Source organism: Podarcis melisellensis (assembly GCF_964234715.1).
Source record: "Podarcis melisellensis genome assembly, chromosome: 1".
Lineage (NCBI taxonomy): Eukaryota > Metazoa > Chordata > Lepidosauria > Squamata > Lacertidae > Podarcis > Podarcis melisellensis.
The window spans coordinates 93669870-93741958 of record NC_138528.1 but is presented as its reverse complement, the minus strand read 5'-3'; the positions used below and the strand labels follow the sequence as shown (position 1 = coordinate 93741958).

At 41.3% G+C, this 72089-nt stretch overlaps 1 long non-coding RNA gene across 1 annotated transcript; it reads left to right on the top strand.

Annotated features, from left to right (window-relative positions):
- Positions 1-17437: 17437 nt before the first annotated feature.
- LOC309376085 lies at positions 17438-43102 on the top strand. The gene is made up of 3 exons (XR_014171061.1): positions 17438-17542; positions 33160-33253; positions 43061-43102. It is a non-coding gene; the product is annotated as an uncharacterized lncRNA (long non-coding RNA).
- Positions 43103-72089: the final 28987 nt, after the last annotated feature.

Below are 72089 nucleotides of genomic sequence, written 5' to 3'. Positions count from 1 at the left end.
CATGGCTGTTTGTTTATTGTCTGCCTGGTGTTGAATTTTTAAACTTCAGTGTCCCCATTGCAGGGGAAAAGGTCACATTCTGTGGCAAAGAAAAGGTCTTGTGTGTTATATAATGCCATGATCTACTGGGAAGACAGTGCATTAAGTAAACTGGCCTTGAGTTGCTCATGGCTTTATAGGTTAATAGCAAGACCTTGAAGATGGCTCAGTAGCTAATATGCAGCCAGTACAGTTCTTTCAACACAGGCATAATGCTTGCCTCCAACCAAGGTGCTGGCTGTTGAATTCTTCACCAGCGGAATCTTCCAGGCCAGTCTTAATAAAGGGCACTACAGTAATCCAATCAGGTGGTTACCAGTGTTAAAATCACAGTGGCTAAGCTACCCCTATCCAGGGATAAAAGACATGCACTTTGCTTTAGAATGAGTTTTTCTAAATTTGTATACACTCTTACTTAGAACAGAGACCCAATTTGCACTATACATATAAAGCAGTGACATGCCAATTTAAACAGAGCCCCTCACAGAGCTACAATGCACAGAGTGATTGTTAAATCACTCTGAGAACTGTAGGTCTGTGAAGAGAATAGGGAGTTTCCTATTCTTAGCACCCTAAACTAACTACAGTTCCCAGGATTCTTTGGGAGAAGCCAAACTGTTTAAAGTGGTATAAGAGTGTTTTAAATGTATGTTGTCACCACAGGCATCTGCTATGAAAGTGTCTTGTTCTATGTGGAGGGCAGAAATATGAAACTTGAGCTTTAAAATACAAGGCCCCCGAAGTCTGTTTTTAAAGGAAACTCTGCACACTGAATCATAAACTCCTCTGGTTCTGTAAACTCAAACAGGAAGTCTCATTAGGATGAGATTAGACATCGCTTTTTCACCTCCTCAGCACAATTGGAGAATGCATTGCTCCTCTGGCACCATTTAGGGCAGCAGGAACATTCTTAATGATGCTAAAGCTGAGTATCCTACTATTTTATTCTTTAAATAAATCTGGCAATGGATGCACAGAGAATTGCTTCCAGTATTACACTTTTTGTTGTTAGGGGCAGGCGCTTCTTTTCTAGCTGCTAAAGACCCCAAAGTGATGCTCCAAAGCATCTAGCTGATGGCTAGATTTGTCAGGTAAGACAAATGCCAGACACTGGCATTGGGTGTCCCCAGAAGGAGCTGTCCTCAACCCTGCTGACACTTGCTTTTCTTTGAATGAATGGAACAGGGATCCCAAAGGAAGGGAAACGGACTACACAGCTCACAGAGCGCTTCATATCTCTCAGTACTGTCCTCGGCTTGCACATTCTTTCCTGTATCAGTTGTCTTTGCCACCAATAGTAGGACTAAAACAGTATGTGCGTATTCATACAGGTACGTGGATTACACACAATTTCCTGACTAATCAAGGGTTTTCAAGATTATGGGGACATGGAATCATGACACTACAATGGTACCTCGGGTTACATACGCTTCAGGTTACAGACTCCGCTAACCCAGAAATAGTACCTCGGGTTAAGAACTTTGCTTCAGGATGAGAACAGAAATCGTGCTGCGGCGGCCTGGCAGCAGGCGGCCCCATTAGCTAAAGTGGTGCTTCAGATTAAGAACAGTTTCAGGTTAAGAACAGACCTCCGGAACGAATTAAGTACATAACCAGAGGTACCACTGTACCAGCATGTGATGGCTAAAAACAGGTATGAACTTACAAGCAGAAGTAAAGGAAGGCTCAAAGAGCCAGGGCAGCCAGGAAACAACAGCAGGAAGGAAGAGGAGGGGGAGGAGGAAGATGATGATGAAGGAAAAGGCAGTGGAGAGAGAGGGGAGGTAAAAGGTGGGGGGAATGGAGGAGGAGCAGGCAATGACCACAATCAGTTGAGGTGGTGTACTGTGTTGCATTGGCTTTCCGCTCTTGTAGCCATCAAAATGTGGATCACCAAAAACTTGATCATACCCCATTTTGCTGCCTGCTTGCTTTTGGGGAGAGATTCCAGGTTCCTTCCCCACAAGTGAGAGGAGAGAGAGCTTGGTATGAATGTTTTCTACTGAGGGTATTTCCGTATTGCTGTTTTCTTTGTTTGGCAATATTTGTTTAGGTTCTTCCAGGTCATATGGTACAGACATAACGAGCGGATTGTTGGTTAGGGATGCGAGATTGACTTAAAGGGGGGGGGTTGCGGAGTGTTGATAATGTGATTGGAGAGTGTGCTGGAAGAGTATCTTGCCATATAGTGTTTACGTGCGTTGATTATGGAAGGGTGTGTTTCAGTTGTGCTAATTGTTGTAATTATTTTCTTTTGTCTAGTTGCAAAAAAAGCCGGTAATTATGTTGTTCTAAATTATGGAGTTGTGATTGGTATGTTTTGTAGCTGATTTTCACATTCAGTGTTTTATTCTGATGTTTAAGAAGATGCCGTTTTCTGTTTATTGCGATATTCTAAATTGTTTGCCTTTGTGTGTGTGTTATCTGATCATTTGTTACTATGTTTTAAAATACATTGTAAAGCACATTTTATTTTTTAAAGTTAGTAGTATATAAACTGTCTAACTAAATAGTAAAGGACAGTGCTGTTTGCCACTGTGGGAGGACTGTTGCATTTATGAGAAAGGAGCCCACAGATGTGTATAATGTCTGTCTTAGTTGATCAATGCTCACCACAAAGAGGGTTCATGGTATTTATATTTTAAAACAGGTCTTGGTGCCAATTGCTGCAGGACTGAGTCACAATTTTTTCCTTTTCTGTGAATTGGCTTTGGCGGGCAGGTTTCCCCCTCTCATTTACTCTTTACTGCAATGCGGGGAAGTGTGGTGAGGAAAGGGTCAGATGGTTGGTGTGCATAAATAGGTTGATTTGGTAATATTTTGGCAGGTAAGAATGTGGGAAGGAAGGGGTGTAAGATGAGAGGGTTAACACTCTTTTGGCACTCTTAGGCTAGCCCCTCTGGCTTGTGCAACCTGCGGGGCTAGATACAGAATACTTTTGGGGCTACCCAGTGCCACCTACCCAGAGTTATGTGGCCCTGGCCTGGAGTCAGTAAGACATCCTAGTCACCTTAACAGAGAGGCTCAAGTTAGGGGTTATGAGCAAGTCATGCCCTAGCCCTGAGCAAATGGGGCTCACCTAAGTTTGGTTGAGTAATGGTTGCTCCTGCAATACTGTTGTACCCTCTGCGGAGATCTGGATTGAATAAAACATGGCCTCAATTCAACCCTTCATACTTGTATCTTGCCCCTTTTTTTACCTACTAATATGTTGTCAGTGCAAACATTATGGCATTGTTGTTCAAGCAGTGCTCACTTGGCTCAGTTACAAATTGTCATATTACTTCTTTCTCCCTCCTCCTCAATATGTGACATAGGTAAAGGGTAAAGGGACCCCTGACCATTAGGTCCAGTCGTGACCGACTCTGGGGTTGCGGCGCTCATCTCGCTTTATTGGCTGAGAGAGCTGGCGTACAGCTTCCGGGTCATTTGGCCAGCATGACTAAGCCGCTTCTGGCGAACCAGAGCAGCGCATGGAAACGCCATTTACCTTCCTGCCGGAGCGGTGCCTATTTATCTACTTGCACTTTGACGTGCTTTCGAACTGCTAGGTTGGCAGGAGCAGGGACCCAGCAACGGGAGCTCACCCCGTTGCGGGGATTCGAACCGCAGGCCTTCTGATCGGCAAGTCCTAGGCTCTGTGGTTTAACCCACAGCGCCATCTGCATCCCTAAGATGTGACATACTTTCATGCATTAAGTTTCTGTTGGGAAAGAGAACAACGTAGTTAACCAGTTCTAATTGCTGTACATCTGTGGATCCCTCTTCTTACTACTGTTTTAACCAATCCTCTGTGCAATGAGATGCAAAATACATGCACAATATCACCAGATCAGCATCTTGAAGGTGGTAACAAAAAGGGCATGTGCAAATTCAGCAAGCCCTGCATGCATTCCGCATATTTGCAGAAGGGTGTTCTGGGCGTGAATATGTTCACACAAAAAATGGGGAATGTTCTACATAAATGGTGATAGATTGATAGACTGGCTGCTGGCTGGACTTGAGGCTTAGGCATAAATAATAGAAGACAAGATTCTGCAGATCTAAGCTGAACCCCTTTAATAAGACATGCCCATAAGTTATACACTTGCAGACATCCATATGCTCATTAAAGACAGACTCTGATTATTCTTTTTGCAAATACACATAGTTGATGAAGGTGTTTTGTAAGGGTGCCAGGAGGGCTGTTTTGAAAATGAACACTGAAAGTTGGGGGAAATGGATTGTTTTACTGTACCTTTTACTGAAGGATCATTCAATGCAACATCAGTGGAAATGCACATTTCATTTTGATATATGTGTCTTTAAAAAACTCTGTCCAACATCCAAGAAGAATCACTTGCCTTAAGTAATGCCCATTCAGAAACATAATGTTCATTTGAGTGTAAAGGATAATGGAGAAAACAATCAAATCCATTTGTATCATATATAGGGAATTTCTGGATTCATAGAACTACAGATATTCAGTGCTGTGAATTTAACACTTATTCATTTTAGCAACCAAAATTTACAAGGTAGCATACTATTATCATACTACTGTTGAAAGTGAATATTTAAGCATATAAAATAAAGTTGAGGACTTTGGGGGCAATCCTATGAACTCTATGACTGTCAAACAAATATTTGCGACAGACCTCAACTATTGATAGTGTGCTGGCAGTACAAGCTAATGTACAGTGCTGTGGCAGTATAACAAGACTTACCTGAAAGGAAGGGAATAAGGGGTGGGATACTAACTGGTATAATCTTAACTACTGTGAGATAGAGGGATTTGATCCAGACCTTGCCTTTTGTGAATGGAAAGGGCCTTCTCTCACTTCCATCAATGAGATTGGTCCACTGGATCAAAAACCTTCTATGGCAGGAGGTGATTTTTAATTTTTGTTATTAGAGCCTTGCCCACATGTACAAGATAGATCAAAATGGAGCCAAAACTCCGGAGAGAAAGAAAGAGATGCAGGAAATGGAGCCCCACCCACCACAAGCTCGTTGCACAATTTTGTGACCTGATTCTTTGAGTTAGGAATAGCAGAGTGAGCCAAATGATGTACAATGGCAACAACTTCTTCCTGTATTGGACGTGGTATAGAGACTAATGGACCTCCCAGGTCATAGCTCACACAGTATTAGGCACTACATTACATCTCCAGTTGCTAACAAATCTAGCTGAGGTTATAAGTAGTAAATTATCAGCGGCAAAACGTTTGTAGAGGAAGATGTTTGCAAATGTGTAACAGTATGTCTTCCATACTGTGCAATGGGCTGTGCTGTGGATCTGTCCTGCAAGATATATTGGAAACTCCAAATTTTACACTTAAGTGATTAATAGCTTCATAGCTGCATTGTCTCCCTAACTGCAGAAGCAAGCTTATGAAGCACACACTATTCTGCACTTTCTACATTTCAGAGTGTGATTATTTCATACATTATTTATGCAAGATTCATGCTGAGTCTTGTAAGGGTCTAATACGTGGCTCTGGGGTTAATGGGATTTCTCCGCCCTTTCCAGATTACACTTGTTAGCTGGATGTATAGCCATCTGAGCTAAATGCACAAATATACTTTACATGTGTAGAGCACATGGACTTGAGCAAAGATTATCTGTGAAAGACTAAAGTATATAGTCTGGACCAAGGGCATGTGCAAGAGCAGAAGGTAGATTGGGATCTACAGGTAGATTGATGAGAGAAGATCTGCAAGCGTTTCCGTTCAGTTGCAGTTCACCCTCCACCAAAAGCTATGTTATTCATCTCACTTTCCAGTATGGAGAAATTGCATATTTTTTGTTATCATTTATGTAAGTTACATATATTATGTTGTCATTATGTTACGTTATTTCACTCCACTCATTTCAATGCAAAGGTAATACATTGAAAATGCGGGGGTGGGGGAGCAAAATCTGTTATGTATCATTTGCAGACTGAAAGTAACAACAGTTAATACGGATAGTATTTGATAGACTGATTTCTATTCCAGACATGGTGTGAATAAGTAACACCAGCAATTTCTGCTCCCATTTTCATTTTTATCGGAAGTCTCTGACGTCCCTAGTTCTGGTACTGATTGCCAATTTCTAGGCTGAGTGTATACTCAGGTGTATCTTATTCCTTATTCCTTAGCATCTTTTCAGCTGCCTGAGCCATAATTTTGCACGATTTCAGTTGGTAGTCTTAGGGTTCTAAGTAAAAAAGCAAAGTAGATCTTACAAGCCTGAAGTCTCCCCACCAAGCGTCTAGACTACTAGATTGTAATGTAAGAACTTGCAGAACAAAACTATGTTGCTAGATAACAAGCAGTCTGAGACAGAGAAATCTGTCATTCTGATGCCATTTGACTTGTGTGGGAAAGTCAATGTGAAGTAATGAATAGAGTATTGGGCTACTGAGATCTGGCTTCTGAATAACCATGAAGGTCCATGTGGGAGAAAGGAGTCCTTATGTGACCCTGGGTCCAGTAGTTTAAGGAGCCATCAGCCCCTTCAGAGAGGCTTACAATTGCATGCAAGATACTAATGTGATTAAACACCTATCTGGTGGGTGCCCCAAAAGAGTTACAACAAACTGGGATTGATGCAAATCCTCAACAACCTATTGATAGATTAGTCTTCTTCCTTTTGCTACCCTAAGCTGCCCACAGTAAAATAATATAAAATCTGAATAACTTGAAAATCTATGGGTAGGGTTGACTCACAATATTTTGCTGAACCTTGGCTTGTTCATAACAAATTTAATTTGTTAGTCTTTAAGGTGCCACAAGAGCTTTGTTATTCTTTTCCTTAGGCCATTTGCTCTTTTGAAGCTACAATGCTGGTGTTCTCTCTCTCTCTCTCTCTCTCTCTCTCTCTCTCTCTCTCTCTCTCTCTCTCGCACACACACACACACACACACACACTTTTGTGTGCTTAAGATATTAACTTTATCCAGCAAGACGTGACAAGATAACAAAGGAAGATGCAGCAGTATAAAAATTGTTATTAGCTTTTGCCTTCTAGAAGAATCCCAAAAAGAAGAAATATTGCTTTATAGAATTTACATATCTGCAATGCTCTCAGTCACGGAGACAGCTCCGCAATTACTTTTTCTACTCAATTTAAGCTCTGACATTTGGTGCAATGTCTCACAAAGGAATGCAGTAAAATTGGCTTGGCTGAGGAGTAAGAAGGTGGACAAGCAGAATTTAAAACCCAATCAAGCATTGTGTACTTGATATTTTTTGACACAGCTGAATCCTTTTGAGGCCAGAGTGTCGTAACCTAATTATCACTCAGACACTGCCCCTGCCCCCTCACTTGTGCTTATTTCATGAATAGCACCTCTGACTCCACTGGCTGTTTGTCAAGTAATGAAGAAAAATAGGGCTGTCCTGTAAGACTGAAAGAGCAGCTCCATCAGGCTTGGTGCAAGACTAGGCTATGTCTCATGCTTTCTAAGTTTCAATCCATTTCAGCACATTTGCTACTAAAACATTCATGATGATGATAACGCAATTTAAATTGTTATACAACTAACCTATGGCAATCTCTTCGTGACTTAAGTCATGTTTAGAAGCATAAGATCTTGTAAAAACAGCCTTCAAGATTTAACAAATCAACACATACATAGGAAACAAATGGAAAACCGAATCAGCAACTGAGGCAGGGCAAAATAGCCAGTGTTGCTGTATCTGCAGAGAGAAAAACACGACTAGAGGTATCAGACCCTGCTGTATACTATATATAGCTTGCCAATTTTCCATGAATGTCTAATACGAAACACAGTGCTAGAAAGCAACCATAACATTTTATTTTCTGTGCACTACGGTGTTGTATTATTGTCATTCCACAATTTTAGTGGCCACGTTTGTGAACTTTTATTTTCCTTTTGCGGTTAGTAGATATAAAGCTGATCTAAATAATGCCCAATGAACTGTGAAATAATGGCAGAGAACTGCAAAGCTTCAGATGTGTATGATGTGCTTAGCATGCTACGGAGAGTCTTAAGTTTTGGAGAACTACTGCCTCAAAGTGAAAAGATGAAAAGATTTTGCTGAAAAGTTAGAAGGATAGTCTCCTCCTCTGTGGGAGTAAATGGACTTTCCAGGCTATGATCCTTTCCAAGCAATGTTCCAGCAGCTCTGCTGTACAGTAGCACCTATCCATGGGTATCACAAGCAAAGTTATCACCAGCATTTTAGAAGGTTTTTATACAATTGTGCTTAAACTGGGTATCTGACAGGAGCAGAAGTAGTTACACCAGAAGAATGTAGGGTTGCCATGTTTCAGAAAGTGAAAACCAGACACAAATGTTGTTGAGCTTATTTTTGGGGGTGGGGCGCAGAGCTGTTGAGCTTTCTTCTTTTTCAACCAAAGTTGTTGAGCCGTTTTAAAGAAAATTTGGCAAAAACAACACTGCCAACATGGCTCGCCATACGTACAGACATTTCCCCAATTTCCATCCAGACACTGGTTCCAACTACAGTATTCCAGGTATGTCCAGGAAATTCCGGACTTATGGCAACTTCAGAAGATTGCATATACTACGTACATTGTTGGCGTTACTCTTCCATAGCTATAAGCCACCAAGATTATAGACAGAGGCAGGACCTTCACCGGAGGACTGAGGGGCCCCACGCGTAACACCACCTGACATCCTGATGCCACCCTTCTGAACATCAAGGGGCCCGCACCCCTTCAAAAGAAAGATTGGGGGGCCCCCAGTGCTCCTGCCCCCAGGAGCTGGCACCCTTGTAGCAAGATGTTAAGACAAACACATTACATTGAAGGCATTTTCAAAGCACACCAAATGATAAAGACAATGCACACTTATAATGGGACTAAGCAGCCACATTGTGCAATAGTATAGAATTAGAAATCAGTGGTGAAGAGTGAATGAAGACTCACTTTGCCTGCAGAATTAGCCGCGTGTGCTGCATTAAGGTGCAGTAGTACCCGGAATGGCCAGCTTGGCGGGATGGTGCTGTGGTGCTGCAACCCAGGTAGCTGTGTCACTACTGCAATGACGACGGACAACCACGTGGTCAGGGGTGTGCAAGCAGCCCTGAGTCAACACCAGATTGGCTCTGCTAGTGCACCCATGCAGCCCCGCCCTTGCTGTTGCCATGCTCCCACCTCATCCAGGTAAGCACTGCTGTTGGGAGGCCGATAGCATGCAGGTAAGGTGGTGCTGTGATCTAAACCACTGAGCCTCTTGGGCTTGCTGATCAGAAGGTCGGCAGTTTGAATCTGCATGACAGCGTGAGCTCCTGTTGCTCTGTCCCAGCTTCTGCCAACCGAGCAGTTAGAAAGCACACTAGTGCAAGTAGATAACAAGGTCCTGCTGCAGTGAAAAGGGAAACAATGTTTCCATGCACTCTGGCATTTGTCACGGTTCTCCATGCACCAGAAGTAGCTTAGTCATGCTTGCCACATGACCTGGAAAGCTGTCTGTGGACAAATGCTGGCTCCCTTGGCCTGAAGCGAGATGAGCGCCACACCCCATAGTCACCTTTCACTGGACTTAACCATTCCGGGGTCCTTTACCTTTTTACTTCACCTAGCATGCACTAACCCACTGTGCCATCCACTCCCGCATTGTGCCAGACAATAGCAGCAATCAAACAAGTGAGTAGGGAGGGGAACGACTTAAATATTAGTATTTGATTCACTTGGGTGCTAGAGAGGGATGCTAATATAAAAACACAGATTGTAGTACACCTGTGCATCTCTCCTCCCCACCAAAAATGATCCAGCCCAATAGCCTGTTTGGCAGAATCTGTGCATTATGCTGAAGCCAGACACTCTTGTGGGAATTTCCGAGACAAAACAAAGTAATGACATTAACTCTTGGGGTTATTTGTAAACATTGCTGCTGCATGCTTTTTCTCCTTGTCCTGTTTGAAAACCAAAGTACCAGGATCTTTAAAACATACAATTTTCCTTGAGTTGCCATAGGGAAATAAAATGACTCCCTGTGATCTAAAGCTAATCTAATGAATCTAGCAAACTTTGGTTCAGTCTGGCAGGGGACGGTTATTTTCACCCCGCTTGATCATCACTTTTATTCCTTTATTCTCAACAGATGCACTTTCACTTGTTTAGTAGTAGTACTTCTTCCTCCACAATCTAAGCGACGGAAAGAGGGGGTATGTAATCTGACTTTCACTACTAGTATAATTAAGTCAGAAAAAAAGCATATTTAAGGCGGCATTAAAAGATCCAATTTAAGCTTGCAAAAGAAAAGGGAAATCAATGGGGATATAATGCTGAAAATCTATCCTTAATGCAGCATGCTTCGTCTTCAATACGTCCTGCTGGGCTGAGCTTGAGCAGAGCATTGAAAGGAAATAGTAATGCCAACTGCATATTCATGTTCATCTCCAGCAGCATAATGGGTGCATCCAATTCGTCATGATGCCACAGTGAAGATGGCACAGCAGTGGCATGGATTTATGTCACCTTTACTGCCTTCGGAAGTTGGTGCTTCTTGCTGGGTGGTATTTGTCAAATGAAGCTGGGCCTTGAATCATTCCCTGTGGGAAACTTGCAACATGAAAGAACGAAAATATTGCTTACAGAATGTGAGTGGGTTGGGAATATACTTCTAGATACTTTGATTCAAGACCCTGATTTACATCGTACTCCATTATTGCCTGCTATTCTACCAATGCTCTATGTGATCCCGCAGAATGTATTACTTAAAGCAGCAGTGGGAAGCCTCAAGCCTGTCAGAGAAATTAGGCCCAGTCAGGGTCCTAATTTGGCTCATGGTGCCATTTTCCCCGAACTGTGCCCAGCCAATGTCAGGTGTGAGGAAAGTGAACAAATGGGAGCCTTTAAGTGTGGTCTAGATTGTCCCTTGGAAAGTGGGGCTTGAATCTGGTAGCAAATAAAAGCCCCACTGAGACTGCTTCCACTTGGGAGCTCCTGAGGGCTGAAGTCTGGGAGTGAAGTCAAACCATTGCGTTAGCAGCACCAAAGTGACCTCCCCAGGGCACAAGCCTGGGCATCACTGATGTGGCCCAAAGGAAAGCAGAGCAATACATTTGGCACCAACTTGGTTGCAGAAGTTGCTAGAAGGAGGTACACATCATCCAACCATCTTAGGGACCCCACTCTGGATTTGTGTAGGGTTAACTCCTTAGCCTTTTCTTTTCCCAAAAGGCAACTGAGGTTTAGGATGAGAGTTTTCCTTCTCCTAGATGAGCTACATTTCCCAGGTTGACGAGCCCCATCTGTTCCTCACTTCCACCTATAGAAGAAACAGAAACCGCCTTATTGACCCTTGGATCCACTTTTGGTCTCATCTGCTCAATCTGCCAGAGCCTGTCTTCACATGCAGGGAAAGTCCCTAGCTTACTGAAAGTTTAAGACTCATCATCTACCCTCAATTAGTTTAGCCAACCTGGGGTGTGGCCGCTGCTGCATGCTGACAGCTTCTAAGAGCCACAGGTGAGAACTGAGTTCAGGGTGGGGACCAAAGGCGGACAAACTACCCGAGAAGGAGCATGAAGTGCCCCCTCAGAGGTAAAGGTAAAGGGACCCCTGACCATTAGGTCCAGTCGTGGCTGACTCTGGGGTTGTGGAGCTCATTTTGCTTTATTGGCCGAGGGAGCCAGTGTACAGCTTCCGGGTCATGTGGCCAGCATGACTAAGCCACTTCTGGCGAACCAGAGCAGCGCACGGAAACACCGTTTACCTTCCTGCTGGAGCAGTTCCTATTTATCTACTTGCATTTTGATGTGCTTTCAAAGTGCTAGGTTGGCAGGAGCAGGGACCGAGCAATGGGAGCTCACCCCGTCACAGGGATTCGAATCACTGACCTTCTGATCGGCAAGTCCTAGGCTCTGTGGTTTAACCCACAGCACACCCCATAACCCCCAACCATTCCATGTCAAAAGTGGGGGGTTGCAATAATTCAACTGGAGATGACAGCAACCACAGCTGGGATTGGCTGCACTCCTGAGTTTCCCATCAGGAGTCCCTGAGTGCAGCCAATCCCTGCTAAAAATAGGGATCCACTTGGGTGTCACTATATATTTTTAAAAATTAAAATAAAATTAAAGCCTTGCTGTTCATTGGCAGTGGAAGAAGTTTTGTGTCTAAGTATTGTTGGCCTATAGTAGCATCGTATATTTGAAGTGATAATTTGTGGAATGTCTGTCTTAGGGCTGACAGTAGCAGATTCAGACCATTTTGTAGTTGCAGTTGTGATTAAATTTGCCATTAACTACAAGCTATATAAATTCATTAGTATCCATTAATGATCAGAGCCTCTGGCAATATCTGTGTAACTCATTCTCCTGAGACTGAGCACTTTGCCTTCATTACCGCTCTGTTGATATTTTCATACAATATGCTTTTGTCTTATTTATTTATTTATGCTATCTTCTTGATTAATCATGTGCCTTTTATTCTTCCAGAGGGGTAACTGTGTTGGTCTGTTGCAAAAGAACAAGGAGTCTTATAACTTTTTAAAGACTAACACAACATAAGCAATACTAAATCCAGGCTTGTTAGACCTCATACAAGAACATTAGAAAGAGGCAATTGCCGACATCATTTCTAACTCCTTGTGATAACAAAAGACTTCACAGTGTGACACTACAACCAGAGGTGGATTTTTGGTATGGTGGGTCCGTGAGCTTTATTCAGGCCGCATCTGCACTATACATTTAAAGCAGTATCATACCACTTTTACACAGTTATGTCTTCCCCCAAGAAACTCTGTACACCCCAAAGAAGTGTACTTTGTTAAGGGTGCTGAGAGTTGTTAGGAGACTCACAGAGTGGTTTAATGATCAATGCCCCTTCCCAGGAAACTGAACAGCATGATGCTGTTGAAACTAATTATGCTATAGTCACATTTATACTGCTTCCAAAGAGATTGGGCATATGTGTTTCATCCACTTTACTTCCACGACAACCCTGTGTAACAGGTGCATAAATTAGTTTAGCAAGGCTGGCTATCTGGATAAGTTTGTGGCTTTAAACGCTGATCCCCTCAGTCAAAGCCACACATTCTAGTCAGTGTATCACATCACAACGGCTCTTTGAAACATCTGATATCTTACACGCCTGCTAAATGTTTGGTGGGCTGCTAATGGTAACACAGTACCAATTAATTCATTCACAATATTTGTATCCTTCCTAAAATACAAGGGTTGTCTCTCTCTACTATAACATTCTTGCAAATTGAAAAGGAAAGGGAAATTCACCCTCCTCTCCATAACCTCTATTTTCTTTCTTCATGTGATGCTTTCTTGTGGGAGTACCTTCTTCAACTCTGACAGCATCTCAAGTAGAGAGAACTGAACACGCCCAATACATATGGGGTGCTAATGGTTCAATTAGACCAGGCATACAATTCCCATCATCCCTGACCACTGTTCCTGTCAGCTAGGGATGATGGGAGTTGTAGTCCCAAAACAGCTGGAGGGCCAAGTTTGGCCATACCTGAATTAGACACTGTAAACCAGCTACAGCAGCTGTGGCATACCTGTGGACCTCCAAATGCTATTAGACTCCAACTCCCATCACTTCTAGCCAGCATGGCCAATGACCAGAGATTATGGGAGCTGAAGTCTAACAACATCTGGAGGGGCACAGGTTCCCTATCTCTGAGATTGTAGTTCAGAGATAACTACATTGATGCAAATGGGCAAAGGAAGCCGAGCTCATTCCACTTCAAAATTATATATGAAAATCAGTATCCTATCCAACTCAAGAAAGATGTCCAGTGTTTCAACAATATTTCGAAGCAAAAATGTTCTTGCTTCCCTTGCCAAGAATAATGGTCAAAGTGATGGATGTGGCAGCTTGCTATAAAAGGTCTCTTCTAGTTATTATCCTTTGTCATGTGAATTATCTGCAAAAAAGAATTTGACTATAATTTTATGTTGTTAAATCCAATTTATCACTATCATTTAAGATTATATGGTAATTTATCATCAAATACTATCAATTGCAACTTGACACGTCATTTGAATTCCCTCTCCAGTCTTTGCCTAAGGATCCTTTGAATATGTCTGCCTTTAAAACAGAAGCAGGGAGGTATGATTGCTCTGTTTTGAAGTAAGAAAAAGGCTTGAAAATGAATGATGATTGTCTATATCTTAAATCCAACAAAAGGAGTGCAGCTCTCAGTGAATTCAATGTAGGCTTACTTTCAGCTTTGCAGCCACAGCTAAACTATCAGCACATTCACTTTGACTGATGGCAAGCTGAAGGAAACATGGATCAACCCATGCTTTCTCAGAAGAACAGGCGTCTTCCTGACAGATGAGCTTTCAGGTAGAGCAGGACATTCCTCAAGACTCACCCCTCTGATGTCAGAGCATGAGGATAGACTACAATGGCTATAATCCTTGTCAAGCATTCACTACATATGATTAACAATCACTCCCTGCCATGCCTACATACCTTCCTATGAAGTCCCTAGCAAGTCCTGCCCTCTGCTGTCAACGTTATCCTTGGGTGAAACAATGTTCTTGGGTGGAACAATGTTCTCCTGAAAGTCCAGAGTTTCCACCCACAGGAAGAGTCTACCCCTGGTGCTACAAGGCAGGCTTCCATGATCAGTTAATACAATTTTCTGGATGTGAGGGGGAACCTCATTCCCATGGGTTTTCCTTGGTTCAAATTATGGGAAAGATGCGGCCACAGGAAGAGCATTTGCTTGAATGTAGAAATCAGATTGCCCACTGAAAGAATCCTAAACTTAAGTTTCAAGTGTTTAAGACTGCACACCTGAAATGGTGGTAGCAACAATGATTTCTTTGATGTGACAATATAATACCAGCAGAAAGCATGATTAGATTTTCAAAGATTAGAAGCTGCAGGGAGATTGGAATTTAATAGCAATATAGTTTGGGAAGCCTCGAGGAATCTCTGTCCTTCATGTTGAAATTCTAATTTGAAATTAGCAAGCTGTTTCATCTGCCAGATGAGAGTAATTGAACTTTGGCGCACTAGACATGGAGAACAGAGAAAAACCTGCCATTTGTTTCCCACGTCACCCATTTTATTACCTTGAAGATCAGAGGCACCAAAAGTTAACACTATTTCATATATGTATGTGTAAAATGTATTTCCTTCAATATTTTCCTTTCCATCTGCCTACAGAACAAGTTCTGACCATGAGGAAAGGCTGGAGTGGGAAAATGTGGCAGGCCACCTACTTCCTGTGGAATAACATGAGCAACCTGAGGACATATCTAAGGTTACGTAGGATAACTAGCAGAGAGGAATATGTGAACCTCAGTCCTTGAAGTGAAATAATATCATCTTAGCTTTTCGAAAATGCTTCCAGAGAAATTTATATTTGCTACACTGTGCAGCGATGTAATATTAAAACTGGTTTGATCTCTATACAGAAGATAGCTATTTAATGCTAACCCCTGAATCATGATGAAATGTGTATTTGGTTTGAAACTACCTATATAAAGCCAATTGCACTGTTGGTGCATCATGGGCAGAAGTTATTTAATCAACAGCTAATTCTTGATGAAACTCATTGACGATTGTGAACTACATGACCAGTCCACCAATTAAGCAACTTCGTTCTTGTTGGACATTTTCTTCATTTGGCTTAATCCTTGTGATGGTTTACCATATTTACTCAAGTAAATGGTACTGTATTTACCATCCCTCGGTGCTGGCACGAGAAGATGTAGGAGATGATATGCCTCTCCCCACTCCAATGCTTGAGGCTATCTGCGTCTTCTATGCTGCCCTCCATCATCCCATACTCATAACTCCCACCAGACCACCTGAAGCTATCATTTCTCCCAGTAGGCGAGCTCTACAAGCCACATTTTTAACACTGGTGGACCAGGTTATAAGAAAGACATACTTCCCCTCAGTTGTTCAGTAGGGGCATTAAGCTCAACAAATAGAACCCAGTTAGTTCATCACAGCCTGATGATGACAAGGAGAGGCAGGCTTGTTCTCTGGTGCCACTGGTGTTGTGGAATGTATTCCCTAATGAAATATGGGAGGCCCCATCTGTACTGGTATTCTGCTGACTTTTGAAGCTGCTTACACATGCATGCCTGTGATATCTTAACCCAAGCCTCCCGTTTTGCTTTAATAAAACAATATTATTACACATTTTAATAATGGTTGTTCATATTTCAATAGGATTGTGTATTTTAATTATGGACTGTTTTTAATGAGTCTGTGTTTTAAGCATTTTGTGGAATTGTTGGGCATTAAGTGGTATATTAATTGCAATTAATTGCAATTATAATAGCAACACCTGAATTAAATTAGAAAAATCAGCAAAAATCAGTCACACTTCTTCCACTTCTCTCTGCTTATTAGTTACATTTAAAAATACAAATTATGGACAGCATATAAGAATTGGGAGACTGATACACAACAAAACAAAGTGATTTAAAACCTACTAATTACAATTATTATTATTTTCCTGCCAAAGACTCCTGCCTACACTTGACAGTATTTTCTTGGCTTGCATAAATGTTTAAAAGACTGAAGATTATTCTGCATATTGATTTTCCTTCATACTCCACAGATAAATCAATAGGATGTGAAGATGAGGCTCCATTAAAATGATTTCTGGTGACATCAGTTTTCTCTGAAAGTTTCCGTCAAAATGACCCTTGAATTTCTCTATAAGAGGTCATTTAAACAATAACTACAGTAAAATATTATGGTTCTTTCAGTTTTAGATCGTGATTTGTTGTGGGTTTCTTTGGTGGGGGAGGGGGGATGTTGTTCATACATAATGCCCAAGAAGTATTTGTTCTCTTGAGAACACAAAGCAATATGCTTTATTAGGAAATATTTAAATAACCAAATTGCCATGATTTTTTCCAGGTGCATTATTATTTTAGCATACTACATGGATGAGTCTACTGTTAATGATGGTTACTCAGTGGTTGCTTTTTGCCAGAAGAGTGATACTGGTTTACATGTCTGTTTGATATCCAGTGGCTTGTGTGCTTGAATGAGCCATCCCAGATGAAACACCACAGAGAAAGTGCTTGTATTCCTTCACCTCATACCCCAGTGCTTTTAACAGCACCAGCTCTCACATTCAGCTGCCAGTCTAGTGCTGAGGAAATCAAGTAGCATATTGAATGTGCCCAACTGAACCTACCTTGTGTTGTTAAGTCTAACTCAGAGAAAGGGCCTTGAAAAACCATTGCACAGACTTCATATCTTGCCACCCCAAACAGCTCGTGGCAAAGAATGCTTCCAGAGACAGTGGTAAGACTAACACAACTGACAGCCTGTCAGATGCGATGACACATTGGCACAGACCACAAAAGCCATGGAAGAGTTGCATTCGGAACATGTTTCCCGAATTCTCAAAAAGTAAATATTTGTTTAGGGAAAGAAATATCTATGATGAAACCTTTCTAGGAGCTGCCTAGAAACAGAGTGAGTGAAATAGGGACTACTTAACGAAGCAGTGAACTGTCTGTCCTCAGCTCCACTACACAGGGTCTGGAAGAAGAAATGAAGAGCTCTACTCACCTAAGTACAAAATGGGTGCTTTTTAAGGTAAGCCGGGAAGCTCTGATTATACAATTGCGGAAGGAGAATGGGCCCGAGATCAATTAATTAGCTATTTAATAACTTGGATGGATTAGCGCATGATGGTTTGGAGAAAAGTCCATTGGCCTCAGTTTATCGTTTTATCTGCTTCTGCTCAGGCTGCAAATAATTTTGCCATCTGTTTTCCTCTCTGTTGTCTTGCAGTCTACAAGATGTGCCCTTTGGCATTTTATTTTGGGTGGGGAGAAGAAAGTATCAACTCGATTTCTGCTTGTGTGTTGATGCTTGCTGCTAGTCATTGGCAGGAGTCCTTACTGGTTTATGCAACCACAGGGTGTTCAGACAAATGACTTCTGCTTAGCTTTCATTGTCCATGAAAAATATTGCATACAATTTCCTATAAAATATAACTGGAGTTAACTGCAAAGTCTGGAATGGCTGCCTTGCTTCTACAGCCTGTTTAGAAGCTTGATTCTCCTACTGATTGAAGATATGCTTTCATTCTTATGACATTTGGATTTAAATGACCAGGAAAATCTTGTTTTTATGTCCCGTATTTTAAAAAAAATATAAGGAAGCATAATTTAAATACAACCATCTTGAGTTGTCCTTATTAGTGTTATAAGCTGCAAAATTAGTATTGAACTCTAATGGATTTTAGAACCTAATTTTGTGTAGCCATGGGTGTATAGAGCCGTGGACTGAGAATGAAAGAGGCATGAGTAGTGTGTCATATATGGATCAAGGATTTTTAGCGCCCACTTTCTGTTCCAGATCGTCATGATCCCTGTAATGAACCCCTATACTCTTATTGAAGGCAATAGCAGCATCTGGACTACAATGGGATTTTGCACCCCCTACAGTGAATCCTGAATAAACAGTTATGAGCTATTTTGTTTCTGTATATCTGTTAAACAAGATGAAAATTGAAAGGATAATGTGTATAATTACTGATCATTGTGCACATTCACCAGGCATCACAAAGAATGTGCAAATAGTCATTCCATGAAGAGGGAATTGTGCACATTTATCAGTCAAGATACACAATCCCCAACAGCCCTTGGGAAATGTGTATATCTCAGCTGAATTTTGTACAATCTCCAGCTGAAACAGACATCAAAATTATTACAAATTTATGAATATTATCCTAAATGACATGCACAAGAGGCAAATTAAATTAAAATGTTTACACACTTCTACTCTGTGCTTTTTAGCTGTCTTGTAATTCCCATTCAGTGTTTGGGGATTTTCAAGGGCATACAATATTGATTTCTATTAAAATATTGTTGACCTATTTTCCTATTTAGATAATGAAGAACCACCATATGTCACACCATCTGAATATTTAACATTCAATAAAATGAATGATTGACAAAATCGGCCTTGCCATGAGCACTGATTCTGACAAGCCATAGTGTTGGTTTGACTATATGTTCCATTACTTTCTGTTATTATCAGGTTGTTTCCCTTCCCCTTTTCAAATGAACTCTATTATTATTATTATTATTATTATTATTATTATTATTATTATTATTATTATTATTTATTATTATTATTATTATTATAAATTCCTCCAGTCAACATAAAACTCATATATGGTACTTTCAGCAGTGTTGAGCAATAATGTATTATTCCTGACGGTTGAGTTAATACACCCTCCCTCTCTCCCTCCCTCCCTCCCTCCCTCTCTCTTAAGATAGGATGTTATATTTCATGTATTATAAGGAACCATTAGGCATTGCACTATTCCAGCAAGAAGACAGAAAGAGGTGTCATATTTTCCAGGAACTGGTGAGATCAGGGATCTGACTACAGGGCCAGAGAGCATCAATGTAGAAAATAAACCCATGTTTCAAAGCATTTGGTTATTAATTGTTTTAAGGTTCTAATAATGACACACACACCCCGGTGGAACAATTTAACCTAGACTTTGATACAGAGCTTGAAGTACAGTGATATTCACATGAACACCCCACTGGCAGCACATCCAGTGAGCATGATATTTCAGCTGAGGGCATACAATTCCCATTAAAAATGTTGCAGTGAAAAATATACAAAAAAGTCCATGATAAAATGCTTTGGTTTGTCTTAATATTTCAGTTGAGCAAGGCAGACAGGCAAAGTCAGCAAGAGAACCTGCTCCAACTGGACTGCTCCCCCCTCTGGCCAATTTTACGTTTTTATCATTTGTTTTAGTACTTTACAACTGCAAACCACTTTGGCAAAAAGGCAGTATATAAATGAGATCAGTCAATCAATGGGAGACTTTATGGCAACCTAACATTCCAAACAGGACACGGGTGGTGCTGTGTTAAACCACAGAGCTTAGGACTTGCTGATTAGAAGGTCAGCGGTTCAAATCCCCGCGGCAGGGTGAGCTCCCGTTGCTCGGTCTCTGCTCCTGCCAACCTAGCAGTTCAAAAGCACGTCAAAGTGCAAGTAGATAAATAGGTACCGTTTTGGCGGGAAGGTAAAGGGTTTTCCGTGCGCTGCTCTGGTTCGCCAGAAGCGGCTTAGTCATGCTGGCCACATGACCCGAAGCTGTTTGCAGACAACGCCGGCTCCCTTGGCCTATAGAGAGAGATGAGCGCCGCAACCCCAGAGTCGGTCACGACTGGACCTAATGGTCAGGCATCCCTTTACCTTTAACATTCCAAACAGACAATTCCTATGTAGCTGTTGAGGGGGTTCATTTGGCTAATATTCTGCATTGCATGATTTTTTAGCAGCCAACTTGGTGGCAATTGCTGGACTGGAAGGAGTTGGGCATGTGTAAGTGGGTCTTCTCAGTGGCAGCACCCTAACTGTGGCACTCTTGCCCAACTGCACATTGCCAATAAAGAGGATGAACTAGGACAATGATTTGCATATGTATCACCGCCATGCTTTAGAGGGTTTACAGAAAACAGAGTGGCCGTTGCTCCCCTTCTGAGTTTTCCGCTCTATTGTTGCATTAGAAATAATGAGACATCTTAAGTCTTCATCTGTGCTGGGTGTCAGATGAAGCCAAGGAATACTCCTTTTAATCGGGAATCCTGCAGCTCTTTTTTTTATTTCCTTTATTGCAGAGCATGGTGATTTATTTGGAGACTATGGTAAGAGATAACATAGCTTCAAAGTGATCCCCCCCCCCAATCATCCAGTCAAGACGTTGCATGTTTTCTGTGGCGATATGAATCTTCAGTATTGGATCCATCAGCAACACCCACAGGGAAGAAGAGGTATTCGCGGAGGGTAGCAGAATATCTTACTGTATAGTGTGAAAAGTGGCTAGAGACATTCCAGGTATTTACAGGTTGCCTCGGGCAGTAAAACCCTGGAGCCAGCCTCATCTCTCTGTTCTTACATAGCCAGGCTAGATATCTCAAGCTACAAAGATCACATATGGCGTGCAGAAGAACACAAAGCAAATAGCAACCATCCATCCTGCTTATAGTGAATAAAGGATTTTAGACTGTCAGTTGTCAGAAGGCTCTGATAAACTGTCAGATTCTGCATTGTCAGCACAACTGCTCTTAAGAATCACTGAAATTACTGAAGATTGCCTGCCTATGCCATGCAGGAAACCAAATCCTTGCCTTGTCAAGCAAAGCAAGGTTCACCCACCCCATCCCATTAATTAGGTATTCTCTACTACCTCTCTATCGTCTACTTGTTGCAGTGCCCAAGGGCAAAAATTTCCCCAACAGAGCTCCACTTAACAATTTGTTTGTAGTAAAGTGTTTATGCAAGGGAAGCATGTTGCATTGCGTGAGAAGCGTATTCTGTTCAGTGCATTGTGTGGACAGGATAGAAAAGGCCGAAAAATCAATGGCTGCAGTCGTGCTTTCATGCATCAAGTTATAATGTCTAAGCCAGGGGTCAGTAAACTTTTTCAGTCCACTGTCCATCAGACCTTGTGGGGGGCCGGGCTATATTTGGGGGGGGGGGGAATGAACGAAATTCCTATGCCCCACAAATAACCCAGAGATGCATTTTAAATAAAAGCACACATTCTACTCATGTAAAAACACCAGGCAGGCCCCACAAATAACCCAGAGATGCATTTAAAATAAAAAGGCACATTCTATTAATGTAAAAACACGCTGATTCCCGGACTATCCGCTGGCCAGATTTAGAAAGCAATTGGGCCGGATCTGGCCCCCAGGCCTTAGTTTGCCTACCCATGGTCTAAGCTTTTAACTCTCAAGTATGTGGCATTCTGTAAACTAGACCTCAAAGAGACAGATAAAACTTGCATTAGCAAAAAACCAAAACAAAACACTCTCTCTCTCTCTCTCTCTCTCTCTCTCTCTCTCTCTCTCTCTCTCACACACACACACACACACACACACACACACAAACTTACACACCTGCTAGCTGGGACGAGGCTTTCATGTTTTCATGTTTTCCAATTTTCTTTCTGCAAAGTTTCTATAAGGTTGTCTTGGCTTAATGTCTCTAAGTCAAATGCTACCAACACACATGAAGATGACTCAGAAACTTCAATTAGTCCTAAATGCAGCAGCCAGATTACTGCCTGGAGTTCCCTTCAGATCTCATATAACCCCCATTTTAAAACAGATGCACTGGTTTCTGGGTCCAGGTCCAGGTGCTCAAAACTTGAAATGTGGCAGCTCCTGAATTGTGAGCGTCCCTCATTATGCAGCTTCTGGCAAATGATTAAGATGCTCCTCCCTATGCTGGCACTTGACACTTAGATGTTTATTTTTTTAGGACCCACCTTATTTAGGGAATTTGCTTTAAACTGTTTTTGTTATTATGTTTTAATTGTTGTAGCTGACCCTGGAACCTTAGGTTGAAGGGTGGGTCATTAATTGTAATGTTGTTGTTGTTGTTTAGTCGTTTAGTCGTGTCCGACTCTTCGTGACCCCATGGACCAGAGCACGCCAGGCACTTCTGTCTTCCACTGCCTCCCGCAGTTTGGTCAGACTCATGTTTGTAGATTAATTGTAATAATAATACTAATAATAATACTTACAAAACTTCATGAATTCTTTAGAATTAAAAAAAAATGTATTAGAAGTGTCTGCTTGTGACGTAGTTTCCTTCACAGGCCCCTTCCATTGTGCAGTACTATTTCATAATAAACGAATGGAACAGTGCAGCTGTAGTAGCACACTCACTGCACCAGATCCATAGCATGTAAGCACTTCTGCTCTCCAGGAGTACACTACAAACTTCTTGGCCTCATTACTTATCTCAATGGATCAGCTCCATTCTGCTCCACCCAAGCTGGTTTTAGTTTGCTGGGCCTACAATCCATGGCAAATGAAGATATTCCCCATGGTCCTTCCATACCAAATGGTAACAAATCAAACAGAGCCCTATGCCATCTAAGCTGCACCAGCCTTTTGGCAGAAAAGTATCATTTTGTTCCGACAGCAGACTTGCTCAGACAGCTTGATAGAAGAGCTCATATTCAGAGGCAGCACTAACAGTCACTTCAGCTGAACCAGGGAATTGATGGGGAATGGAGTGGCATGCGGCAGAAACAAGGCTGCATACAAACCAGACACTTAAAGCATGTTCCAAGCACTTGAGAGCTCCCAAATGATCCCGGGAACTATAGTTTAAGGATGCTGTGAATTGTAGCTCTGAAAGGGTAAACTACAATTTCCAAGATTCATTGGTGAAAGCAATTTGCTTTAAGTGCATGGTGTGTACAGAGCCCAGGACACAATACTGCAGCAAAAATACTGTAGCAAATATATTTGGACAGCAGCCCTACTATACAGTGGTACCTCGGGTTAAGTACTTAATTCATTCCAGAGGTCCGTTCTTAACTTGAAACTGTTCTTAACCTGAAGCACCACTTTAGCTAATGTGGCCTCCTGCTGCTGCCGCGCCGCCGGAGGACAATTTCTATTCTATCCTGAAGCAAAGTTCTTAACCCGAGGTACTATTTCTGGGTTAGCAGAGTCTGTAACCTGAAGCGTATGTAACCCGAGGTACCACTGTACCAAATAATATTTATGAATAGTTGCTTCAATTTCAAACAGCTGATTATCTGGACCATGTTCATTCCTTTTCATTTATTCACATGACTAGATCTTTTTGTGTTCAAAATTGTTCTGGGAACAAAGTACAAATTCCACAATTGCACAGGAAATCATTCCGTTTAGCGACACATTTGCTTTGCTGCTCTTTATTTATTCATTGTCCCTTTAATGAATAATCATTTATTCAGGTAGAAGAAACGGTATTAAAGGCTACTGATTGATCATCCACAACATCGAATTTGTGCTATATGATTAAGTTCTGAAAGTAAACACTGTAATGCATTCATGATTGCTGCATTTAATAGCTTCGATGAAATCTACATAATACAGAAGCTCAAACGTTGTCCTCAGTACTTCTCTAAGCTGTATGGGATAGGGCAGCTTGCTCAGTTTTCCCAAAATGTGACTTAACTATTATGGCTATGACAGCTAGTGAGCTGCTGTTGTTGTTAGAACCTCCAAAAAGAAAAAGAAAAGTTGCATGACATTCCCAGGCTTAATGCATTTTTAAAATCCTTATAAGATAATTTTGTTCAGGAATTCTGCGGACCCCTTCACAACATGTCTCTTTTCTGCTGGTGGTTCTTCCTCTCTCTCCCCAATTGTTAACTTCTCTGCTTCCTCTCCCTCTTGAACTTTGCCTCTCACAATCTCATGGGCTCTTCATTTCTCTTCACTTGTTACATTCTTCCATGCATGAGGCCAGAATTCTGATGGTCAGGGGAGCTGAGCAGCAGTGTGGATATGATTTAAATCAAAATCAAATCAAATTGATTTAAATCACTAGTCAGTAAGACTTGATTTAAATCTCTCTTTTTTTTAACAGAAAGACATTCCTGCTGGTATAATCTTAATATTTTCAACCAGATGAAGGTTTCATTTTTGGAATAATAAATTTTCAGAGTAGTTTTTACAGTTATATCAAAGGTTACTGATAGACAGATAATTATGAAATTATTGTGAGGTTTAATAAGTTAACTGTTTATATTTGGACAACTTTTTTTGCTGTACTTCATTGGAAAGAGAAAAATAATCATTTCCTCAATAACAATTTAAACAATTTATTTAACTAAAACAATAATATTGTAGCATATGTATCCATGTTTGTTAACTGATGTGGTTAAACATTTAAAAAAAACAAACCCTTGGTCTGAGTTTCAGCACACATGAAAAACTTAAAACAAATCCTTATTTCCTAATGCCCTTTGGACTATAATGTACCGTATTTTTCGCTCTATAAGACACACCAGACCACAAGACGCACCTAGTTTTTGAGGAGGAAAATAAGAAAAAAAATATTCTGAATCTCAGAAGCCAGAACAGCAAGAGGGATCACTGCGCAGTGAAAGCAGCAATCCCTCTTGCTGTTCTGGCTTCTGAGATAGCTGCGCAGCCTGCATTCGCTCCATAAGACGCACACACATTTCCTCTTACTTTTTAGGATGGAAAAAGTGAGTCTTATAGAGCAAAAAATACGGTAACTTAAGTAGAAAACTATCTTTAGAAAGATTTTTTTCCTCCAAAAGCATTTTATTTTAAACATCCAATTTAAATTAAAAAACCGATTTAAATATAAAAAATCCGATTTAAATTTTTAACATCTGATTTATTTTTTTAAAATCATCGATTTTTATCCACCCCGCTGAACAGATATAAAATATTAAATAGAGCCCTCCCCTTTTGAGTGCTCAATTTCTTCATAACTTGGGGTTGCACCCAAATTAAAGAATCCTCCTTTTCTAGTTCATTGATGGACTTGTTTCGGCTACACAGCTATCAGAGGGGAAGTGGGATTGCAGCTACTCTCCCCTTCCACAGCCTCCACTTGTCCATTGTTTCTGTATGCATAGAACTTACACAGGCAATGTAAGCACATAATCTCCAAGTACACAAAATTGCTAGCTCTGGGAATGTAAGGGATAAGGAAGAAGGCATGGGCCCACTTCTCCCTACCTAACATTATACAGTCTCAGGCCTAGAGAAAAGGGATTCCATGCTACCTGTCTAGCATTTGTGCAAAAAACCCCACCAAAGTTAAGTCCATGTTCCTATGTGATTACTTTCACATGAGTCATAAACATTTCTACTCCTTTCCCTTTTTTAATTTATCCCTTAGTGGTGAAGCTTTTATTGAAATCTTTTTCTTGTGTGTGTCTGAAGCTCCAAGCCTTTGGACTTTATTGTGTCCCCTGTGTGGCTCCATGTCAGTGTTACACTGTGAAAACATTCCCATTGATCCAATCCTTTGATTATCTGAGCGTTTCAGATGTCACATAGACTGTACAGATAAATGAATCTGTACTGTAAATGGCACAGACTTTATGTTAGCGCTGAATGATTTGAAGGCTGGCTTGATGAGTAAGATTTGTCTTTCTCCAGATCCAGAGACTGACTGTCTTAAAGTACTCAAAAAATCATAAAAAGATCTATTCTTGTTGATGTGCAGTGTTTGGATCAGAAGCTACAATTATGATATAATGGGAAAAAACTGATTTTAATAAACGAAATACAGAATATTTGTCACTTAAGTGAAATGTTGAAGCTGCAAAGAGATAGAGGGAAGTCAACTAAAAAGCAGGGATTCAAAGCAGTTTTCCATGCTTTAGGGTATGCCGCTAAAGGAATCCACGGGTCTGGGTCCTGTCCGAAGTCTACGGAGGGGCTAGGGCCATACCATGACCAAGGGAACCCTGAGGTGCTCGAGTTGGTTCATGGCGGCCGGGCTGCCTCTTCAGGAGTTTACCCTTGCCTGACTTCCAGCAAAGCAGGCAGGAAGTCAGATATAGTCTTGCTTGCCAGTGCCTAAGCCAATAGCGCTCAGATTCTGTAATCAATAAAGTTGTGGCCTAAATTTGCCCACCAACATTAACTTTAATCTCTGTGTCCTTGTGTCTTTATTTCTCAGGAGTGGGCTTGGGGGGGCCTTGAAGCTCAACCTGGCGTATAGAATATTCAAATTACTGTTTGTATCCTTTGAACAATTTTGTATACTTGACTAATTCTGTTTCATTTTTTATTATTTATTCCTTTTAGTTTTTTTCTTTTTATATTTTCAGTTTTTTGTATTTTGTATTTTTCAATATTTAGATGTAATGTTTTCATGCTTTTTCTATAATTTTTAAAAATGCAATGAAGATTTTTTAAAAAAATAGAAGCTACAATTATGCTGCTATTAAATGTCCAGCCAGGTGGTTCGCAGAACTATTTCTTTCTAAATGATTATTCATTAAAGGTCTCTCCCCTCCCTCTAAACCCTCTCATATGAGCATTGCAAATACAGTTGCAGGTTTCGCTGATCTTGTACCATGCATTTTGCCACCCATTCATTGCTATTTTCATCTAAAATGGGACAGGTTATGGATTGCGTTTCTGGGTCATGGAAATTTTTAATGGCTCGCGATAAACAGGCATGAACAAGTTTGAATTTTAGGGAAATACTTCAGCTACAGGCATTGAGGTGCATGTTAATTGGTTTCATTGCCAAGAAAAATTGCACTGCCAATCATTATTACTAGCTAATGGAGGTTGGCATGACACTGTACTAAAATAAATGATTATTCTTGCTAACTACCAAATATTCTGTTTTGTGGTGCATTATGTAACAAGAGAGGCAAAGTGTAAAGGTACAGGGGGCAGAGTGACAGAGGAATTTAACAAACAGTAAAAAATAAATAAAGATGACAATGACCGCTCCCCGCTTAAAACGGGGGGCACCCTTTGCGTGGACGCGTGCAGCCCCTAGACCTGGAGCGGCTCCAACAGCATAGGCTAGGCTATGCCATCCCTCAGGTGGGATACCTGGAGGTCTCCGCCTACCTCAGTCAGTTGTCCAATCCCACCTGGGGGAAAGGGTTGCCAAGGAGACCAGGCCAGGTGGGGGAGGGATTACCTGCCCACACAAAGGAGGGAGGATTTTACCTGGGAATTCTCACTTGGCTCCAGAGCTTCTCCCACCCTACCCACCCTCAGTCAATGTCTTATGTTGCAGGTTAATTTTCCTCACATGTTTTGCAAGTTAATTTTCTTCACAGGTATGCGGGCGCTGCTACGTTAAGGTCGCTGTTAAAGGGCCGGAAAGGAATTTCCCTGCATTGGCAGGTTTCGCCTTTCCCGTAGCAAAACGTCACAACTTTGGCAGTATCAGGCCTTGGGCGGAATCCTTTTGTCCATCTTCCTCTTTGCGGCGGCGATACCAGGGTTCCCCGTTAAAGGGGTTTCTGAAGGGAGGCTTTGACCGTACGCCGGAAGGTCGTCATTGCTCTCCCCTGCGGCGGCGGCGTTACGGGGGCGGCTATCTCTGCTTGAACATATGTTCTCCAGAGCCGGCCCATCCCCCCCACACACACTGGATAACCCTGATGCTCCCTAGGTCCCCGGCTGGGGACTGGGGAGGGAGAACGCCCAATGCCTGAGCCAAGGTCTACCCACATTTGAAATTTAATAAAGTTGTGGCCAATTTAATCCCATAGCACGTTGTCTTGAGTCGTTATTCCACATGACGGGGGGACCGCGCAGGATCTGGGGACTCCGCCTGTCCACGCAAATAATTAAAAGTGAGTGGATAATTGGAAATCATGACTGCAGAGCATCAGGCTTTTGTCAGCTGCCCCTTTTTTTCTTTCATAACACTTAGCCCTCTTAAATCTTTTCTCATTAATCATTACCACTTCTTTTTAAGCAGTGGGCACAGAACTTGACTCTATTTTTTTGGGGGGGGGATCTTAAATGTCTTTCTTTTTTTTTTTAACCCAACAACTCTCATTCCCCAGTATATTAAAGCCCATTTATTTCAACACAAATGCCTAGGAGTTCAATCCTTTTTCCCAAGGGGAAAACATGTCGCTTCTGTTAATATGTAAAATAATATGTTGCTTCATGTGAAACATCAAACAGCATACCCTTTCCACCAGGGAAGCTCTGTCCAAAATATATTGCTTTGCATTAGGTCATTAAAGGTAAAGGTAAAGGTACCCCTGCCCGTACGGGCCAGTTGTGTCCGACTCTAGGGTTGTGCGCCCATCTCACTTAAGAGGCCGGGGGCCAGCGCTGTCCGGAGACACTTCCGGGTCACATGGCCAGCGTGACGAAGCTGCTCTGGTGAGCCAGCACCAGCGCAGCACACAGAAACGCCATTTACCTTCCCGCTATTTATCTCATATACCTATTTATCAAAAGCGGTACCTATTTATCTACTTGCACTTAAGGGTGCTTTCAAACTGCTAGGTGGGCAGGAGCTGGGACCGAAAGACGGGAGCTCACCCCGCCGCAGGGATTTGAACCGCCGACCATGCGGCAAGTCCTAGGCACTGAGGTTTTACCTACAGCGCCACCCGCGTCCCCTTATTAGGTCATTAGATATTGCCATTTTCAATTTGAACAGAGCCATTTAATAGTTTAAAGGTAAAGGGACCCCTGACCATTAGGTCCAGTCATGACCAACTCTAGGGTTGTGGCGCTCATCTCGCTTTATTGGCCAAGGGAGCCGGCGTACAGCTTCCGGGTCATGTGGCCAGCATGACTAATTCGCTTCTGGCGAACCAGAGCAGCGTACGGAAACACCATTTACCTTCCTGCCAGAGAGGTACCTATTTATCTACTTGCACTTTGATGTGCTTTTGAACTACTAGGTTGGCAGGAGCAGAGACCCAGCAACGGGAGCTCACCCCGTCACGGGGATTCGAACCACCAACCTTCTGATCAGCAAGTCCTAGGCTCTGTGGTTTAACCCACAGCACCACCTGTGTCCCATTTAATAGTTTACAGTACTGATAAAATATGGGTCAGGTGTTACTCTCCATTCAAAAATACAATTCACTCTATAGAGCTACACCCAAGCAACTGAATTTATAGTAGAAATTTTGAATTACTAAATAAAATGTCAGGCTTGGTCTCTCTAATGTTCTATAAGTGATGGTTTTATCCAACATTGTCTATCAACGGTGTTTAGCCATCAGTTCCAAGTATAGCTGGTGTCTTTCCCCATCTGCTTATGGCAGCATGGTTGTTGGATACTACCCAGCTGTGATGTGCCTTGCAGTGCTGAACGAAGAAGTACCATTGCCATGAGCAAAATAGCTGTTCCACTGGAGAAATATCACTGGGTTTAGTAAGCATATGTCACAGCTGTGAGCGGGTTTCTCAAAAAAGGAAAAGGAAAAAGAAGAAGGGGTGAATTTCCTCAGATGGCATCACTCCTTGTCAGTTAAAACAAGACCTCCCTTGTCCACCAGAAGTACTCTGGCTCACTCTCACTTGGAATAAGAAATCTTCCTGCAGCGACATCCACCATGGAAACAGCAAATGTATTCCAATTCACCCCTCCCATATGATACATGTCAAAAATGAAGTGCTGAATTTCAAGTAAAAACAAAGCAAAATCTGTGTTTTGGATGGAGATGGTATATGAGATAAACACCCCAAAATAAGATAATTCCGGTCACAAAAATGAAGGACAGGTAAGCCTGAATCTTGTGACTTAAGACAATTTCAACAATAGACTTCATTTCCAAACAAACAGGGAACAGAAACAGCAGGGAAGAGGTTGTCCTCCTTTATATGATTAAATTAAGAGGTGGGGTGGTTTGTAGATAAAACAATGAAAAACCATTCCAAATATAAAAAGCAATGCAAACATTTAAGTTAAAAATCAGTTCCAGTACAGATGCAGACAGGTATAAAGGTTTTTAGGCTGGTTAACACCAGGTGTTGACAACAACTCTGTTTATTGCTGCCAATAGTGAGCTGCACAGCAGTAGGGAACCACCAACAAGGATGAGAGGCCTTATTTGATGGAGAAAGCAATACACAGTGGAATACAAACATGATTAGCATGCTCTCCTTGTGGTCTAGTCTTCTGATTTATGCCAGCCCTTCTCATGGAAAGAGCTACTGCTTGGGCTGGTTCATTAATGACAGCTGTAAGAATCATACTGCCTTATGCTGCAAAGCTAAGTAAACTGTTAGACTTATGTGAACTCTTAAGTTAGGTGTGGGGAAACTGTGACCTTCTAGATGTTGCTAAACTACAACCCCATCTTTTCTGGTCATTGGCCATGCTTGCTAGGGCTGATAGAATATGCAGTTCAGCAACACCTGGTGGGCCAAATGTTCCCCATTCTTGCTCTAAGACAATAAACTCTTAAGAAGCAACTATGCAAAGCAGCCATATTTATATTCTTAATCACAAGACCAGTAAGCATGTTCAGAATAACTTCATATAGCAGGAGTGTGTAAGGGAACGTTTTTCTTTCTCATTTGATTTTGATCTTCCATTTCTTTCTAGAGTGATTATTGATTTTAGGATGTGCACTTGGTCTTTTTCATTCTGTGCTGCAAGGAATACACAGTTTGGGTCCTAGCATTATCTGTTTCCCGAGACGGTTCACATCAGGCCGCAATAGCTTAATGCTTGCAGTCTTAATAAGGTGGACTTTTAAATTAAGGGCATTAGGTTGAACATGAATCTCCCATGGGCAAGTTGTTATTAGAAGAAATGGGATAATATCAGATATCCTTTGTACCGCTCACTTCCTACGAACTAAGCAATTATGAAAATATTGAATCAATATTCTATTACTTAACAGTATTATCATGAACTATATTTATATTCTTAATCATAGTTCCTTCAAAAGTGTGGTGATAAGCACTGCAAATGACTTCAGAACAACTTCATATATCTGAATGGCTTGGAAGGCTTCCAGAACACTGCAATCAGCCACGGCTGCTTGAAGAACTCCCAGTTTATCAGTCTTGCTTATCTGAAGCTCCCTAGGCCAGAATACTAAATTTATTTTTATTTCCTTAGGAAGATTTATACAACACTTAGTTTAATAAAACCCTCTAAGCAGTTTGCACAAACTATTTGTTATTAGGGGCTGCCAACCCTGCTGGCTTCGCTCTCCAACCCCCCCCCCCCAGCCATCAACCCCTTGGACAACCCCCACACCAGTCCGACCCACATCCCTTTACACCTCACCCGTCCCATTTCTGTTTGGGTAATTTTACGTGTAAGCACAACTATTTGGGAGTAAGTTTATTAAGACCAATGAGATTTGCTTTCTAATGAGGCTAGTAAGAAAAGGGGTGTAAGGACCTCTTCATATTGCATTTTAAGGTGTAGATTTAAAAACAACAACAACTTAGGGGTGCCTCTAAAATGTAAAGAATAATTGTGGAAAAACAAGTGCATATACCTGTATTATACTGGTACCAAGAGAAGCCAGGTTGGCTGCAACAACTGCCTCAAGCACACTACAAATAAAGTTTCTCATCTCCAGGGTTGGGTTTTCTCCAGGATAAATAAATACTAGAGGAAGTTCAATAAATACTCAGTAAGTGCAGCAGGACATAAGGATAGGCTGACTTCCCTTGAGACTTGGTATCTGCTGATGTACTTTCCAAACAATCGTTTGAAATTGCTATCATGCAAGTGGCCACATTTTGCACTACAGTGGTACCTTGGGTTAGATACGCTTCAGATTACATACGCTTCAGGTTACAGACTCTGCTAACCCAGAAATAGTACCTCGGGTTAAGAACTTTGCTTAAGGATGAGAACAGAAATCGTGTGGTGGCGGGCGCGGCAGCAGCGGGAGGCCCCATTAGCTAAAGTGGTGCTTCAGGTTAAGAACAGTTTCAGGTTAAGAATGGACCTCCAGAACGAATTAAGTATGTAACCAGAGGTACTACTGTACAGTACTTGTTTTCTGGACACTAGTGGCATTTAGCTGACATGGGTGCTTTTCAGATTTGATTGCATGTTCCAGTTAACCCTTCCCTCTCAGCTCTATTATTTCTTCATTATTTCTCTCTCACACATGCAGGCTTTCTGTGAATGGCTCCTGAAAAAAATATGAAAGGATTTCCTCCCACTGTGTGACTCCCATGCCTGCTCAGATTGACTCAGGAGGGTGTCAGGAGAACCTCCAGAACAGCACATGGGGGTCAGAAAGGGGAGATAATTCCATCAGGCACAGGAATTATCGCTCCATTTGTGCACATGGAACATACATTTACGCCCCCTAAAATACACGTCTGTGTTTTATGCACATCTTTTCACCAGAAAATCCACCACAAAAATCATAGAAGTGTGTAATCGGGTTGATAGTTGTGTTCCAATCCACATATATTCTAGGACTTGTGAATTATATTAGTTCACTTGAAAATATAAGCTGCATGAATTTCTCCTGCCTCCCTACCTCTGCCTCCAAACATATACCTATGAATGCTTTGATAAAGACCCTCTTTAATTAGTTCAGTCAGCTGAGACAGCCAATATAAATACAGAGATTTGCGATAGTCAGACAAGGAAGATCTTTAAAGCATAAATAGTGAATACAAAATGACTTATATCCACTCCTTCACCACCTGCATCCTCTGAGTGCACATTCATTTATGTTGCATAAACTGTGACACAGAAAATCTGCCTCTGGGGAAGAAAATCCCAACCGTGATATATGCCATTCTCTTTAACTATCTGCTCAGTAGGATGAAGTCTGATTATAAAGAGATTAACTAGGCTTAAGCAGACATACGAAAACAACCATGAGGGATCCAAAAACTTGTTCTCACTAGAGTGTGAAGTAGCCCTATCTGACTAAAGCTGTGTTCTTCTCTCCCCAGCATGCAACGGATATTCTTTCACACAGGATGCCTCAGAAGGTTGTGGGATTGCAAAGCTGAATTATTTCCCTGGTTCTCAGACCTGCTCTTTAAGGTGAGTGTTTTACTTTATTTATTTTGGTTTTATTGCACATACAGTTCAGCCTACTTAAAAGAAACATATGAGACAGACAATGACTTTAAATAGCAGGATATAGTTACCAGATTGTACTCCTGGTAGTTATTCCAATTGCTATTATCTGAGGGAAAATGCTGTGATAATTTAAGTGCAATAAAGTAATTCAAGAGAAGGCAGCACATCCAATAGTTTATAGTGAGCAGAATCATGATGGAGTTTGCGGAGTGAATGTTAATTCAAGCACCTTATTGTACCTCTGGTTTTCGTTAAAAAAAAATGATTGTGAGTTAGTTAAGGAACATGGCAAGCATTATAATAAGGTTTTGACTTGCTTATGGAACTGGAATGGGCCAATCCAATGGCATGATTCTTTATTAATCAGTGTTTTACATAACCTAGTTACCTAAAAGCCACATAAATAGTATTATGTTCTTGCCTATAAATTGATCCATACAGTTTTGTGTGCTACAGTCAATAAGCTACCATCTCTTAATTATGGCATAATTCTGGATAAAGAAGAAATCATTATCTGTTTACTATGGACATTGCATACAATCAAGATAGAGATTACTCTCCAACATACAAAAGGAGACCATCCAGACAAAGGAAAATATTCTGGTTTCTGGTACATACTCAATTCCATTTTGAAACCTATGGCATTTTGCAAAATGCACAGGCTGGATTGTTTCCAGAAAATCCCTGTTACAGGGGCTTAGCTGCCTCCACACCATAGAATAGTAAATGGGATATTTGAATGACATCATGAACAAAGCACACACACCCCTTCTTATTTTCCCTATTGCTTATACCAGGCAGAGGCAAACTCAGCCCTCCAGATGTTTTGGGACTACAGCTCCCATCATCCCTGACAACTGGTCCTGTTAGCTAGGGGTGATGGGAGTTGTAGTCCCAAAACATCTGGAGGGCAGAGTTTGCCTATGCCTGCCTTATACACTTCCTCTCCACCTCTTGGCTTGGGGTAAATTTTAGGTGAGAAGAGCTATCCCAAGGGAAAAGGGATAAGAAGGCCTTCAATACCCTCACCCCAAAGATCTAATGAAAATTTTCCAATCCCCCACTTCAAGCTGAAGCCTCGGCAACATTTTATATCAGTAATTAAATTAGGGATAAAAGTTTGAAATCAGCTAATTGGGGACACAACTCCAAAAGGCAGAAATATATTTCTTTCAGTTGTGTAGCACCAACGGCAACAATGACACCTGCCTGTTCCACTCACAGATGGGTCAACATTGTTAGAAATACTTTCATTCCAGATATAGGCCAGACATTTGATATGATAGGGTTTTGGGTAAAACACATATAAGAAAAATCTGATATTGGCACATTTTTACCTCTAATGGCTGATGTAAATAATACCTCAAAGGGCAAACAGCTCTCCAGCATTCAGCAAGCAAAACAACTCATAGCTGCAATTAAGGGGTTTTATAAAAAGGTAAAGGGTAAAAGGACCCCTGACCATTAGGTCCAGTCGTGGCCGACTCTGGGGTTGCAGCACTCATCTCACTTTATTGGCCAAGGGAGCCGGCGTACAGCTTTCAGGTCATGTGGCCAGCATGACTAAGCCACTTCTGGCGAACCAGAGCAGTGCACGGAAACACCATTTACCTTCCCACCGGAGCGGTACCTATTTATCTACTTGCACTTTGATGTGCTTTCAAACTGCTAGGTTGGCAGGAGCCGGGACCGAACAACGGGAGCTCACCCCATTGCGTGTATTCGAACCGCCGACCTTCTGATTGGCAAGTCCTAGGCTCTGTCGTTTAACCCACAGTGCCACCTTTCCCCTTTACACGCCTGAGTTATCCTTAGACTGAGAGAGAAGACATCTACAGCTGTAGATGCAATATACTTCGAACTAGTCACACATGAGACTGAGGGCTGCTCCGGATGACCTGCTTATTCAGCATTCATCCTGCTTTGCTTGCACAAAATTTACACAGTGATTAGATGATATCCATACACTCTGATTTGTTTACCGGGCAGTTATATGACAATGAGCATTCATCTCGCATTTGTCCCGATTTGCTTGAGGGGTATTTACATGCCTTCCTATCAATCATTCCTGCATCTCATACTTTTCAACGCCTTTCCCCATCTCTTTCCAAACCACAAAACATTTTATTTTTATTTTGCGTATTTTTAAATAGGCAAACCTAAAGTTCTGGAAGGCACCTGAATCCCATCTCCCAAAATACTGAAAGACTGGTGATCCCCTGAAAGAGAGGGCTCGCCTTTCATACACTTTAAGAACCTTTATATTAGAAGAGAGTATTTTTGCGATAGCTAGGAAAGCAATCAAAACTCTGCGAGCAGAACATAAGAAGTGAATCATTTACAAGTATCTTCAAAACCAGGAAGATTCTGAAATTGTAACACCTCAGGTTGTGATCTTAACAGAAACCACACATTCTTTAGCTAGCTATAGTTTGAGTAGGAGGCCTCATAAGGTAACCTTGTGCACTGCAGGGAATAGTTGCTGCTGAAAGGCTCTGCCATCTGTGTCAGTTCTGTGGTAATTCCCTTGCACACCACTTTTAGCAGATGCTACCTTTTGAATAAGATATAAATTGAAGCCCTGACCAGGCGTAATCTCTAGAATCCCCTTTGGTGTTTGTTGCAGCAGGTATAAGATTATTCTTGCAGTCTGTGCCGTGATAAAAAGAAGTATAATTTGGGCCATCAATATTCACTTCAAACTGCCCCCAATTTAAACCTTACATATACAGTGGTACCTCAGGTTAAGAACTTAATTCATTCTAGAGGTCCGTTCTTAATGTGAAACTGTTCTTAACCTGAGGTACCACTTTAGCTAATGGGGCCTCTCACTGCTGCTGCACTACTGGCATGCGATTTCTGTTCTCATCCTGAGGTAAATTTCTTAACCCAAGGTACTACTTCCGGGTTAGCAGAGTCTGCAAACTCTAGTGTCTGTAACCCGACTGTATAGGGCTTCCTTTCATATTTCCCAGTGGACTGTAGTTGCATCACTGATTTTAGAAGAAAAATTCACCAATATAGTACAGGAGAATCGCCGCAGTAAACTTGCCTCTGCACTTAATCCATCAATAATGTAGTAAGAAGGAACAGTCATATTGTAGCATTATTAAGGGGAGTGCAACCACTCCCCCACCACTTAGAAATTTGTCAGAAATTTCACACACAGAGAACAGAAAAATGGTCATATTTTGTTGGTGTTATATGTGTGTATGTATAAAGGAGAATTCCTGGATGCCAAGAACAAAGTCTGGGGCAAGTACTCTTTGGTAACAGAACCCCAGCATAGATTTAAAGTCACAAAATATGCAGCAAAGTGTGGAAATATTGGCTGTTAGATCTTTAAAATATGTGCCCCTCCAAGTGAGCTGCAAAAATGAGCCCTTAAAAGGTTTCCTTCAAAGTTTCCCAGTTCCCTCAGCATGGGAAAAAGACTACGTGTTTGGCAAATAAAAGAATGGTTTACTTACAAACACTTCAAAGGTCAGGTTCACGTCCTTCGGAAAAGTTGCACAGGCAGTAGAACTTGGCTTAGTTACAAAGTGGTGAAAGTTCCTAAATTATTGCTGGAAGAACTCAAGAATTGCTGATGAGAGCCAAGCAGCTCAAACCTCCTCACACAGCTGAGCTTCTCAGGTGGACAGGAGTGCAACAATAAGCTTGATTACCCATTTCCTCTTAAGGTAAGGGGAGTGACATAGCTAAGCCTAGCTGAACAGCTTGCTCTATGGTATTAACTCCTTCATGCATTAATTAGATTTAAGCATGTTTGTTATATGAGGCTGCTAATCCCACATCCCCCCCCCCCAAATGTGTGTATAGAGGTGGGTTCAACAGATTCAACAGACCATGCAAAAGGCAGGCTCCTCAACTTGCAGTCAAAGTAGGTCTTTTTCTACCTGGCCTGGAAGGGCAGGGCCCTGACTGACTCCAGCTGCAGCTGCTAAAGAGGCCAGAGGCCCTCTTGGCTGTGAATCCTGGAAGACCTGCTCCCTGCCTTGCAGGCCTTTTCCCACAATTTGTAGAAATTGTTCAGTTTTGTTGCGTACTTTTTATGTTTTATTTATTGTTTATGACTACTTTTGTTTGTAATTATATAAGATGCCTTGAGCATGGTTTTAACTATGCTAAGGTGAAATTCCTATAAAATTATGTATGTATGTATCTACGAGTTTGGGGACCGACACTGCATTCCTGCACCCCAACGCCATAGAATTAATCTGTGGTACAGAACAACAACAATTTATTATTTATACCCTACCCAAAAACATGTTGTTCTTTGAAAGGGACTAAGTTGTTGGTTACTGGGGAGAAATGACACGGTTCTCCTCAGGAGACTTACCGGTAATTCTGTAACAAAGACAGATGTATGGGACTGTATATTGGTCAGTCAAGAGAACAAGGGAACAGCCAGGGTTATTTAGAAAAGGCTTTGCTACTATAGCAGTGTGACTGCCACTAGCAGCGCGCAACTTTGTGCACGTAGACACATACAATCATTTTTTGTTTGTCAAGTGGCATCTTTGTGGTTCAACTGCTGATCGTGTCATTGAAAGAAATAATTTTGCTGGCGCAGTTAAAACTGGATCACAGTTTGGGGCATTTTGCAACAGGCATCAGTGGAGAGTGAATCAAATCCTAGGTCCCATAAGCAAACATTCCTGTCATATGGGTGAAATGCCAATAAGGAAGAAAACCCTTCACCATACCATCTTACTGATCCCAGAAATATATATATGGATTTCATATCACCTGCTTCATTGAGTCAGGCAGATTACAGAGCAGCCCAGGTTGAAAATCCTGTCCTCACCTTCCCCTGCCAATCTATTTGCTATAGCTACACTTCAAACAAAAACAACACAGGCTGCCTCAATTCTAGAATATCATTTCAGAGTAAAATACAGGTGACAACCAGTGCCACACAACAAACTGTTGGAAGTGTATCTTTGGTGTGAGTGTGTGTGTGTGCCACCCTAGCATGTGGCTTAAAGGCTTGAAAAATATCAGCAACAGCCTACATTGCAAGGTTATTCCAGTGGTGGCCAAACTTGGTCCCCCAGCTGTTTTTGGACTACAACTCCCATCATCCCTAGCTAACAGGACCAGTGGTCAGGGATGATGGGAACTGTAGTCCCAAAACAGCTGGAGGGCCAAGTTTGGCCACCACTGTTGTAAGCTATCTTTTGCCAGCACAGCCCTCCAACCTGCAACTGGGCTCTAACACTGAACTAGATACAGTCATACCTCATGTTACATTTGCTTCAAGTTGTGTTTTCAGGTTGTGTCCCACGGCGACCCGGAAGTACTGGAAAGGGTTACTTCCGGGTTTCGCCGCATGCGCAGACACACAAAATGATGTCACATGCATTCACAGAAGCATCGAGTCGTGACCCGCGCAGAGGCGGGTTGCATTCCTTTCAGGTTGCAAACAGGGCTCTGGAATGGATCCCGTTCACAACCAGAGGTACCACTGTATAGCTTCCAGCTGAGAGCCCCATCAAACGTAGCTACCAGCTGCCATTGCTGAGGCCAGAAGAGGGAGAGGAAGGCTCATTCATGCACCCCTCTAATGTGCCTCTGTAGCTCAGAGCCACTGCTATGTTTACGGAGACAACTTGTCTTGTATTTGTATGAATCTAATTATTTTTTATATAAGCTGCCTTGTGGTGCGGAGGGTACTTTACCCTGAAAGGTTGTTTGTAAGTACTAAGAATGAATGTGATGGATGAAAAATCAAACACACCCACACCCATATAGGTTTGTTGTAATCTGCTCTCTCAACCCAATTTTCAATACGGGGATAAAAGCAGCGGATACCACTGCAGGGTTGTTGTAAGCTGTTCAGGGTCTGATCTTAGCCAACACTTTCCAAATCACAGTTGCTTTAAACCTTCAATGTGGAGAACCCACTGCATCTGCTTTGGAATATACATTCAAATGGAATATTTTAAAAGATGTTTCACATAGAAGTGAGAAAGTGCATGGATTCTCTTTGCTGCTATTTGGGGTTGGGGTGCAGATGTTAAACACACTGGTGCCCAATTCTACCTACATTGCATTGCTTCATGGATTTTTTTCAGCTTCTGAGTGTGATCCAGGAAGTGACTTATCCGGGCAATGATACTGTTCTGTCTGTACCCTTTTAATCTCTATGCGTTTCTTCCGGCTTCCTTCTTTTCCACCTACTTCATTCCATGTGTTGTCAGCCCCCTCCTCAAATCAACATTCTGAATCGTTATGGGGCAGGTTTGCATGGCTTCCCAACCTAGGTTATGCCCATAATTACATTGTATTTCTGAAACTCTTGGGGTTCTCCCCAGTTTCCCCCCACTTCTCTCTTGCGTGTGGGTGCTGCCATTGTAATTGCATATAGGAAGGCACTCTCCACTTTTTCTGGAAAAATGGGTCCAAAATTGAATCACTATTTTATCACAGAAACCTTGCTTCCAAATGTAAGAACCATATCCTCATTTCATCTAAGTGTGCCAGCTGGATACTCTAGCTATCTATTTTCTGCTTTACAATTTTCAAGAATCACTCCTGAAGCAGGTGAACTTTTCTAAATGTCAGCTGAAGGTCCACTGAATCCCCAGTTCACTTTCTTCAAAGCTAATATATGTACATGTTATCTTGACCTGATCTTCTGTCTAAATGCATCTTGCCATTTCACAGCAAAGTCTCTTGTTCTCTATAATTCTCTGCAGCTCCATTGTTTCTAGGTCATCTTCTGTTGTCTGTTGAAAGCTGACCCTTGACTTAGCCAGAAGCCTAGCAGCAGTATAAAATAAGTATTCCTATAGACTGTGCTCTTTAAAAAGCCACAAACTAAGATGTTCTCTGTGTTCACTGTCGGGTTCTATAATACATATTTGACAAGTGCCCTAATTATGCAGCCTTCAGAACACTTGCAACAAATGTCGTTGCGTAACGCCCAATAAAATCCTGTTAAGATTTTATCACCTAAAACAGGGAAAGAGAGGGAAGGGGCAGGCAGACACTAAAAAACAGATAAAGGCATCCCAGTATTTAACTGATTCATCCACTTTTAGGTCAAGTTTATTTCAATGGGAGAAACTTAAGCAACATACTGTTATAAATTGTGGGTGCTAGATTTCCCTAAATTCCTGGATAGTTAAACTGGAAATCAGACTCTTAATAGTTGGTCTCCGCTTCCTGTGTTCAGGTGATCGCCTGAGCCATTAAAAGAGAACAAAGACAGGGGGATGGGACATAAGCAAAGATGGTGTGCCAGCTGGCAAATGGTGGGAGCGGCACCCTGAGATCTAAATCAGCAGACACAGAGTAGAATTTAGGATTGCAGTTGGGGATGATGTAGGATGGACAGAAAGTGGTATTCAGTTAAATGCCGCAAGCTACACAGAGTTGGAGCCATGGCTGGGGTCTATTTAGATCCCAGGCTACAGCTATGGAAGAGGCAAGACTCTTTTGAAGTGTAGTGATGGAAGGTCCTCCATAACTGGCTCAGGTTGTATATATGTGTAAATAAACCATGTATCATAAAGACACCACAGTCTCTGCTGTGCCTTATTTTCCAAAAGGAAACATAGACCCTGGGTAAAGCTGAAAATAAAGGACCCCTGGATGGTTAAGTCCAGTCAAACTTGACTATGGGGTGCGGTGCTCATCTCGCTTCAGACCAAGGGTGCTGACGTTTGTCCACAGATAACTTTCTTGGTCATGTGGGCAGCATGACTAAACCACTTCTGACGCAATGGGACACCGTGGCGAGTGCCTGAGAACAAGGGTGTTTGGAACCCCTGGAATCTCACACTGCTCAGAGACTGGGTGATATGCAACAATACTTAACTCTCCCACTAGAAGTGACATTGTGATGGGGAAATGCTTAACTATTTATCCATAGGGCTTTCTTGGTGGCTTGAAGTATAACATGAGGCTCTTTTATACCAAAATGTCAAGGAAACACAGTGACAACATTAAATCTATCCTCCAATTTCTCACATGCTTTCTGCTTCAGAGTACTTCAGAATTTTAGTAGAGCATAGGGCTGAGTTTACCTTACGATTGTGAGGTAGCCAAGGATGGATAAGGGGGTTGAATCTCTTCAGCTCCCCACACCCTTTAATTCAAGAATTGGATTTCAGACTACTATCAGTGCAATCCTATACAGTACATGTCTGTTCAAAAGTAATGTGCTTTACTCCCAGGTATAGGGTGTGTGTGTGTAGGTTTGCAGCCTGCAGGGCTTTCGACATGTACTAAAGCTACGGCGCTTACTGCTATATTGCTGTGTTCTCTGAGGACCCTCATCAGCATTTTAACCAGCTGATAGAAGAGTTCTGCCAAAGAAACCTTTTGCAATCAATATTTCATAGGAAACTCTGAATTCTCATTGAGCTCAAATTGCATATCTCAAACAGCCTGAGTTTCTGAGAGTACCAGCAAGGCAATCTGTTCTTATTGCTACACAGTGAATATGTCGTTTTATGCATAGTAGTAATTTTGTGCAGAAAGCTTACCTGATGTCCCAGTTTGTCCCAAGTACTAAAAAAAAAAGGTATGGTCACAATATATTTTTATTCCATCTAAACATCTGAGAAATCTCACCATCCTTTAATATAAAACGGAAAGGATACCCAACTACTAGAAAGAAGAACTTTTATAAAAGAAAGAACGCGGAATAGTAAGAAAAGAAAGGCATATTTCTTGAGTTAAAAATAAATAAATATTTCTGCAAAAACATGCAATCATATTTGGTCCCTAAAGCAGCTATTTCTTATATGTTCTTTCTCTGTCACTCCTTTCTCTGTTTCAAGTATTCTAGTGTGGTAATTCTCAGTTGGGCTTCCATAGAATAGGATATAGCCCAGTACGATGCTGAAGCAGCCTTTTTTTGAGGGGGGGGGGGATATAATATATTCATAGCAAGTTAGGCTTATACATACATAGACACATCATGAGTATTAATTACTCATTAGTCACCTGGAATCTCTTTATTTGAAATGTCAACCTGCCATTTCCCCCATTGCAAGGTGTGAGATTACAGGGAACCAAGCAGAGGGCCATCTTGGTAGTCCTGCCTGCCCTGTGGAACAATTCCCCGTCAGATGTCAAGGAAATTACAGTGGACGCTCAGGTTGCGAATGTGATCCGTGCGGGAGGCACGTTCGCAACCCCTCAGCATTTGCAACCCGCAGCATCGCGTCTGCGCACGCACAAATTGTGATTCAGTGGTTCTGCACATGCGTGAGTGCCAAAATCCAGAAGTAACCTGTTCCGGTACTTCCGGGATCGGTGCGGTGCGTGACCCAAAGCATCTGTAACCCGAGGTATGACTGTATCTGACTTCTAGATGTCTGTATAGGGATGTTTTTAATGTATCTGATGTTTTACTGTGGTTTTGTAATTTGTTGAAAGCTTCCCAGAATGGCTGGGGCAACCCAGTCTGATGGGCAGCAGATAAATAATAAATCATTATTGTTATTATTATAAGCATCTGGCCAAAGAACAAACCCCCCCAACACAGAGAGACTAGAAGCTGCTGTCCCTGCTCAGTTGCCTGTCAATGCTGCCTACCTCCCACTCCTTGCCAACTTCTCCAAGCCTCTCCCGTTACATTTCATTCCAAAACCCCATCCCTTCCCAGCTCCTTTAAGGCCCCCCCCCATATTTCCACAGTTTATTTGTGTCCCTCCAGCCCTGCTTTATTCAACCCTCTGTTGTTTTGAACTGCCATTTTAAAACCTGCCTTCTCTTGTGCTCCCCTCCCCATCCCCGACTTCTTTCAAGTCCGGGACTGTGATGCAGCACCACAAACCCTCCAATCGGAACTGCACATTGAAAACCGTAAATCTGTATGTATATGAGAATGTGTGTTTATGTGTTTACTGTGATCGACAAAACAGAAGGGTTTTATTTTTTAATGTGGGAAAAGGTTAGGGCTCCTGTCATCATCAGCTGCTCTGATAAAGATTAAATGATGCCATTTCCAAGGTAGCAGTGATAAAGCTTTGAGGATGGAATGCTTTCAGAAGGGCTTTATTCACTGAAGCCAAGCATTGCTCTAGGTTGAGACTAAGGACATATTAACAATGCATGTCTTCAACCTGCCACCTTAGAAACTGCATCTTTCTCCTTTTATTAGAGTAGCTGATGAAGGCAGAAACCAAAACATTTTGCAACATCTAAAAAATGCTTTATTTTATTAATCAGAGGAACACTGATTTTAATGTGAGATCCTGAGTGATTGTGTGTGAAGTTCTGTTCAATGCTTATAATCTACCATCTATCTATCTATCTATCTATCATCTATCTATCTATCTATCTATCTATCTATCATCTATCTATCTATCTATCATCTATCATCTATCTATCTATTTATCTACCATCTATCTATCTATCTATCTATCTATCTATCTATCTATCTATCTATCTATCATCTATCTATCATCTATCTATCATCTATCTATCTATCTATCTATCTATCTATCTATCTATCTATCTATCTATATCTATCTATCTAATCTATCATCTATCTATCTATCATCTATCACATTCCACCCAACAATGTGAAAAACTGGAGCATGGTCCAGCCCGTGAGAACAGAACTGTAATACCCACCCCGGTAGGAAGCAGTCAACACAAGAAGGATTATGCAAAAGCTGTACCCCGGTAGGAAGCAGTCAACACAAGAAGGATTATGCAAAAGCTGTAATTAACAACTAATTATTGGCCTATCTACTCTTAAAAAGTAAGTATAGTTTAACACATACACACAGCTTTTTCAGGAGTTTGTATCTTATATTTTCTAATAGTAAATCTTTTGAAATATATTAATAAACCAACCCAAAGTGCACATTATTCAAAAATAGTATATGTTTAACTCCTAGCATTTGATACTGAATAAATATTCTTTAATAGAAAACTACAAATTGTGTGGGAAATGGCATCTTAAAATCCTTGGATCTTGGTGTGTTGCCACTTTTTATGTATGCAATAAATTTTCACTGAGCAGAAATAAATCTCCAATCCATGCAGCAATGTAAGGAACCATAGATGCCTAAGGCCTTCTCTCTCAAAAGGCTATAAATTTCTGTCACCTAACTTTTTCTTTAAATAAAAGAAACCCAACAAAAACCCTCTCTCTATTTCATTTAGACAGAAACATATTGTGGCACGATAACAAAAGGCATCCATATGCTTGGCAAGTTAATTAGTGTGTCAGACATCTCATGATCATATTCAAATCTTAGTTCATCTAATAAAGATTAAATATATCTTGCTGTTCACTATTTCCGCTAAGCGCCATCTGAACAAATGGTGTGTACTTCGTTAAACACCCACTCACAAAACATTACAGTTATCTGAAGCTGATCTAATGCCACCTCTATATCACTCTAATGTCAAGCATTATTCAACAGTCACTTCTTTGCATTCCTAGATGGTAAAACAGCACTTTTTAAATACTTTAAAGAAAACATGTTGCTTCACAACTACTGCCACTGTACAGCCAATGCCTTAGGACAACCATTTTTGCAACTTATACTACAATCCAAAAAGCTAGGAAAGTCGTCTTATACCGAGTCAGACCACTGGTCCAAGTAGCTGAGTATTGTGGTTAAGCTATTTTTTTTTCAGGTAGGGAGTATTCCCACAGCCCCCTCAAGATTGAATCTGGGACTTCTTGCATGCAAAGCAGATGATCCACCACTGAGCCATAACTCTTTCTCAGTAAATTCATACTAGTTCACAGGCTAAGGCTGAATCATCTCAGTACAGTAGTACCTCGGGTTACAGACACTTCTGGTTACGGACTCCGCTAACCCAGAAATAGTAGCTCAGGTTAAGAACTTTGTTTCAGGATGAGAACAGAAATCGTGCTCCGGCAGCGCAGCTAAAGTGGTGCTTCAGGTTAAGAACACTTTCAGGTTAAGAACAGACCTCCAGAACGAATTAAGTTCTTAACCCGAGGTACAACTGTACTGTTGGAAAATGTAGCTGTTTTCCTCATGCCTCTACCAGGCCTGTAGTGAAACATCAGTAGGCATTGCTATGCCAAAATTTGCTTATACCATAGTGTACAGATATCTGTAGTGAGAATCCTGTATTAACTGTGGACAATGAGTACATTATGCATAGAGATGTAAGAAGGCAGTGACTTTTTTCCAACTTGTTTTCATCATAATCAGAGATCTTCCCGTTCTTCTGAATTTCAGTTTTTGCCGTAATTTCTGTTTCCTTTTCAATTTTCAGCAGAATTCTTCAACCTATCATTATAAATTGATTTTACAAATATATTCCCAAAACTTAATTGCTCATAATTTTCCTTTTGGGCAAATTTTTTGTGCTTTGATGTACACAATCTCTTCTGAAAAGCTTTTAAAAATGCTGATCATTAGGTAATCAATGCAGCCACCTGAGCGTTATGATTTACATACACAATTTGATACCTTTCTGCAAATAATAAAATGCTGCACATGAAAATGAGCAATAACAAACTATTTAACTGATAGTTAAATCATTACTCATAAGGAAAACCTGGCAGCGTATTTAAAAGGCTACTGCAAAATTTTAATTACTGTACAGTAGATCTACCTATCTACTGATGGACTAAGAAGCAGACAGAAACCAAATCATTCATAGCTTGGGGTGGATGGCGGAATGACAGAATCCTTCATTTATAGTGGTGGTAGCTCTAACAAGATGTAAGATTGATTGATTCAGTTGTGAGGTTCATATAGTCATTTTTCTCTCTAAGCCAAGGCTAGGGATATTTGAGAACATCTTCAGTAAGCAGCAGGTGGGACAGCTTAATAAGGATTTTCAGCTATTTAGAAATGAGAGGATATAATGTAAATATTTATTTTTAGTTTTTCTTTTCTAATGGAATGAGTTCCACAGTGAATAGGCAAGGCAGCTAATGTCTTTGGTCACCTAGGTTTCATTTTCTGCTGCACATTCAATCCATATAGTCTAAGCTCCTAGAGTTCTTTCAGACTGACAAGGGACACTTTGGTTGAGGGGATCCCTCCCCTTCTTCTACATTGTTGTGCACTGAATTTCTGTACCACTGTTTCGCTATTCTGATGTTGGTTGTGTGTTTTTTTTGTGGGGATTTTATTTGGTGAATCTATTGTAAATTGTATTCATTTTAATTGCTATAAATTTTTGTCTGTATGCACTGCACAAATTCTGCCTGTGAAGTTCCCTAAGGAATATGCATTCCTCAGTTTTGGACTGTTAGAATTTGTGTCCTATTTAAATATCTACTGGGTGTGTTTAAATTGCATAGAAAGAAGATGTATCACAAAAGAAGATGCAATTTTCTTCTGCAACAGTTTAAAAGAGAGAGGCATAAATACCTTCCATTTAACTAATAGAACATGAAGTTTCTCAAATGGTTTTCTTACTTTTTTAATGGCTTGTTTTCTATAGATAGCTGGGTGAGGATACACTGTCAAAAATGAGATGCTTCAATGCTGCCAAATATTATAAATATTCATATTTATGAATGAAAAATGTCTGTCAGTTACTATAAGTTTATGTAATGATTGGCTGAGATCCAGCAGTTAATATGCACACATTGAGACTTCCTCTTCCCTGAGCACAGTAACTCTGTGTATGCAGAGCAGGATATTCCTAAAGGCACATGAAACATTCCCTTATTAAACAGAAACAAAAGAAAGGCCCCTGTACATGCAAAGCTTTGAATTACCCCCATCGTTCAACACCATCTTCAGTAAGTGAAGGAATTTTCTTCTAAGCAATTTTCTTCTACCATGGAAAATGAACAGTACTGCACAGCTAGTTTCGATGGTGGCCTTTGGTGGGTTCTCCCTTGGGTGAAATGAAAGGCTAGTCACAGCATGAAATAGGATTTTCACTCACGAGCAGTTCAGAGCTTTCCCCCCAGTCTTTTCATGGTACTTTCCTCAGAACTGGTGTCAAATAATTGACCTTTCCCACAACATATGCCAGGTAATATTTTCATCTATGTGAGCACTTATTGAATTCCAAACAACTTCCCAGTCTCCTCTGCTTACACAGTCTACTCCAGATGCCTCTTTATTTTTCTAGTCGACTATTCTATGCATGGACTCTACTTCTTCATTATATAGCTTAACCTTGTGCTCATCGGAAACTCATTAGGCAGTAACAGAGAAACCGAATCCCCACATCCAACCTACATCCGGAGCCAGTGTCAAGATACTCAAAGACTAGGTGTTTGCAAAAGATGGACTTCCATTTTCAGTTGCATTAACAGGCACAAACAATGGATTCCACCTATCTCAGACTGAGCCAGTTCTGTCTACACTCCATTTCCTTCATTACTGTTAATGGCTCACTTTGTTTAAAAGATGTAACCATAAGATAATATCTTATTGCTTTTATGAGCATATTTTGGTCAGCCACAGCTCAATGTCTTGTTTTTACTCTCAAAGCTCCATACTCATTCTCCAAGGATGCAGCATTTTCCATACATCATTGGGAATGGGGGGTTGACAGTTCAACAAAAAGAAGTTCACCACAGATGCTGTAATCCCTTATTACATCACAGACTGTGGCATATGAATGCAACATTGATGTATATGTATAATGGAAGAAAAAAATAAGACACATGATTCCTGACCCAGAGCCCTGCATGCACTCCTCTCCACACACACACACACACACACACACACACAGAGAGAGAGAGAGAGAGAGAGAAATGCCCTAGTACACCACACCTCTCCTCTCATTGTGTTCTAACATTGGATAAGAAATCCAGGTTAGTTTTGTACTAGACTCATTGTGTCTCCATGCCAGAGCCAGGAGGTGACAAGGAGAAAAAGGAGAGAGAAGCTTTTCGAGCCCATGATCATCCCAAAGGTCATAAACCACAGTTTGTGAAGCTGCGAAAGAACATTCAAACCAGACCAGAGTTTACCCAGCCATGAGGACATTTTCTTTCCTCCTAACTACTCAACTGAGCTGAATTACTGCAGGCAGGAAAGCTCTGGGAAAGCAGGCAGATGTCATAACATTGCAGTGGATCATGTTCCCCCTTCCAGGAAGACTGAGAAAATAAATCTGTTTGGTGGCTGTTGAAAGTTCAGCTATCTTCTACTCAAAACACAAATACGCATAACACCACAGAAGAGGCAAGGACATTTCAAGATAAACAGAGTTAAGAGCTCAGCAGTGTTTCATATTCAAGGCTACAAGAGCAAAGCAGATGAGTGTGAGGCCTCCATTCAAAATGAATGGATAAATAAATATATGCGAGTAGGTCTCTCAGCATGGGTTTTTTTTAAAAGCCTAACACAGAATTTTTTGTATGATTCAAGGGCAGCAAATATAAGCTAAAGCAACAAATGAAGGGCTAAAATAAATTAGAATATTAATTCTATGGAAAATGGTATCATTCTCCTTAGAGCTGAGGATATATTATTTGTCTGTGGTTACTCAGTTCCATATACTTGCATGGGAGAGAGTTTCCCCAAGTTAATTTTTACTTCACTTCTCTCCCCTCCCCTCTCCAGTGGTGCTGGCAACAATCACTGAATATGGTTTTGTGTATATTTTTATATCTAGCTCGTCAGCAAATATAACCCAGTAACCACTTCTGAAATGGATGGAGTTCTGCTTATATACATCCCAACAGCAGAATAATTGGCCTATAGTTCCTCCTTTCTTCAGCTTTATGTTTGACAATATATAACACTGCCATGACAGCAAACTTTTTTAAGCAGAGTAATCCACATATCTGAAACATAGTAAAGGTTTACATCCTACACTCAAGGGAAATGTAGGAGAACCAAAAAAAGGACATGTATTTATAAGGGGAAAGCTGAAAAAGAGAATATCACATACAATATGAAAAGGATTAAAGTGTTCCCAAGCATTTCAGAGAAATCACATCCATTAGAAAAAAAATAAATACAAATGCCTTCAGGGCAAGAAAGGGGCATTTTTTATTATCCTTTATTACATCACAAAAAGGGACATGTATCCCACTCCCTATTCTGTGTCTCTAAGCTTTTAAGTCCATCCCTCCTGGAGCATCTGTTTTGACCTTCCTCAGATGCAAATACTCTCTTGGCCTGACCATTGTTGCAAGCTATTGTGCTAATATTCTGCTATCCAGATCTTATTTGAAGGCATATAGCTTAAGACAAAGCATGGTGCCATCTTGAAAAGGGATGGGAAGTGGAGAGAGAACAGAAGAAAGTTTCCTAGATAAAGAGAAAGTCATTAAGAGCTCATGCTGGTAAAAGTGCAGGTTCAGAGTGGTGGAGAAAGGTAAAAGACAGACTTATCAGAATTTGTCATCTCGGCATTTTACTGAAATTAAGAGAACTTGAAAATCAAAGGCGCCAACTTTAGAGAGAATAATTTCAGAGGGTAACTTCCTAGTTTTGCAGTGCAAGAGCAGATGCTATAGTGTCAGAGTGTGAAAGAGGGCAAGGCAAGGAAGGGGTCAAAGAACACTTTTCAGCCACTACAAAGGGGCACTTCTGTGCATATTGTACCTCATTCGGAAACTAGCCTATGAATCAAACCAATGGGCTTTTGGTATGTTAACTGTTGTTCTTTAAGAAAGCTTAGAAATATGTTTAAAGAAACTGTCAAATAATTGCCTGAGCATGATTGATGCATTTTATTTCAAGAAAATGCAAGAATATAATATGAAAGCCTCAGGGGACAGTGTCTTTTGGCATAGGCTCTTATTGCACATTTCTAAAAATTGTGGTGGTACACACCATCTCGAGGAGTAAGAAAACCGCTAAGACTAATCGAAACTGTCAGAAATGTGGCACTTCCATTTAAATCATGGAATTTACATTTTGCTGCATTATTACTGCATGATCCTAAGGACATCCCACTGAGTTCAATGGGGCTTATTATTCAGTATGCGTGCTTAGGATTGTGGCTCTTGACTAGATTGACTTGCAAAATGACTAATACGCCACCACATTTCCACACAGCACCTTATTAATCACAAAGCTTGAAGGTTTCCATTGGGATATTTTTTTTAAGCAGATGTCAGTTTTCTTACCTTGGTGGCAGTATGATATAGCAAGCCAAAGGTGGTTGTTTTTACATCCCCTGGAGTGAGATCAGGAGGAGAGGGGAATGCAAATATCTGTCTGCATGTAATAAAACCTACTAGTGAACTAATGCACCGTGAGAACTATAAGAAGAGGACAAATAGGGGGTGGGGTGGGGAGAAGGACCACATTTGCACTTTAACGCAAAGAGTTATGAACCGAGAGGAGCAGATTAATTGGAGAATGCAGGGAGTTATGAACAGACACCTGCAATTTGACTTGCCCCCCTTCCCCCACCTCACAAAGCCATAATGGATGTGAATACAGCACAGGACCACAATATCTCAAGGACCCTGCCTGAACAACGTAAGAGAACTGCAGTGAGTAGAAAGCAAACTTGAGAAATTTCACTGTTTACTCCACTGTTCCAGGCAGACTTGTCAACTTTTGTTAAGGCCTCTGGAGTTGCGCCTTTGACAGCCATTTCATGTTCAGCAATTATCAGATAATAATGTTATCTGCAAATCAACCTGTAGTTTGAGTCCTAGGAATACCCCAAACTAGTCTGTTTAATGATGAGTTGGCAGCCCAAAAATCAAGGCACAGCCAAAGTTCTCTGCTTCAAATCTCCCCATGGCTTGACAATTTTATATTGTCACACCTGCTTTGAATGTAGAAGATCCCTGGTTTATCTCTGGGTAGGGCTGGGAATACTCCCACACACACACACACACACACACACACACCTGAAACACTGGAGAGCCTCTTCCAGTTAGTGTGGACAGTACTGAAGTAGATGGATGAACAGTCTGAATCAGTATAAAGCAGCTTCCCATTTTGACTATTCGGCAATGAGGCAGCTGCCTAAGGCAGCTGAATTAGAATGTCACCAAAGTGCAGGTAGCAAATGGTTAGTTACTGAATTCATTATTCCTATAATGTTACTGTCAGAAAGAGGAAAGTAGGGATTTTCTGCCTTAGGGGCCAAAATAACTTGCCTGGCCTTTGGTACTATGCATCATAATTGGGACAGGAGTCCCAATTTGCTCTTCACTTTAGGCAGCAACACGTTTTCATCAGGCTCTGTGGAAAAGCTTCACTTGATATATTTTTGCCTATTTTGAAGTCCACGCTGTCTTATTCAAATTAGACCATTGGTCCATCTAGCCCAGTAATGTCTACATTGATGTTTCAGACAGAGCAGATATCCAGCCCTATCTGGAGATGCTCACAATTGAACCTGGCACCTTCTACATGCAAAGGAGATGCTCTCATCACTGAGAGATGGCCCTTCCCTAAGCTCTACTTTCAATGCCCTCCCATGTGCTGGCTCTGCTTCAGACCTAACTTCAAGCATTTCATGTGGGTTAAAAAAGTGACATTCGTCTTCAGGTCCTATGCTCAGTGTCTCCAGGTGTGGTGTCTACTACTTTTGGTTCTCCAGACTTAACATTCATTTCTCCAGATATTTGCAGCAATCTCCTAAAATCAAATCCTCACAATAGTTGATCAGCATTTTAATGTAAATTTCTCCCAATCAATACTTTTTTATATGCAGTTCTGACTAATGTACAGATATTTGCAAGCAATTTTTCCTAATGTCCCGCATTTTTAAAGGCTATTTTCACTAATATATGTATTTTTAGGCACACTTTCCACTAAAATAAGCTTCTTCTTTTTTTTTGCAAACATTGGTTGATTGGAGAATTGCATCACATCAGAGAAGTGGAAAAGATTACTGTATTTCAAATTTGTTTCAGTTGCTTTTAAATGCAAACTGAATCAAAGACCTCTCCCTATCTGTAGCTATCCTTTTGAATTATTCTGGCTTTCCAAATCCCAGGGGGAGAAAATACATTCTGTAGGTATTTTATTTTATTTATTTTATATTTATTTAATTACTATCCTGCCCTTCATCAAAGGGTCATGGAGCAGTTTACAATATAAAAACACAAAAATACGTAACAAGCTATACATTATTTAAAAGAATCACACCCATATATATATTAATAGCCAGATTGTAACAAATGACAGCTGTCAATTCTACAGTATGTAAGTTATGGAACTTCAGACACCAGTGACTTGAAGGGTTGGGGGGGTGGAAGGAGCCATGGGAAATGGGGCCTAATGTTATATGTCCTGTATCACTAACTGTAGTATTGGGTAGTGGGAATGGGGGTGTCATCCACTGTAAAAAAATCAACAACAACAGCAACAGAATGCTGAGTCTAAAGAAATTAATGTTATTTTGCTTTTCGATTTCCAGCACTATATAGTTAAGGTCAAGGTTAAGTCTGAAGGGGCAGTGAGGGTATACAAGGGGGTGGCACAAGAGAGATTTCCAATGCAAGAATTATAAATTGTTGGCAGAAACTTAAAAGGGAAGAGCACTACTAACAAGAATATCTCAAGTCTGCTTTTAAATCACTGCAATTCTTTAAAGTTGACAGGGCACGAGGTTATTTATTGTTATTACTCTTATTTATTTCATTCCTGAATTGCTTCCTATGAAGCATCTCAAAGCAATTTCAGAATACAATAAAACACATATAAAACAATGGCACTTATAAAAACAGTTAAAGCATTTGCTTTAAGAGTTTTGAACCATTGCATCTCTAAAAACACAGTTTCACACACCCTCCTCCCTCTCCTCAATAGGAAGAAGAATAAATAAGTGGGAAAGACAAATAAGTCACCGCTTAATCATTTTCATGTCACTAGAATCTTTTTACAGATGAGGATACGCCAAAGAGAAAATGTTCCTCTCCCTCCTTGGTGTAACTCTGACCGTAATGAGATCCTTTCAGTGGCTGCTGGTGTGAAAATGATAATAAATGCAGAATTTCCATGTCCAAAGCAGCAATACACATTAAGGAGGAGGAGGAGGAGGAGGAGAGAAAGGGAAGGTTTGTTGTCCATGTATTCATACTAAAAGGAGTGTTGAAGCCTCAGTCATTAAAGTGACTAGACATTTCTCTCATTTCCACAGGTGCTAATGAACAGAAGGCTGGAATCTCTGCTTCTTGCCAATAAATCTCTTTCAGTTCGGAGAGATGTGAATCACTTTCATACAAGGCAAAGTAGGATGGAAAGAAAATGGAAAGAGAAAACGAAATTTGTGATAAAGGTGCAAAAATACCGAACTCTTTCCCCAGAAACTAGAATGTAATGAAACGAAGTCCTATTGAGTATTGGCTTCCTGATACATTAATGAAGCCTGCAGAACATCTTGAGCTGTCATTCAAGGTGAAATTGGAGACATCTAAGTCTGGTGAAACATCTTCTGCAGGAGAAGCCAAATACAAGAAAATATAAGGGGATGGGGTGAAATAACAAGATATTCAAGCAATATTTCAGAAGCTACCTACTAGCCGAGGTGTGTGTATGTCACAGGTACTGTTAGAAACCAGAATCACCATTCTCACCATTGCCAATGTGGCCTTCAAGAAATGCGACAAGGTGAAATTGTGAAAATAATGGGGGAAGAGTGGTCAGAAGTGGGGAAAGAATAGCCACTGAGGAGAGGAGAATGGATGATTGGTAATTTGGGCATGAAATGGGACTGAGCATTTCTGGCTGTTTCTCTACTAACATAAAACACGATGTCTTGTTTTTTAAATGACTACTGTTAAAAGCGGTGATGCGAAATGTGTAGTTTGAGCCTCAGTCACAGCCTGGGTAACCACTGAAAAGGAATACATATACTGTATTCAGTTTTATTAGTCTGCAAAGGAAACATACTGCTTAAGGTTTAGCTGTTTTGATGGGAAGAAGTTTCTTGCACTGAATCCGGGTGCCTTCTTGCAAACTAATGTTGAATACAGTGGTACCTCGGGTTACATACGCTTTGGATTACATACGCTTCAGGTTACAGACTCCGCTAACCCAGAAATAGTGCTTCAGGTTAAGAACTTTGCTTCAGGATAAGAACAGAAATCGGGCTCCAGCGGCGCAGCAGCTATTAAATGCAGCAATCATGAATGCATTACAGTGTTTACTTTCAGAACTTAATCATATAGCACAAATTCGATATTGTGGATGGTCAATCAGTAGCCTTTAATACCGTTTCTTCTACCTGAATAAATGATTATTCATTAAAGGGACAATGAATAAATAAAGAGCACCAAAGCAAATGTGTCGCTAAAGGGAATGATTTCCTGTGCAATTGTGGAATTTGTACTTTGTTCCCAGAACAATTTTGAACACAAAAAGATCTAGTCATGTGAATAAATGAAAAGGAATGAACATGGTCCAGATAATCAGCTGTTTGAAACTGAAGCAACTATTCATAAATATTATTTGGTACAGTGGTACCTCGGGTTACATACGCTTCAGGTTACAGACTCTGCTAACCCAGAAATAGTACCTCGGGTTAAGAACTTTGCTTCAGGATAGAATAGAAATTGTCCTCCGGCGGCGTGGCAGCAGCAGGAGGCCACATTAGCTAAAGTGGTGCTCCAGGTTAAGAACAGTTTCAGGTTAAGAATGGACCTCCGGAACGAATTAAGTACTTAACCTGAGGTACCACTGTACTGATACTTCACTGCCTGTAGGCCTCAGACCAGACTGGAACCTACTGGATCAAAGCAGCAACCATGATGGGACATGGCTGGGACACTGAGAATTGTGTTTTTACATAGTATAAAAGTAAAACCCATCTTATTCCCCCCCCCATGTGAATCTTTCCTCTATTTTCTTATGTGAATCTCTTGTTACTCAGCAATGGGGTGAAAGCAATACAAATTTTATTGCATCTACCTTGCTTTCAAAATGGCAGGTTGTTATTTTTTTATAGTATCCTGTCTTGCACTCCATGTCACCACACCTGTGGCCTGCATTTTGCAGTGTTCCTGGGTGCTTTGGCATCTTTGGCTGGGCATGAGAAGCTGTTAACAACAGCCAGGAGCTTTTAAAGAAATCAGGGTGAAATAGAGCCTTTAAAAGGTAAAAGGAAGGACTTCTATAACAAACAAAATAAGTGAGTGCAGAAACCTCAGGTGTGATTAGTAGCTGGTGTCTCTGGCTTCCTGCTGGAGCGGGGGAGACATCATGAGGCAACTTGTCTTGTGGGGCATTCCCAGACAAGGACGTGCAGAACGCTGGACAAATGTTTAATGGAAAGAGAACACAATCCACCCTGGGCCAATGAGGTACGCTCAGCCCATGCACCTTTCAAGATTTCTAATGAGGCAGAAAAACAGAAGCCTCTATTATGGGAGAAGGAAGTCGCCTCTTAACTAACCTTAACTAATCCCCTTCCAGAACAGATTCTGCTCCGGTAATAAGAAAACACCAAATACACCCTTTGCAGAGATCTCCTAGTGACTCCCATACAGCTTAAAATACCGATTTACAAAGAGTCTGTAATCCAATATTTGTTGAGGGATGATTCTCCTGAAACTACGAGGATTGTTTTGGGGTATTTAACTGAGATCTTTAAAGCAAAATCTAAAGTTGCCTGATTTATTCAGTGGTGGTTATCTAGTCTTTTATATATTGTATGTGTTTGGATCATCAATGTATTTGGATGACTTTGTATGATTTTATTGTTTAAACTTATGCCAATGAAGGCCAATAACAATAAATAACCTGTTTCTAGATTAAAATGTCTGAAATACTATCCCGCTTTAGGGAGCTCTCTACCTCCCTGATCATTTTGGTTGCCCTTTTCTATACTCAGTTCTTTTATGAGCTTGAGATTCCTCTCAACCTTAGAAAACAGAATTCTGGACACGGTCTCATAGTGGTTGCTTCTTGCTGTTTTCATGTTTGTAGTTTTGGCATACTTCCCCTGATTAACCAAATGTCTTCTCTCATGACCAACTTGGACAGCCATCTTAATATATGTTTCAATTTCTCCTTCCCCCCTTCCACAAGGCTGTAAAATGCACAGTGGAGCAATGTGATTGCTCCCTGGTTTCCTAGGTGCCTCGTTCCTTTCCATCTTAGCAAGCACAGAAATCACTGACCCTTTCTTCTTCAATTTGCTGCTAAGTTTACACATTGTGCTTCCCCGTAATTCTCCCTCAAACAAATGCTTCAGTGCTCAATTTAGTAAATAAAAGATTTATCTGTGAGCGGAAAAACACACGGTGAATCAGCAGTCATGATGAGTGGCTGCAGGAGAGGAGAGCTAAAAAGGAATAGACCTGCACATAAACTACAAGGAAAAACAAACAATGTTAAGAGATGGATTTCAGACTGGTCTTTCAAAAACACCATTACCAAACAGCAATAATGGCAGCAAGTGTGTGTGTGTGTGTGTGTGTGTGTGTGTGTGTGTGTGTGTGTGTAAAATACTCTGGCAGTCTCTTTATCCTTAAACACCAACTTTCAAATGTACTAGCAGGCACGAAACAGGAATTTAAGCCCAAACAGAAAATGAACTAGATGTGAGTTTATAGTTTTAATATATAGACAGTATCAGCATCTGATACTCCTATCTCCTGGAGAGAGGTATTCCACTGGGCCCTCGCTAGCAATCGTTGAAAGACTTGAGTGAGTTAAAAGCAAATCAAGGAACCCACATGAGGCAAGCCCCAGTTAACTGCAACTCCTTTTAATATAGGCACACCAAACTGAGCTGCAATGCTAAAAAGCCAATGCTCTCCCATAACTAGGTTATGGCCTCTGGGACCAAGGCAACTAATAAAATCTAAGCTACAAGTGTCTAGCAACAGTAGCTGTTACAGGCGTGCTACCTTAAGCAATACATTAAGTCTCATGGCGCCTTTTCTCAAATCCTGTCCGGGAATTGGCTAGTGAATATGCATGGCTGTAGCAGTCCTATCAATCAGTTCTCTGTCCATTTCTGGCCACTCTTCCACTGAAAACATAAGGCTTCAAATGAAACAGAACCACACTGTTGAGGTTCAAATACTTAGAGGCTCATATGCAGCATAGGTTTTACACAATATCCAGCTTCTTGCTCCAGCCTTCAGCATAGGCTACTTCAGTTATAATAGTTCCAGTTACAGATAGGTAGCCGTGTTGGTCTGCCATAGTCCAAAAAAAAAAAAAAAATTCCTTCCAGTAGCACCTTAAAGACCAACTAAGTTAGTTCTTGGTATGAGCTTTCGTGTGCATGCACACTTCTTCAGATACTGAAGAAGTGTATCCGAAGAAGTGTGCATGCACACGAAAGCTCATACCAAGAACTAACTTAGTTGGTCTTTAAGGTGCTACTGGAAGGAATTTTTTTTTGTTTCAGTTATAATAGTGATCATTATCATGTATATAGGGGGAAAGCTAGGAGAGCTGGTGAGCTCAGCTCTGTGATGTTCAGTGGGCTGGATATTTGGTTGAAGCAGCATCTCAACCTTGAGTCCCCAGATGTTGTTGGACTACAACTCCCATCATCCCTGACCACTGGTGCTGGTAGCTAGGGATGATGGGAATAATAGTCCAACAACATCTGGGACCCAAGGTTGAGAAAGTCTGGTTTGAAGGGTCCTGGTAGCAATTGTAGATGGGCTACGCAGAGAATTGCCACATCAGAATAATTATAATAATAGACTGCATATACTGCCTTTCGTTTAAGATGAAATATCAAGGTGGTTCACAAATAAAAGCCAACATCAAATAAAACAAATAATTAAATAAGCATCTTTACTGTCACTGACTTCCGAATTGATTGCCTCATTACATTGCAGGAAGCACTTAAGTATTTCATGAGACCCTGTTCATTTCCCTCCAATTCTGTTACCAGAATTGGTCAAAGTAACCTGGTATTGCTGAGCACAGATTACAACCCCTCCTGAAGGCTGAACCTGTGGATTTATCTCTGTGTAATCACATTGTAACAGAGTTGCACAAATTTCATTTGCACTGTGCTCAACACAAATCAATATAACTACTGTACTCAGTTTCTGTTCCAAAAACTGTAACAGAAGCAACTTCTCCAGGACATCATTTATAGCAGTGAAACCTAGGTTGGCACGCCCTTGTATCTGTGTGTCCTTCTTTGCTTATTTTCATAGCACTGTTGTCCACTTCCCCAAAATAAAATGCCTCGCTTCTGCTCTTTCACAACTAGTGTAAGGAAAGGAGAAATCAAAAATTACTTTCTTGTCTTCAGACTCCTGTCCAGGTGCGGAATGAACATGCAAATGGCAGGCAGCGGTAGAATCCACCTCCTGCCATCCACACATTTAAATGCAGGCCTGCAAAATGCATTCACGCATACATTCGTACACATGGTGGCACAGCTCCATGTGATCAGGAAACCTGAAAGAATAGTTCACTTGACGACTTGCCTACATGAGCACTCTTAAGGCTCGTCTACACTTCCAAGCCTAGAAGGCATGGGTCTGAGTGCTTTTCCACTGGTCTGAGCAGTTTTCTGTTAGCCCCACTGGGAAAACCCACTCTTTAGCAATGAATTCGAATAAATGTCAAACTGTGGAAAACCTGTTTGGCATTTGCTCCAATTCAGTGGTAAAGATAGGGTTTTCTCGCAATAAATTGGCAGGGCAAACAGAAGTCTGGATGAGCCTTTAATACATATTGCAGAAGTGTGTCTTGATGTATGTAGGGGAGGGAGTGGAGGGCTTCTACCTGCACACTCATCCTATGCATGGAGAGGAGCCCTAATGACTGAATGGGGTAAAAGTATTCTGTGAATAGGATTGTGGAGACAAGCAGTTCTGAGGAACACTAGCAAGGAACTAGCAGCCATCTTAGAATCACCTGAAGGAAGCATTCCAAAGGGTGCTTGTTCCACAGTTCAGTCTGCTGTGGCATCATTTTATAAGTCTGCAGAACCAAATATACACTTGTTAGCCATTATTTCTCATCTGGGCACTCCCTCACCACCCGAAATATTTGATTCAGGACCCAGCTTGATTATTTGAAAGTGGCCAAAATAATATTACTCCCAGGAAGGCAACAGATAAATAGGCCTTGGCAGTACAACCTGAAGAACAGTCTCAGTTACTCTGGTGTATCATCTGATGCAATTGTTCTTTGATATCTCAAATGTATTTTGTGGGGACAAGATTGCAGGAAGATACAGACAAATGTGCACATTTAAGCAAAGACCTGGATCGTCCTGTACACAGAAATAACTGTAGCTGTCAACCGGGAATAAATGATCCTACCCACTAGAGAAAAATAAATAAATCTTCAGCAACTTCCTAATGATGAGTTTAAGTGCAAGACCTAAGATCCCAGGACTTGTAAAAATCAATCAATCAATCAATCAATCAATCAATCAAAATTCCAACTCAAAGGCAAGAGCAAATCTGGACATGATTCTAGGTCTACTCCCCCCTCCCCAAGTTCTCTGGATGACTTTAGGCTCAGTCCTTTTTTATAAGGAAGGTTTCCAGGAGAAATAGTTGCTGAGCACAAAAATGTTAAGACCCCCTTTTCCAGGTGTTGATTGAAGCACAGTTTCATCTTCTTGGATCTCTGCCCTCTGCATCACCAGACAACTGTAGGTCATGGAATCTCAGCAAGGATTTCCCAGAGCAAAAGTGTTTGCCCAGCCAGACAAAATCAATGCAAAAATAAAAAGGCCTAAAGCTCAATCAAAGGTTTCTGGGCCAAGCACCAAAGTGAGTGAAGGAGGAACAAAAGAGAGAGAAATGTAGGATTACTTTAACCACAAATGCATAGTACGGAGAGTTCAAATTAATCCCAAAACAAGGCTTCTGATCCTCTTGCACTGCTGTTGCACACCATCCTAGAATCAATGTGCTACTTGTCTGCCTGCTTTGTACGTCAAGTCAAATACCAGAAAATCCAAACTGCCATCCATTTCTGTATTAGAAACATCCAGAACATACAAACTCATATTCTTTTACTGGTTTTATTTATCTCTCTGATTTGTCAGGGGTTACAGAATGGCAGCAGAATAATAGTACCTGTTAATTCAATATTCAAGGCAATACAAATTGCTAATTCCGTAACCCTCTTCTTTGGTGAAACCTGTTGGCTGATGGCTCCTATGTTAGGCTGATTGCTGGCTAATAGTCCAGGAAGACTGGCTCCTGTTTCACATGCCTCAACTGTCCCAATTTTCCTGGGACATTCTGGAATTACAGACACCATCCCAGCTTCTCAGTGGATCCTGGAATGTCCCATTTTCTTTCTCCAGCATTGCTGCCTCTGGCAGAGAGTAGGATGAGCTGGAGCTTGCAAAAGACACACATTTTTTTGGTGCTGCGCTCTCGCACAAGTGACACTGGGCATCTCCCATGAATATTTGGAATAAAACACTGTACCAAACAGTGCTAGGAAAAGTTGAGGCAAGGAAGCAGCAAGACAGCAATATGGTTTGTAACTGGAATTAGCAGAGGCAGAAAAAGAAGGGAGTTTCTAGCTAAAAGCAATAACCAAGAGTGAGGTCTTGGAAGGACCATAGAACTCTGGAGTGCATGGCAACAGATTAAGCCTATATAGACTGTGGAGCACCATTTCATCTATATTGTGTATATATATATATATATAGAGAGAGAGAGAGAGAGAGAGAGAGAGAATGTTTTAGAAAATATTGTTCATATCTATTTGTAGTTTTTAAGATATAACATTCAGATTCCCAAAGGGCTATTCTATTCTTCAAGTCAGAAATGAGAAAAGTGCACAAAAGTTCCAAGGAAGCAACTAGACCTTACTATTTGCAACAGAACTATCTGCATCACAATACATGGGATAGGAGAAAGGGGGTCACAAATATGTTCAAAAGGTAACAGGAAGTGGACTGTTGAAATTTGCAGATACAAATTAAAATTATGAAGCAAGCCCAGAAAAGAAATAAAGTACTTCCACTGCTCAAACTCTCCAGCTTGAAAAACTGTACTGATGTAATCATATAAACTAGCTTTCAAGATGTCAGATTTCATTACTTATTTTAAATATAGGAATTAATGGAGCAGGTTTTCCGCAACCCATCCCACCCCACTTTAATGATCCTTCTAGTGAGCGCTGAGTCTCTCTCTCTCTCTCTCTCTCTCTCTCTCTCTCTCTCTCTCTCTCAATAGAACTGAAGTTTAGAAATCTGCAGTGATTGTATTTACTTATTTATAAACTGAAATTCTTATCCTTATTATCAGAGTGAACAGCCTTGTTATTGATCAGCCGATTCATACATTGCTTGGTAGGAAGAAGATATTGTATGTGAAGACTTAAAAAGGGACACGAAGAATGTAGCAAACCTGCATTTTCAACTGCATGGCTCATCGAAGTGATGCAAGTGATAATACATCCACACTAGATTTTCTGGCCACAATGAAATAAATGAAAACTTTTAAAATTCTGTATTCTCGAGGAGCTACACCAGCTTTAGTAAGGAGGGAATGTGCACACAGTCTCACAAACGATCTTCACACCATTGCTGAAATTAGGCATTCTTGTGGCACCACACACTAGTTCTTTAGTAAAAAAAAAAACCACTTCCACTTGAAAGGACTGATTACTTTGGAAGGCATAACTGCTCAATGATGGCTTGTACTTTATTCAATTGCTCTGTTACCTTCTACAGCAAGGAGTCATGCCAAATGCCGCAGAGCAGCTACCTCTATTGAACCAGGTAAACAGACCACTCTAGGCTTCTGAGAGAAGGTATCTCCTGAAGAATGATTTATGCTAACGGCTTGGACTCTTTTGAGGACCCTTAAGGAAAAATGAGAGGCACCACAAAAGAAACCAGTGAGTAGTAAGTGCACTTTTCCTGACGGCATCTCCAGACTGCAGCAAGAGCTCAAGTGGTACCCGAGAATTAAATCCATGTGAAGTGGGGAGAACAGCAGTTTTGTCTCTTGTCAAGTTGCACATCCTTAATAACAAGTGGTGATATCTTTGTGCTGGACAAATTCAGAGTACACTTTTGAACCATTTCAACACCACAGTTAGAGAGAGAGATGTCTGAGCTTACTGAAGTTCAGATGAGAGGGGAAGAGTTTTGGATGCAGAGTACAAACACTGGCAAAAGCTTTCAAAGACATTAACAACAACAACTATTTATCTGGGTTGGTTATTTTGCAAGTGAAGAAAGCCACTCAGATTTGATGCTAGAATGGTTCAACCTTCAACAGCTAAAGAAACAAGAAAAGCTGTTATTTTTCTGAACTTGACCAATAGCTCTGCAGGAGATTGAACCAACTCTTTTACCAACTGAGAAGATAAAGTACATTAGAAAAGACCATAGACTGCTCATTACCACAAATAATCAGAAGTCTTAAAAGGACAGCATTTGTGCTGAAGGATATTATTCTCTTGTGGTGCATTAGAGTATATTGCTTGCTAATCTAATTGACGTTAGATGAAAAGGACACTATCGGGTTATTTGGAAGGCAAATTCTGATGACTCGAGACTTCTTCGGGATTCATCTGCAGCCGACAAAAATCAGGAAATAGACTCATTAGTAATCAAAGCTATTAGAACAGGAAGTGCCATGGCTCATATCTGATTTTGCTTCTACTATTCAGTTACATACCCCAGGAAGGAACATAAAACTGAATCACATTTTGTGCAAAGGAGGCTGGGGGAAAGAGTTGCTTGCTGATTATGATGGGATTTATTTCAAGTTAGTCAGGGGCCCTACAGTCTTGCAAGAAAACAATACCAATCACTAACAGGTGATAGCAGAGATATCCCTGGTGCTGTGTTCCTGCAGTTTACAAGAAGGAAACACTTTTCTCATTACTGAAGTGCCAGCTGGCCAATAAATTAGTTTAACGCCAGGCAAGTTAAAGATCCATTTTCAACCGGGGCTTCAGGAAAGATTCAAAGTAGTCAAACTGTGATGAAAAGGCTGGGGAAATATCACAGGGCCAAAGGAAAAGGAAAACTGTATATTATTGACAGGGAGACGTGAGCAGGAAAGAAGGCACATGAGGGCTGCCCAGTCATTACGGTTGCGAGCAGAGGTGGAAGGAAGACCTTGACAACAAAATTGGATTTAAACTGCCTATGACTTTATTAAAGGGCTAATAACAAAGGAGTGGGTCATTGGGGTCTTAGAAACAGTTGTAGTTATCAAATTCATTTTGCCCTGTTAAATAGAAGCACCATGAGACAGGTGCAAGTACACCATGCTCCTCAACCGCAAGGCCAAGCTTGACACATGATAGCATAAACGGCTTGCCACAGACAGTACTGACAGGCAAGGTCAGGGGAACATAACAAGAGCCAGCTGGAACAGGCCAATGGCTCATCTAGTCCAGCATCCTGCTTTCACAGCAACCAGCCAGATGCCTGTGGGAAGCCTGCAAGCTAGACATGGATGCAACTGCACACAGCCCAACTGTGATTGCCAGCAATTGGCATTCAGATACATGATGCCTCTGACACTGGAGGCAGAACATAGTCATCATGGCAAGTAGCTGTTAATAGCATATCTTCCACGATACAGGCTCACTCATTTTCACTAGCTTATTCATAAGTGATTCTCTATGCTTCTGTAATGGTCCTTTAGATTTATGGACTTGTGGAGGGAAAAACCCCTTTGTTTCCTATATGGGCTGAAATGTGTATTTATTATTGTTGTGGGTTTTATGGGGGTGGGGTGGTTCAATATTTTATTGTTTTTTTTAAAAGTGTTTATCTTGTGGTGTAAGATGCCTTGTGTGATACTGAATAATACTGAATAAATACTGAATACTGAATTCAGTGATACTGAATAAATAATAGAATATTTCTAAGAGTCATTTGAAGGCCAAATATCCAAATTAGATTCAGAATAAGAAATTAATTGGAACCCAATTAAGGATGTTTCAAGACTTCATACAACCTGACCTTCCTACTTATTATCTATCATAGGGTTGCCATATTTTAAAAGGAAGAATATGGACACAAAGGTTGTTGAGCTATTTTAAAGGAAATTCACCAAAATCTACACTTCCTCATTTCAGCGATTTCCGCCTGAACACTGTTTTCAGTTGTCGAATCCCGACTATGTCCAGGAAATTCCGGACCTGTGGCAACCCTAATATCACTTCGTGCACTAAAACTCATGCACAGTAGGTCAGTGTAAATTGGAGCTAGTCTTGACTATGGAAAGTCAGATAAAAATGTATCACAACCCTCAGTAGAGCGCCAGGAGACACCATAAAGATGCAATTTGGAGATTTGAATTTACAATCCAGAGACAAATAGAGGGGGGAGGGAGAACCCCAAATTGACCCGCCCCTAACCTTGGTGAACGTCATAAGCCAATAAAATGGATTCTAAATACCAAAGTATAACCACTTAGGGAACATGTAGGGACTTTGACATCAAGATAGAAATCAAGGCCAGCCAGGCCACATCCAAATCAACTGTTATCAAAGGGGAGTTATCACACACACTTAGGGTGGGAAGCATCAGAAGACATGAAAGCCCTGTAGAAGGACTTATGCCTGAACAACAAAGCTGTCTCTTCCCCTTGCACACCCCACCAAAAATTGGTTCTGGAGAGTTAGGAGAACCCCCAGAACAGCATGCATGGGGAACAAAATGGTGAGGGGGTCTTTTCATCTGGGAAGCTGAAATGGTACATTCAGATGGAACATTCACAACAGTGTGGCATTGAATTCCACCCCTGATCTGTACCACCTCTTTTGAGGACAACTCAGAGCAGCTGGGTTGGGAGCTGGAGAACAAGAAACACTGATGTTAAACCTTACATGGAAATGAAAGGCAATGGCCGCAGCAACTCCGGCAAGTCATTCTCCACCATCATCATGAAAACCAAAGAAAACGATCAAGTTTAAAAGAACGGAATTGCCATGACACTTATGGAAGGGTTGCCTTCTGCAGATTTTCTTTTACAAACTGGGATTATTTTTAAAATGCTCCCTATGTTTAAGGGCTAAGCACCACTTCATGCACATCCTCTCCTTTGTTCCTCTTGCTTTTATAACACTTGAAGTGTTCTGACCTGTAAATTACTCATTAAATGGAAGTCCTGAGGTGTTTTTGCTCCTAAGCATTAATCACTATGTTGGAGAAAATAAAAAGATCAGCAGGTTTTCGGTGTTTAATTTTGCCAAGTAGCTATATGAGTGTAGATTTGCTCCCAGTGACTGGATTCCCGACAAGTTCTTGCTTAGGCTAGAAATATTATAATGCTTGTAAAATCCCAATGTGGACTCTTCTGTTTTTCTCAGGATGCTGAAATATCAAGTGGTGCTTCAGTGACAGCATTAAATCAGCAAGCCTATTACAAAAAAAATGGCATTTTCTGAAATGTAGCAGCGGCATGTTCAAGTATATGGCACTTCAAGATGTCGAAATTAATAAGGGAGGCAAACCAACTTTGTAATGAAAGAGTGGCTTTGGTAGCAAAGGGTTTCCTTAGATAGCTGCGGTTTCATGTTAATTAATGTTGGTTTTTGGATTGTAACAGGTAAGATTGACAAAGACATGCGATAAATTGGTTCCAGGTTTGGGGCATTAGCTTATGTCTCCATATAGTGGATGAGCTAAAGTTCTGATTAAATTCTGTGATATACTTTTTTGTTTTTTGATTTAAAGAATACATTCTGCAGTGGGAAATTTCTTTCTCCTTCCCCTTCCTCCTCCAGAAAATAGTGCTATAACTTATTTTTTTCAGTTTAGACCAATGCAAGTGTTAAGGGAGAGAAGTGCATTGTTTGTGTGATACAAGCAAAATATGGAGTCTCCCTCTCAATATTCCCTTTTTACAGGCTGATTTACATACATAAAATCCATCCATCCCAAATATTGCAGATATTGTTCCTCTGCTTGTATCAGCACAACCCAGGCAATATATTCTCCTTACTCAAGCAGTAATAATGTTGAAAGTAAACTAAACACAGTGGGTTGTATCCAATGGAGACATCTCATTAGTGCAGTTTTCATGAGGGCTGCAGAAAGGAAGGAAAAGATTAAATCGTGGATGGCCATCTGTCATGGATGCTTTAGTTGAGATTCCTGCAGTGCATAGGGTTGGACTAGATGACCCTCAGGGTGCCTTCCAACTCTACATTACTATGAGTAAATGCAAACCCGGGGTGGGAGGCATGTGTGTGCATTAGATCTGTGTGAAGATGATTTGGGGCATCTTCCCGCAAATCAAAACATTATAATAGTAGCCCCTGCTCCTAGTAAGGTCAGGGCTCACATGTCTGCTACTGTCGCTCTGCCCTTCTGCTTCTGTGCTGTATACTGCCCTACATTTTCATTTCTCTAAGTCACTTTGCAAGAAGGGAGGCTATCAAAAATGCTGCCTGCAAAATACCGAATACCTCTTTATGTTGTTTTTGAAGCACAGAAAAGGAGGATCCTTTAAAAAAAGTTAAAATCTTTTTCAAAAAGAATCCTACAATATTCTGCTTTAACAGCAACAACCTCAGCCCCTGAGCTCCTCAAAACCCCATGGTTAGCATTCTAAAGTTTGTGTGTTTAGACCTCTAAACCTCCGTCTTAAATAAATTCAGACAAGACTCAAATTTTGGTTTGGTTTTTGGCAGAATTTAGGCCACATCTTTATTGATTACAGTAAGTGAATGGTTGCATAGGCTCTGGTTTGACTAGCTCCCTGCACCGTTGCAGGCAGCGCTGACCTAGGGCACCAGCATAGGTCAGCCTAGGGTGAACATCTGGATAAGTAGAAAGCTGGGAACAGGCCATCTCCGCCACCCAAATGCCCCCCTGGACTCAGGCACGGGCACAACCCCCTTACAGGGGTTGACCAAACCACTGAGTCCCTGGATTCCTTTAACGGAATACCCTTCACATGGGGATGGCAAGAGTGTTCTCCCATCCCTATCCCCTATCCCTATCCCCTGAACCAGAGCCTATCCGTAACCTTACAAGTTGTAACAATTTGCTACGCGGCAGACAACACCCAAATGGCACCAGCCAAGTGGGGAAAATTCCTGCCGTGCCCTTGTCCCAATGACAGATGAGATACGGCGGCATATCAATGTCAAGCGCACAATCCCTAAATATAGGGAGAGGTGGGCGGGTGTTCCGATGCACGTACCGAAAGAGGAAGCTCTGGGTCACATGCATAGGTATATATAGGTCCCTTGATCCATTTAGCCTGAGTCCCATTGGCCTGATTAAACCCTGCATCAAGGGACCTACCAATTGGGTGTTGTGGCTATCCAATCATTCCCACTCACAACACAGGGTTTGGTTGCCAGGTCTCACATGTGCCCTCTTTAAGGGAGGACCCGATCTCTCACACAGTAAGGCCTATCAGAGGCCTATCAAGAGGCTTATAAGGGTTGTTGGAGGAAACAAAGAACCACTAGGGAGAAAGCCCAGCATGAAGCTGCAGTTTTTGGTTTTTTTTAAAGTACACACATGAATACACATCACACAATCACCTCTTAATTATTTTCAGGTAAGAAAAAGACAACCCCCTTTCACTTCTCCCACAAAATGTCCCCGGACCTATTTGTCTGCAATGTGACTTAACCCACCACTCTGTCTGTAAATTTAATCTACTTTGGCCACAAGAGCAGAGGGAGTTATACTTTTTCCAATTTCCCATTATTGTGAAAGGGGACACACAGAGCTCTGTCTTACACAGAGCAGCTCAGAATCTAAAAAACATATTGAAGCAGAGAGAGCACCATTCTTGCCATGGATGCCTGTGCACACCCTTGCAAAAACATATTTAATGTCGTGTTCAGTCTGGTTCTGAGACTGAAAACAAATCATTGCCATCCATAGCTCATTGCAGTAGCCCATACTATGCCAGCACCTGAAATTTCTATGGAGTTTGTTTGTCCATCGTGTCTTCTCCATCTTTTTACATAATTACAAACAGAGTACAAGTGAAACACCAATACATGGGACTTGTGATATATGAGTTCAGTATATGTGTAATTGCACCTTGCATTAACAGCTGCTGCTTTACTGCATCTCAAATGATGGAAAGCTCGTAATGCAGTGATCATTGCTTTAAAATAATGATGAAAAGTAGCGATGTGCAAGGCATTACCCATACGATTTGGGGTCCAATTTGGTGATCTCGATCCATCCCCAATTTGGTTCAGTACTCAACAGGAAAATCAACAGTGCAGATTGGAAAGCTCAATCTATAGTGGGCAGGATTTAAATGGTGACCAGGCCTATAAAATGATGCAAATGGAAGTGTGAAATGCACCGCTGGATTTCCCCTGTACTAGTCCTAGATGCTTTGCTTGGATTCCCCCCCCCCCCCCGGGAATTCTTTTTTAGAAAGTTCTGTAAAACTAGAGAAACATACTGGATAAGAAGCTGAGCTTTTATTTTATTAAGTGTCAAGTTTAACAAAGAAGTGGGGGGGGGAATAAAAATGGATTTAAAAAACACAAATTACAGAAAGCACACACAATAACTATACACACAATGTCAGCTCACACTAAGAATACAATAGCCATGAATATTCCTTTCTGAAATTAAACAAATAAGTCAATATAAGCCCTCCAAATGTCCAAATAGGTATCCACGTAAAATTGGCATTTATTTAAAAAATATGTTCCAGTGTAGAAACAGAGCTTGAACCAGGATGCCAAATCTCTCCTCTGGCATGAATTCACCAGGTGACCTTAGGAAAACTGCTCTTTCTCTCTTTCAATAATAATTCCCTTCTTCTTCCACAATATGGGTATAAAAAGAGCTAAAGCACATGCAAACCTATGTACAATGTTTTTCAATTATTTTCCCCCGAAACAAAAAAGCTGTTGTAGCCATCTGTAATCTTGGGAAAGTGGAGCATGGGGAAGGGTGCTCAACCTTATCATCTTGGGCAACGTTCCCCTTTAAATTGCACTCCAGACCCTAAACTACTTGCAACTGCCTGTAGTTCAGCTTTAATACTGACCCATACCTTGCAAGACTGTAATACAGTTTTCTGAAATGGTGTTTGTGTGTGTGATGTATGCTCTGAGCATGCAGTAAATACACATGATTCATATTATTATTTTGTACATGACAGAACCCTTCCTGGAACTAGCATTAATGAGATGCATTAATGCAAACAGCACTTTTGCTATATATATATATGAGATCAGCATTCTTTAGTTAAACTGATGCTGCTCTGAAAAAAAAAATCAAATGAAAGATATGAAGAACAGGAGTGAATGGATATAATGCAGTCAAAACAAATGAAATAATGACTTACAGTTATGATAGAGGAAGAGGCCCAGATGACAGAAATCATGCTTATAATAATTCTAAATGAAATCAGTTGAATGTAAAGAGTTTACTAGCATAAAAAACAGGAGGGATGAGGAATGCATCTGTCTGCTTTTTATTATTATTAGTTACTCCATGTTTAAATTTAGGACATTGTCCCTTAAACCACATGGGGTGAGAGAGACAAGTGTGCCAGCCCTCCTAGCTAGCAGCTCTTGCCATCCAAACAATGGTAAAGTGGCACAAACAGGACCTCTGTGAGCCTCTTCTATTACTGTTGTGTGCAGGGTTTCTTGAACTCTCCCAGGACACAATATCCTGGGATGTTGATGTTAAAAACCTGGCAGTCTCCAGAAAATTGTGACATCAGGAGGGTACCCAAGAGCATCTCTTTAAACAAGGGCTTTGATGTAGGAGGCTGGGTGATAAAAGGGATAATGCCCCAGCAAACTGAACTTAAGTTTTCTTTCCCTGACTCCTAAATTGCATGCATCATTAAAATGACAGGGTAAGTGTGATCTGATAGCACTACTAATTTGCTAGTCCAAACACAATGCATTACATGATGCTGCATTAATAAAGAAGACAAACAAACAGCAACAATGATTTTTGCTAATGACTCGTCAGGTTCAAGATAATTGGAACAATGTAGGCTTCAAGATAGGGGAAGAAAAACAATGAACAGACATCCTAAAATGAGAATTGTGTAGTGGCAATAATTTTTCGTAATGACAGGTTAGCAGGCTATAACAACAAAGAGTGCAGTAGAGAGAGTGGATGCTGACTGTAGTTTCATTAATTAGGGATGAATTAAAAGAGGGATGGATGTTGTCCTGTTGCGGCTGGACAACAATTCCCATATTTCCAGACCATTGAAAAGTTTGGATTTTATATCCCACTTTATCACTACCCTAAGGAGTCTCAAAGCTGCTAACATTCTCCTTTCCCTTCCTCCCTACAACAAACACTCTGTGAGGTGAGTGAGGCTGAGAGACTTCAGAGAAGTGTGACTGGCCCAAGGTCACCCAGCAGCTGCATGTGGAGGAACGGAGACATGAACCCGGTTCACCAGATTACGAGTCTACCGCTCTTAACCGCTACACCACATTGGCTCTCTATTGGCCATGCTTGTTGGGGCTGATGGGATTTCCAGTTGAACAACATATTTTGGGCCATAGGTTCCTCATCCCTGTTCTAAGTTTGAAGAGACATTCATTGCATCCTATTCCAAAAGCATTTTTTCAGGGCCAAGACTGTGTTCAAATTACTTTATCATTCTTAGACCATATGGCTGCTGTCAGGGTTTCTGGGAGAGAGGAGGAGATGACAGAGGAGACGGAGAGCGAGTGGGAGGAGGGGCAGAAGGATGAGGAAGAAGATGACGGAATTCTGAGGGAATCCACGAGTCTGAGCAGCGAGTCAGAGGATTCTCAAAAGGGGGTTACCTTAATCAAGCAAAAGGGAGGAGAAGGGAGAAGCGGAGAGGAGCCCAGTGGAAGACAGACGCAGCAAGAGGCGTCTCAGCCGGAACGGAGTAAAGGGGGTGGAGTCGTCAGCCTCTCGGAGGGAGCAGGATTAGGAGAGAACAGAGAAAGGGGGTTGGAGCAAGGTGTTCAGCCGGAAAGGGTGGAGAGCAGAACAAGGGGTGGTGTAGCGGTCGAAAGAAAGGTCAGCAGCAACGTACGCGCGCCAAGTTCAAACGTAGAGGCGCGCGGAAGTGGAGAGAGCTCAGGGGAGGAGCCCGGCCCTAAAGCCAGAAGGAGGGGGGAAGAGGCGGCAGAGGATTCAGCCTCAGGCGAGTCACGGAGAGAGGGAACCCAGGGGGGCAGGAAGACCCTGCGGAAAAGAAAGGAGAGGAAGAGGTGGTCTAGAGCCAGGCTATTAAGTTGGTGTGGAAGAGGGGAGGAGTCAGAGGGGACTTCAGCGGTCTAACGTGACAGACGTACGGCCACGATGCTGAACTGTACGAGAAGCAGAAATCTTCAATAAACTTTTCCTGTAAATAAACTGCAACGGAGTGAGGTCTCTTGTGAGCTGGGACCCGTCCTGGGTGGCCGTGACAGTAAGTCCCCTCTCTGAAAGCAAAAAATTTTTTTGCGAAGCTCACGAACGGGAGCAGCCATGAGCGCTGAGGAGCAGCTGGTTGCACTGCGGGATCAGGTTACCGCTCTCACATCGGCAGTCATTGCTTCGCAGAAGAAGAATGACGACTTGGAGAAGACGTGCCAGGATTTGCAGGCAAGGTGGGAACACGCGGACAGGGCGGGGGCCCCAGGTTCCAGAGCGGAGGGCATTGCGCTTGGACGGAGGGGGGGTGCCCTGGTTCCGCATTTTAATGGCAACTTGCAAGACTATCCCAATTTCAGAGCGGACGTCGTATATGCACTGCATTTACTCCGTCACGATTTTAAAGATGAGGAGGAGAAAGTGGGGTTCATTGTTTCGCACCTGCATGGGGAGGCCAGGGCTTGGCTACGCAATCTGTGGCGCGAAGATGGACCGGCCCGTCGCAATTCAACTGCGTTCATCAAAGCGATGGATTCTTGTTTTCAATCCTCTGTGGATGTGGACATTGCGCGCCGTCAAATGCACGGGCTGAGGCAGGGGAAAGCGACTGTGCGCCAATACCACTCTAAATTTTTTGCATTGCTCACCGCCTTAGATTGGCCAAAGGACAGTAAGCCGGTCAGAGATCTTTTTTGGGAGGGAT